Raw genomic sequence first — 72,089 nt, 5'->3', positions numbered from 1 at the left:
GTCAATATCAGGAAGGACTTTTGTAACTGCAGCAATTATATATCATGACGGCCCTTCAATAACATCAGGACATTACACAGCTTATTTAAAGTCTAGAAATGGCTGGTCATTCTGCAACGATTCTGTTTTAATTTTCAAAAAAAAATTGCCGTATGACCTTAAAAACTCTTACCTGGTGTTTTTAAAACCAAAATTTTAGGGAAATAATCTCGGGATGTGCTCTGTGGAATTTCAAGAAGTTCTAATGGCTCCTACACAATTTGGCCTTGAGGATAAGTGTAGTTCAGAGACATAACTTCTAACCATAAGACTGGACGTCATGGAGAAATAAGTGCACTTTGAATGAGTTCAGAAAAACTATTTCTTTTTATAAGCTAATTGAAGCAGCCAATCAAAACATAGAGTAGAGGGAATGTAAGTCTGCAACGCTGTCTACTGTTTTACATTGCTTTGTGATTGAAAGTGATGTAGAGAATTAAATAATTGTAGTAGTCATAGAGTTAGTGTAAGTCTGCTTCATAGTAAGAAGTATCAGTGTCATAGGAAATGTAGAACATGACTGAGCAAGAAGGGGAAGATATTACTATTCCAGGATTGTGAAAATGATCTTCAACATTTTAATTCTGAAAGTTGCGGAAATGCCAAATGACGGGATTGGCTTACAAGAAATCCAAGAGTTATAAATGGGTCTGACAAGATTTGGCCTTGTGGAAACTTGTGGTAGAGAGCAAGAAGTCATTTATTGCATGTAACATGTTTTTAAAAACGATGGAGATTTTCTTTCAGAAAGTGGCGGGCTGAAAGTAATAACAGCACAAAAGAGTGTAAGGTGTTCATAGGACATCCTTTGACGTCATGGAAAGTAAGTTAACTTTAAGGAGTTCTGAATTCTGATTTCTTATGTTGTATGGGTTTTTTAAACACAATCATTTTGATTGTGGTTTTTTTTCCCCGCTGTTATATGATGAATACCTTCAAGTCACTGTTTTTAGTGAATTTTGATACATTCTGAGAACAGCAAAAATAAACCATTTAACATGTATAATTAATTCTGTACTGTTTGCATTTATGATGTATATGTAGAACTGTGTAGGAGGCATGGAGAAGGTGAGGCTTCTGTAAGTGTCAAAGTTGTTGCATGCAGTGCTGCACTTCTGCGTATTCTTTCATATGCTAGACTACATCTGCACAATGAGATACCTAAGCAAAGGAAACACAAGTGATGTGATTGTGAAATGAGCAAAATAAATTGCACGTATTTCAATTACATCACCTGTGTTTCCTATCATTACGAATCACATTGTGCAGATCAAGTTTAGGTCTGTCCAGGGAAACATAGGAGGTTTGGACTTTGTTCAAGAGTGCAGTGGACATGACTCACTTCATTGGTAGACCTTCACATGTATTATGTCCTCTATTCTCTTCAACAACTCGAAATTTCATCTGCAACCCTGAGTAGGCCACACCTCAAACAAACCTCTGGATAGGACACATCTTATTGGCATCCTGAAGCAATTATTTAAAATGTTAGTGTCTTGCGACACTTTTCTGAGACAACAGCAATGCAAAAGATGCACCATGTTTTAAGATAGGCCTCACTTCATCTGCATCAAGATACTGTTAGTTTAAAATGTATATCTTTAGGACTGTGTAGGGGGCCTGGAGAAGCAGAAGCTTCTGTAAGTGTCAAAGTTGTTGAAAAACTGTTTGTCCTTCAATCTTTTCCCTTGTCTTTTGTAATTTTTAAATACATGTTTTAATATTTTTGAAATGTTTGTTCTCTCTTTCACAGATTGAAAGTATAAAAAGAAAAAGTGAGTAATTTAACGACAATTATAAGGTAAATGCTTTGTACTCTTTTCGTTACATTTCTATCACATTCACCTACTATTAGTTCCACTGCTTCATTTCTTTAACCCTCAGTTTCCTGCCTTTGCTACTTCCCTCATTCCTTTCTCTATTACCTACTTACTCAACTCCTTCCACTCTTTTTCTCAGTCCCTCTCTTCTCATAGTTCCTCACTCTTGTTCACTCACTCCGTCTCTATTACTCTTAGTGTCTTTGACTGATCACTCTGTGGAAAAGTAAAATTTTGCCATGTTCTGTGTCCCTACGTGTCCCCCATCTTATGTTGTATGTGCATGATTAATATGCATATGTATTCCCCATGATCGATTAAAGACGCAATTACAGTTGTGTCCATCTCTAGTATGCCAGTTTCCAGTTCTCGTGAAAGCTACGAGCATCAGGCCTATGTAAAGTTATGTTGCCACGTTTCTCAGTGTGCACGTTATTTCATTGTAAAATCCCCGTTTCTAGGCCTCAAAAGGGCCCGGACTCAGATTCAGCTCCTGTCTCCTGAACCCTCGCTGAGGAGCGATACAGCCCCCACCTGTATCCCTGACCCTTCACTTACTTCCTGCCTCACAGTGCCCGGCTCGGCCTGGCTCTGCCTGCCAGTCTGCCAAGAGTATGTTATGATTCCAGTTATCAGTCCAGCTCTCCTTCTCTGCATTCCTAAGCTACTGAATCGCATCAATAGTTTCAGTCATCGTCTAGCCTTTACGTCTCCATGTAAGAGAAATACTGTATTTATGGTCATTTAATATTCCTCAACACACACTACATGTAGAATAATGCCTGCACCAGTCTTAGTGTCTGTTAGCCTTTGCCCTGATAACTTTTGGATTCTATCAACATGTTCTCTAAACATCAGATACTAGATAGTGTTTAGGTACATGTCGCTCTGACTCTCCAGACTTTCGTCTCTCCTTCTAGCTCAGAAGTCATAGCCCCCAGCTTCTCCCTAGTTACACGTCATTGCCAGCTTGCGCGCACCACTAGGTTAGAGGTCCCGGCTCCTCAGGTAGCCCCCTCCATGTTTCCGCCCCATTTATGACATATTCTGTTACGTTTACATCACATGTCTATGTTCACGCCTCCTGTTACACCTACTTTCACCCTTATCTTTCGCGACTGTTACAGGCCCCACCCACTGTTCCGCCTATTGTATGTACTGTAATGCAATTGTTTTAGTATATATACTTGTGTACTGTTATTAAAGGTCAGCGCGCTCATTCCAGCTCCTGCCCGACAGCTGTCGGGGCCCCCTGTTGGCTAGCCATCCCAGATCTTGCCCGTGCAGGTTGTCCTGTTCCTGTCCTTTATGCTGTATTAAACCTGCAAACTCCTACTACCTCGAATCTTGACTCTTATTTATTGAGCTATCTGTTATTGTTATGTCCAGTCAAAAATAGAGGTATTATTTATGTATTTACCACAACTCTATCACTACTTGTTCATAATGCTTTCTCTGTGTAGTTGAAGCACACTAAGGGGCATATTATGAACACAGCCAATAAAATTATTGCTCTTTTTATTGGCAGAAAACTGGTGCAAAAGTGGTTTTAGCGGCAGTTTTCTGCCGCAAAAGCAGCTTTAGCGACACATTTCTGCCAATAAAAGCTGCAAAACTTTTATTGCCTATGTTGATGATATGGCTCTATGTTACTTACATTTCTTTGCTGTTTCAATTAATCTTTTTCTGTTATTTTTTGTTTTCTGTATTCTATTTTTTCTCTCTGTTATTCCTCATGTTTTAATCTTATTTTGAACATTCACTCACATTCTCCAAGAAACTCTTCTTTGTTAATGTTATACTCTCTTTTTTTTTCTTTCACTTCGTTATCTATTTTGTTTTTCACAATTATACCCTCTTCCGTCTTTTCTTCGGTAAATAGATCTATTAAACAGTATGTCTTCTTTACTCCCTATAGCTGTCTTTCTTTTAACATCACTCTCTGTTTACTTTCCTTATACTTACTCTTTTTTTTTTAAATTTTTTTTGGTTAGCTCCCGGTCCGCGTACCGGGAAGCTAACCGGGGAGCGAACCAAAAGAAATAGAGCTTGCCAGAGTGCTAAACATTCTAGCAATTTTTTTTGAAAGGGAAGGTAGTTCTGAAAAGAACTTTTTTTTTAATATTTTTGTTGTTTTATATATTTTTTTGATTTTTTGAACATTTTTTGTTCTTTTTGGGTTTTTTTGGGGGGGGAAACAACAAAAAACAGGCGTTGAAAAGGGCTCAACAGGAGCAAAAAAAAAATTACTGGGGGCGGTTAGGGCAATTATGGTGTTCATACGCCAGGTTTATAGCATTTATGCTCATGTTGCCACATGCTAACAACGCACGACAGTGCATACAAGAGTGTATCATGTGGCCAAAATTTTCTTGTATATTTGGCACAGTTTCCCGTGCCTCTTCTGGTGTTAATGAAATTGGTATTCTTGGTCTGGCCACAGGAGTTGATCTTGGATTGTCCTGCAAATCCCTTATTTCCGCCCGGCTGTAATTGAGTGGATGCTTCCTTGTCATGTGCCTGTGCATTGTGTGATTTCCGTAACTATATTTCTTGTCCGTCCCTCTGGATAATTGTTCTTTGCATATGAGGCAGGTGACATACCTCGCATTGACTTTTTTTTGGCCACGAGGGATCGAATAAAACTGCCAGATGAAACTGGCTTTCTTTCTGGAAACCCGGGGCACCTCTTCTAAGAACTGTGGTTCTTCTCCCTCCTCATCCATTTCTTCCTCTTCCTCCTCAGTGTTGGTCATGACCTGGGGAGGTGGTCCTCTCTTCCCATGAGGAGGTGGAGGTGGTGGTGGGGGTGCACCAGCTGAAGCTACCAATGAAGCCATTTCTCATATAGTAGTAAAGGTCTTCCTCTCACAATGATGAAAGTCAGAGTGAGGAAAGAAGGAGGGGTTTTCATCATTTGGGAAAAACAATACTTCTCAACCAATGAAAAGTGTTATTTTTAGGTCACCTGACCTAGCCTTACATCATTATGAAACCAAAAGTGAAATGAACCAATGAAAAGTTTTATTAACAAGTCACATGACCTCTCACGCTCATGTTACGCGCTGCGGAACGCGCCCCGGTTAGCTTCCGGGTCGCTGCGCTTCGCGCCTCGGTCCGCGCCCCGGGACACTTCCGGGTGCGCTAACGCGGTACGTCACAAGACGCATTACGCGGCAACGCGATACGTCGCGCTTTCGCGCCGCGCCGCGGATCGCTTCCGGGCAGCTGCGTTTCGCGCCTCGGTCCGCGCCCCGGGGCACTTCCGGGTGCGCTAACGCAGTACGTCATAAGACGCATTACGCGGCAACGCGATACCGTCACTATGTTGATATCTTACCGGTTCGCGGACCGGGTCGCGGCATCAATTTGAGCTAACGGAAAGCTTCCCGGTTCGCGGACCGGGAGCGAAACAAAAAAAATATTTAAAAAAAATTATTAATAAATATATAAAATATATTTTTGGATTTAAAGAAGAATACATTTTACAGCTATAGATATTAGCTTTTAAAAAACCAATGAAATTCACTGAAAAAACCATAGGTTATAGACCATATATAGTTAGGAATTAGCATTTACAAAACCTTGAAAATTCACTGAAAAAACCATAGGTTATACACCATATATAGTTAGGAATTAGCATTTAAAAAACCTTATTTTACTCACACAAAACCAATGAAATTCCATATATAGTTAGTTGTACTAACTATATATCGCGCACCCGCAATCCACTGCTGATCATGTCACATATTACATCATTCATGACATGGTCAGTGACATCACTGATGACATCACTGATGACATCTCAAATGACATCACTGATGACATCACTGATGACATCTCATTTGACATTACTGATCACATCACTAATGACATCATCCAGTGACTGTATGTTTCTGTAAAGTTAAAATATGTCTTACATATTGAAGAATGAGTGGATGTAGAAGTGTCTGAACAAAGGATTTAGTAGGTGCATGACTGACTGTATGAGTGAGTGATTAAATGTGTCTCACTGAGTGCATGGGTTAGTGACTAAACTGTCTTAATTTGTGCATCATTATGTCTGTTGTTCTGTAAACTGCTGCATGTGTTGATCAGTAGCTATATGATTAACTATATGGGTTATTGATTGGTTGCCCAAGTATTTGTATGGGAGACTGAGAGTGTGTATGGGTGGCTGGGAGGTGTATGACTCTCTGCATAGATGTATGGGTTCAAAAGTGCATGTGGAAACAGCTGTATGGGTGGTTGACTGTGTGCATCAGTGTATTGGTGAGTGAATGGATATCTCAGTGCTACATGTCAAAGTAAGTACATATGTAAAACACAGTACATGTGAGAGTTGGCATATATAAATAACTTTGCATAAGAGCCAGTGAATGTGTGAGTGGCTGTATGGATGATTGTGAACTTGTATCAGGGATTGTAAAAGAGAGTAAATATGTGTTAGTATATGTTTGAATAAGTAAGGTGTGTATAACTGTATAGTTGAGGAAATGGAGGTGTGATTGATTCTTTGCATGACTGACTAGGTGTGTAAGTAACTCCATGGATGAGTGACAGTCTGTGAGTGTCTGTTTACACTAAGTGTATCTAAGGTTATATTAGAGTCTGAAGAGGTTCATCGTATTATCACATGAATGATGTCATCAGTGATGTGATCAGTAATGTCAAATGAGATGTCATCAGTGATGTCATCAGTGATGTCAAATGAGATGTCATCAGTGATGTCATCAGTGATGTCATTTGAGATGTCATCAGTGATGTCATCAGTGATGTCACTGACCATGTCATGAATGATGTAATATGTGACATGATCAGCAGTGGATTGCGGGTGCGCGATATATAGTTAGTACAACTAACTATATATGGAATTTCATTGGTTTTGTGTGAGTAAAATAAGGTTTTTTAAATGCTAATTCCTAACTATATATGGTGTATAACCTATGGTTTTTTCAGTGAATTTTCAAGGTTTTGTAAATGCTAATTCCTAACTATATATGGTCTATAACCTATGGTTTTTTCAGTGAATATATATATGTATATATGCAATTATAGATGGATAACAGCGAATAACGAGGCAATGAGAGCAAAGCTTCAGTTTTCTATGTTGTTATTCAGCACCCCAGGGTGAAAAACATTGCTGTTATTTACTTTTGAACCAGCTATACTTTTTTTGTTATTTACGAAGCCCTAAATTCCATTTCCATGGTAAATTTGGCCCCTGGTTAATCTAAATGTTCCATTGCCTTCTAATAATTCCATTAATGGAGCTTACACACATATGGCTGTCATTCAACAGTTGGGTCAATATCTGCCATCTATTTGGTATGCCGTTGAGTCATTTATTCATAACGTATTGATGATATGTGTCCATCTCTATTAGCAGAGCATCCAAAATGGCTTATGCCTCTGTTTATCACAAAATGTTGTTGACAAGTCTTCAATTGGGTTAAGATTTGTTTGAAGTGGCTACAATCTCAAAATTACTGCAAATGGTATAAAATATATTAATGGGTCTTTGCTTCCCCATACTAGATCAAGTTAGCCAATATATTTGCGACCCGTGTAACTGTATGAATTAAACACCTGGAGCGTCCTTAATTTTTAAACAGACCTATGCTGCTCGTAGCACCGTTTGATCGTCTCATACAAATCATTGGGGAATTAGTCTACATTTTATTCTGTAATGTTGCTGCAAGAGGCATCTAATATGGTATAATGAACGGATTTTGGCACACGAGGAACAGGTGATGCACTACCTGATGTGATCACTGAATTTTAATAACAAGACAGTTGAACATCTCTTGCCACCAGTCACCATTTAGTCAAACATAAGAACTGTTTACACATATATTCGAGAGACAACAAAAATCTTCTGTTATACCACTGTAACAAAATAATCAATGTAAGCACGACAAAATGATCATGTGCTATGTGTGTTCTTTTATTCATGTTTCTTTCATTTGTGTTCCATTTTACAAACTGAAAAACAGCATCTAACATGTTTCAGCACTACAAGGCTTCTTCAGGGCATCAAAGAGTGACTCAGCAAAGGCCGATAATTCTAGTTCACAATGTTACCACATAATCGTTCTGATATTTGTAAGCCCCGGCAGAAAGCACGTGAATAGTTCAGCCCCTTTCTCCTCAACGTTTCCGGTAAAACAATTGCTAATCCTAATGCAGATGTATCCGTTTAGTGCTACTGCATGAATCACAAATTCTTAAGTGCCTTTGTATTCAAGAAATAGGGTATATCCACCGTATTTGGTAAGTGTGCGTCTCTCAAAGGGCAACCAAGTACAACATACAATCTCGGAAAGATGAGGTTGAGTTTGTCGTGAAACAATGGTCCTATTTTTTATTTCGTATTGATGGAGCGAGGGAGAAAACAAACATTTTTGTATACCTCTTGTAAAGTCTCTTTTCCATAACTGTAATATGTAATAATCATGTGGTTTTAAAATTAACCAACGTAGAATAGAAAGCACACACACAAATACACGTGGGATGCTAATATGCTTCTGTTGCAAACCGTAATCCATTAATTATGTGTAACTGTCTTACTAATATGGTGTGGAAATGCGATAACCTCAAGAAAGGCTATGCATGAATGCTTTCTAGATGTATAACTGTGGAAGAAATTATGGAGAATGGTAAGAAAGCAACGCATATGTGTGGCCTGAAGCTAGATAACAACTAACAGGATGAAAGTAGAATGGGGGGAGGTAAACAGAAGGGTTTCATTTAGAAATGTAACGTTTATTTGTGTTTGTTTCTATGATAGTTCCCGCTATGGCCCATGCGGCCTAGTATAACATGGAGGGTTTGTCAGATTCCAAAGGAACATCTTTCTACGCATACAGCCTGTGCCTGTGCGGCTGGTGTCAAGGTCAGCGTGGCCTGAAAAGCAGAATGGTGCCAAGTTAAGGTGTCTGTTTTGTGAGCCTGGGAAAGTATATGAAAGTGACAAGTTAAAGGACAAGGGTGAAAGAATATAATAATGAACAATCTGAACCTTATTGTGTTTGGAGCTATGACTAGGCGAAAATATGGACAATGAGGAGATGAGTTTATCCTCATCCACCCCTTGAATGGACCAATGAGAATTAAATGTGGACCCTAAAAGTTTCAAATTTTAGTTAGACAGTTAGGGAAAATGGTATAAAAGAGGCGTTTGGAGAAGAGAAAAAAGCTTGCTTTTGAACTACTTTTCGCACCACGACATGCTGTCGGACTGATCGATTTTCTTTGGTGCAAAGACTTTGACATTTTCCTGACATTAACTTTTGATGGGGACGGAGTTCTGATGGGTGGTGAATATCGAGAAAGATTAGAGAGGCTGTTTTTGGGAACTTTTCTGCTTTAACCCTGACTTCTATTGCCGAAGAATATTGGTAATATGTCTTTGACTTATTTCTTCTTAACTATTCTGCTAATAAATGTAAACTGTTTTAATTGAAATTTCTCTTTCTTTAGGTGAATTAATAAAATGTTTAAGTGAATTTGAACTAAGGGTTTAATAAAATAAGGTTATGCTAGGAGATTTAGAAATTTTAAATAAAAATGTAATAAATGGAGAATTAAGCTGGTCTTGTTGTCCATTAGTTAACTTTTACTAGCTGATCCATTGACCAAACAGTGGGGTGTCCTAATGTTCTCTCGAGAATTAAAAATGGTAAGATCTAATGAACTGCAAATATATATAATGTATAGAATTTAGATTAAATAGATGAAGTAGGACACTCTGCTATTCCAGCAGCTCATCCTCTGGTTATTCCACTGATCTTGGGAACAGGGTGATTTGTGTGAATGAGTGACTCGCGGTGTTATGGGCCCCACCGATGAGTAAAGTGTGATAGCTCCTAGGAAATAAAGTGATGGTTTGGAGGTTTGTTTTAGAGCAACGCTGGATCAGTATGTTCAATTGTGAATTATTGTATTATATGAATTTAATTGTCAATAAATGTATCTTAATGTACCCTATCTGCCCCTATGTTTAGTTGCTATGTAGGGGCAGAGGAGCGATGAACAGCAATATCTTGTATGGCACCTACCCCCTTTCCCCAAAAATATACTTGGTCTCCTGCATGCCACGACCACCACCCACTGTGCCTTCCCTCCATGCTCAAAGCTATGATTTCTGCTCTCTATCACATCAGAGACCTAACACTCCTTAGACAGGCTGCCTGTGAGCTCTGGCAAAGCAGCCTGGAATTGCTTTGTGTAGTAATTGTCAGGAACAATTTTTATTTCTTTCTATGGTTGCATCATCAAATAACCAGCGTGCAATCTGGTGTTCATGCTAGTGGCTTTCACTGGGAGCAATGCATAAAAAATCCTTTCTGGGATGCCAGATATAAGATAAATGTAATAAAATATTACCAACCACAAACTGTATGCTTGACTAAGGGATGTACTGCTTACCTAAATGACTTCGGCAACTGTTCCTATAAATAAGTAGCTGCCATTTCCTACTTAGGTTCCTCCATAAAGGTCAATACATTTGAAGTTTAGAGGAAGACCCACACCAAGTACTCACTTGGGAAAACAGGTGGTAATAACTGTAGCATGATCAGGTATCTAAAAGATTGAAGGAGATCATGAAAAGAGGCATCTGAACATGATTCTTGAGCAGCAATATGCTGTTTTCATTACAGATATACCTCTCAAGCTCCCACTGGCATCCAATACAATCTACTCTTCCCCTGAAGTTGAATATTTCTTCATAGTTAAGGCACAATAACGTTTTTCTATGTATCTCCAGTGAAGTTTTGGCAAGGGCCAGTTAGAGTAAAGAGTTGGCCTAAGAGAATTTAGTTAACTCTCATAACAAATTTTTCTAGATCAGGGATATCCAAGAAAGGTCCAGGAGGGCTGTCAGATTTTTAGAATGTGTTGATAGACATAGGATCTGGTTTCCTATCAATTATCAAGTATGAGAAATCAAAGTAACACACACTGATAAGGCAGTATTGTCCAGAACAAAAATGAATGCCTTATTTATACAGACATTGGTTACTAAGCATCTGTAGACATGATGTACAAAAGATTCCAAATAAGAATTTACAAATTGCATCAAGAAACGATCTGCAATTAATATTAGGGATATACTAAAATGGATTTGGTAGATCAACCTTATTGTTGTGCATGAAGTAGGTTGCATATTAAGATCCACTAAGATTGGTTGGATCACAGGCCTGTAAGGGTTACCAGACTACAGTGTCAGTGATTGCTTTTAAATAAAGCAATAATTTTTTTTAAATGGAAAATTGATTAATTGAAAAAAGCAAAAATGTATATTCTTACCGACATTTTTAAAAAGCAGGCAGTGCTCGTAAAAATGTTTTTGTCCACATTCACAAAGGGGAGGGGTCACAAGAGGACCCATTACAATTTGCAAATGTTTGCCACCAATTTAGATTTGGTAGTAAAATAATTGTTTTTTATGACCAGATTTCAGTTGCAAAACATTAATTCATAAGTTAAGGAATCAGTATTTGGAAGGGAAGTCCTTTACATACCCTTTCCAAATACAGAATCTGTATTTAGCCGAAAACAAAAATTCCGATTTACTAATGTGTCATCAAATCACAGTTTGAGTTTTATACATTTAAAAAAGTAATTGTCTATAAGAGAGAACCCAACGGCGGACTTATAGATCTACACCTCACACTAGATTTGTTAGTATCAAGTCCTGTGCACTGACTCTACAGCACTAGCTGTTGTGTGGTGCCTCTGGGTTCCTGTTCCGTAATTTATGAAGCGAATGGGGGTGCGCCAGGTAATGAATTCCAAAAACTCTTGTAGTTTCAAAACCTTTATTTGTACTTATTCTTTTCTTATTTTCAATAGCATATACAACTCAGCCAACTTGTATAGTTCCAACAGTAGGAACTTCATCAGGGCTTATAAAACAGTATCATATAATTCCTTTTTCCACGACAGTCAGTGTAGATTCTACAGCTTATTGCTCCAGATGAAATGGGAATTCCCAGGGCATCATCATGCCCGTAAACAACAAACCTCGTCAGAGTTCCTTTTCGTTCAGTGCTGAACGAACAGGAAATCTGACGGCGATCTACTACCAAGGAATCCCGCTGGGTCAGCCTATCAGAGGTAACCGGAGGGCTTGTTGGCCCCCAAGGACCCTCTGGAACCAACAAGACTTCATCCCCCAAACATCAGTGCATCAGAAGATGCATTTGTAGAGTGGTGGTGAAAAGGGTCATGACCTCTGAAGATCTCCAAGCAATCGCACTGTGTGGGACTTACTGGAGGTAACAGGAGGAGTAATTGGCCCCCAAGGACACCCATGTCGGCCAACTACCCCCTTTATACCTTCAGAATGTCCCACACTGTGAGATTGCTGAGAGGTATTCCTGGCCCGCCCTCTCTCTCTCTCTACCACTCACTCTGCAAGCATGCCTCCTGGCACACTGATAGTTGGGAGATAAAGTCCCCTTGGCTGCTGAGAGCCCTTCGGGGCAAACAACCCCCTCATATTACCTCCAGTAAGTCTCACACAGCGGGACCTCGTGGAATGGTCTTCAGCCACAAGCCACTGCTTCGCACCGCTGGAGTTTTCCAACTTCCATTTTGTTGACTGAGTCTGAACGTGGAAACCTTCGTCCCAAGTCCATCCGATGATTAAGCTCCCTCCTCGGACACCTCCTGTAGCCTTCCTCCACTGAAATTTACCTACTTATACTTTTTTAAATACATTTTTTTTATAAGTCTTAAGGTAAGCACTGTCCGGGTCAAATCTTCTGCTTGTATCCGATCCATGCTCCATCGCGGTCAGCCTTCAAATTCAACTTTGACCCTGTCTCACCAGACTACATGTCTGCAGTTGGTGCTTTGAAGTTTTAGGTGCTAGTATTGACTACACACTTTAAAAATTCACAACTCTGGTTCAGCTGATTGGATTTTGGTTGTTTTGGTGTCACATATTTTCATCGAAATGTACTCTTTTTTTCTAAATAAGTCTGGAATGTTTCTTGTGTCAGGTTTTCTTAGTGAATTCGGCTTATAATAAATATTTTAAAAAGTTCAAGAATTAACCGTGTAGATGTTTCCTACTTTGAGCTAATATAATTATTTTTAATATTGTATTTCAATGCTTTCCTATGGAACAGCTAATGCTACTACTGTGAAAATAGCTTTTGAAACCTTGTCACTGTAAAAGCATGTTTAATTAAACGTTTGCAAGTCCTACTTTTGAATAACGTGTGCCATACCTTATGGGCACTTATGTTTCTTTCGGGTGACTTATTAATATTTAAGAAGTGGATTTAGGCCTGTTAAAAGGGGTTATTTTGACAGGCGGAATTTGCAGTTTTAAAGCTGCACAGACAAGCTACAGTAGTAGGCCTGCAGTCATATTTGTACTGTCACTGTAGTGAGTGGCACAATGGGTGCTGCAGTCCACTTGTGACATTTAACTTACAGGCCCTGGCTACACTTTGTCATCTATGCTAGGGACTTATAGGTAATTAAATATGCCAATTAGGAGTACAGCTAATTTGAACTTGTTTTAGGGGTCGGAGCACATACACTGGAGGCTGGTTAGCAGAGTCCCAGTGCACAAAGTCAAAAGAATAGAATCATTGGTCAAAAAAAATGAGGGTGATAATGCAAAAAGGGGCATTTTCCTACAGAATGTACTGTGCTATTATTGGTATTATTTATACAAACATGTAAAGCGCATTGAGAATCCAAAAAAGCTTCCACATTGACAAAGTATTTGTGCTTGTGGTTCCTTTACAAGTGTGCAGTTGCTGCTAGAGGTACCAATTGGATGTGAGTGCAGTCTATTGCTCCCAACACATGGGGAAATTGAGCAATTTGATAAAATCCTGCCTGGTCTGAATTTATCTGAAAGAGTTTTTGATTAATCAAGAAACAGAGGAGTTATTTTCACGATGGCATCCACTACAGTTGGTAAAAAGAAAGAAAGAGCAACCTAGATAATATCAGCCATTGTGGCAAAAGTACTTTGGAATAACCCACAAGCAAGCAGATAAAGTACTGACAGTAGTTTTGTGTGTGATAACGTTGTATGAATGCATTCAGTGCAGGATTGCAGAGAGGGTACCAGTTTGTCATTATTCTATAAAATGTAATCACATCCTTCCCCCTTTGTTCAATGAGGCGGATTCTCTGTTAAATTATCCTTTCCTTCCTCCTTGTTTGAAGATTCTGTTGTCACAGAGGCTGGCAGAATCTCAAAATGACAATTTCAAAGGCTGTAAATGAATGTGTGATGAAGTATCTGATCCTTATGTATATATTCTGCCAATTGCATCACTGTTTGCACCTACTAGGACCATGTACACATTTTCATGCAAACTGACCTTTGTGCTATACTGTGTGAGTCTGTGCTACATTAGTAATATCATTGTGTTACATTTGCGATAGCTTTACATTTGAACATCCGCCTTGCATACATTAAAATATTTTTTTTGCACCGCTTTGCAACACAGGCCTTGGACCACATAAGGGCATAAAAGCGATGCAAATCTACAGCTGTGCATCCTTGAAAATATAACGTAATGAATTTAATTATCTCGTGCAATGCAAATACATGCAGGTGGTTTGAAAATCTGGGCCCATGTCTCCATTACCATTAGGATGGCATCAGCCTCCTCTTATATAGTGTTTTGTATTTTGAGGGTGTGTTTAACAGCTGGGATTATCAGATTGTGTATTGAGCTGGGGGCTGGAGTTGACTATTTTAATAATACTCCACATGTCACTACTATTGTTGTCTGTTGGATGGCATTCTTCTATTTGTTGGTACCATTGTAGTTAAGGTTTTGACTCCTTGAAACGATGTTTCAGAAAAGGTTTGCACCTTCAATTGAGTGCAGCCATTGGCTCTGAACCCGAGGTATAGGCCTGAGCCACAGGTGATTGCTTATAATGAGGGTGAGGGCCTTTAATAACAAGTTTTGCCCAAGGTTTAAAGGCTCTGAAACCGAGGTATAGGCCTGAGCCACTGGTGATTGCTTATAATGAGGGTGAGGGCCTTTAACAACAAGTTTTGCTCAAGGCAGAGGGCTATAAGGCTATTGGGATATTCTACATTAAGGTAGAATCCTCTAAATTAAAAAGGGAGAAGCATGAATACATAGTTTGGAATGCTCTTGCTCCGAGCTTACACCAGCCATAAAAAGACTGTCTTCAATTGTCTTTATTGGAGCTCTCAACTCTCTGTTTTTCTAATAAGACATATAATCTGGAGAGACTGATTCTGGAGGTGAAAGAGGACTAACATTCCAGCAATCTAGGTAACCTCATGCTGTCATAACACCTACTTAGCCCTGCCAGAGTGAACAGCTTTACAGCTATTCAATGTGGAATTGGCTGATTCCACCACTGGTGGGTGAAACATGGGGTTTTTCAGTAGGAATACTGGTACTTCAAAGTTTTACAAATATGCATTACCAATCAAGATTGGAGAATTGCTTTTTAATGTATCATGATGGCCTACTTAATGGACTTTGAGTTTGGTAAATTAACATAATGAAGGTCAAATGAAGTGTTAATAAGGTATATGGTCTGGTACTTTTCCTGGCCTCATTCATATTGACTTAGGAATTGAAAGGCCATGCAGCACAAGGGGTTACCCAATGTTGATTGTCAAGTGACTAATTGGGGAGAATGGAAGGTTTGCTCTGGATCCACCACAAAACAGTGCAGCTGTGACATGAGTGACCTATACACGTCTCCTTCAATTATTTCTTATCATCCTGTCATTCTTCTTATCTTTGTTGAAGCACTTGGCTCATGACAAAATACTCTCACAAGAGAGATGCTACCACTAGGTCTGCAGGTCAGCTGCACTGATGTTATGTGAACAGTAGCCCCTGGTGATCCCTCAAAAAGCCCACCACGAGGTAGTCTTCCTCTTGAGTGTTGTGGACTTCATATGTCATTGTTTATTGCCAATGTAGAAGTACAGGGGAGAAAGGTGCCCAACGATGAAAATCTATTGCTACGTGACACTTCGATATGTTAGTGGTATCAAGCGTATTCCAAATGCTTCAGGTGTGTCTGCTTTTCTAATCCTGCCATTCAGAGATTTCTGCTGCTTTCTCAAATGTAATTTACAACAAGGGGTGGTGATGGAAAGAGTCTCTGAATTAAGCAGAGTACTCTCACCCAGTCAAGAGATCAGGGCTAGATCCAACACCGTTTTTTAGCTCATTGCACCATCCCAGTTTCAGAACCTGGCTGTATGCAAATTAGTCTGTCCCTGGCCCAGTGCATCATGGGAACAGGGCAGACCAGACTACAATGAGTGTGGAAGGGTATGCTCAGACATGAGTCCCTTGCTCATTGCACCATCAGGATTCAAGCAAGCCGGGCCGAAGACGGCTGTAATGCCAGAAACCGGTCCCCGGAAGCTTGTTTCCTTTCCAGTGAAGAATTGGCTTGGTAGTTTGGTCTGCCCTGTTCCCATGATGCACTGGGCCAGGGACAGACTAATTTGCATATAGCCAGGTTCTGAACTGGGATGGTGCAGTGAGCTAAAAAACGGTGATGGATCAAGCCCTGATCTGTTGACTGGGTAGGAGTGTTCTGATTAACTCAGATACTCTGTCCATCACCACCCCCTTTTTGTAACTATTTTGGCCACCATGAGTGTGGAAGGGTATGCTCAGACATGAGTCCCTTGCTCATTGCACCATCAGGATTCAAGCAAGCCGGGCCGAAGACGGCTGTAATGCCAGAAACCGGTCCCCGGAAGCTTGTTTCCTTTCCAGTGAAGAATTGGCTTGGTAGTTTGGTCTGCCCTGTTCCCATGATGCACTGGGCCAGGGACAGACTAATTTGCATATAGCCAGGTTCTGAACTGGGATGGTGCAGTGAGCTAAAAAACGGTGATGGATCAAGCCCTGATCTGTTGACTGGGTAGGAGTGTTCTGATTAACTCAGATACTCTGTCCATCACCACCCCCTTTTTGTAACTATTTTGGCCACCATGAGTGTGGAAGGGTATGCTCAGACATGAGTCCCTTGCTCATTGCACCATCAGGATTCAAGCAAGCCGGGCCGAAGACGGCTGTAATGCCAGAAACCGGTCCCCGGAAGCTTGTTTCCTTTCCAGTGAAGAATTGGCTTGGTAGTTTGGTCTGCCCTGTTCCCATGATGCACTGGGCCAGGGACAGACTAATTTGCATATAGCCAGGTTCTGAACTGGGATGGTGCAGTGAGCTAAAAAACGGTGATGGATCAAGCCCTGATCTGTTGACTGGGTAGGAGTGTTCTGATTAACTCAGATACTCTGTCCATCACCACCCCCTTTTTGTAACTATTTTGGCCACCATGAGTGTGGAAGGGTATGCTCAGACATGAGTCCCTTGCTCATTGCACCATCAGGATTCAAGCAAGCCGGGCCGAAGACGGCTGTAATGCCGGAAACCGGTCCCCGGAAGCTTGTTTCCTTTCCAGTGAAGAATTGGCTTGGTAGTTTGGTCTGCCCTGTTCCCATGATGCACTGGGCCAGGGACAGACTAATTTGCATATAGCCAGGTTCTGAACTGGGATGGTGCAGTGAGCTAAAAAACGGTGATGGATTAAGCCCTGATCTGTTGACTGGGTAGGAGTGTTCTGATTAACTCAGATACTCTGTCCATCACCACCCCCTTTTTGTAACTATTTTGGCCACCATGAGTGTGGAAGGGTATGCTCAGACATGAGTCCCTTGCTCATTGCACCATCAGGATTCAAGCAAGCCGGTCCGAAGACGGCTGTAATGCCAGAAACCGGTCCCCGGAAGCTTGTTTCCTTTCCAGTGAAGAATTGGCTTGGTAGTTTGGTCTGCCCTGTTCCCATGATGCGCTGGGCCAGGGACAGACTAATTTGCATATAGCCAGGTTCTGAACTGGGATGGTGCAGTGAGCTAAAAAACGGTGATGGATCAAGCCCTGATCTGTTGACTGGGTAGGAGTGTTCTGATTAACTCAGATACTCTGTCCATCACCACCCCCTTTTTGTAACTATTTTGGCCACCATGAGTGTGGAAGGGTATGCTCAGACATGAGTCCCTTGCTCATTGCACCATCAGGATTCAAGCAAGCCAGGCCGAAGACGGCTGTAATGCCAGAAACCGGTCCCCGGAAGCTTGTTTCCTTTCCAGTGAAGAATTGGCTTGGTAGTTTGGTCTGCCCTGTTCCAATGATGCACTGGGCCAGGGACAGACTAATTTGCATATAGCCAGGTTCTGAACTGGGATGGTGGAGTGAGCTAAAAAACGGTGATGGATCAAGCCATGATCTGTTGACTGGGTAGGAGTGTTCTGATTAACTCAGATACTCTGTCCATCACCACCCCCTTTTTGTAACTATTTTGGCCACCATGAGTGTGGAAGGGTATGCTCAGACATGAGTCCATTGCTCATTGCACCATCAGGATTCAAGCAAGCCGGGCCGAAGACGGCTGTAATGCCAGAAACCGGTCCCCGGAAGCTTGTTTCCTTTCCAGTGAAGAATTGGCTTGGTAGTTTGGTCTGCCCTGTTCCCATGATGCACTGGGCCAGGGACAGACTAATTTGCATATAGCCAGGTTCTGAACTGGGATGGTGCAGTGAGCTAAAAAACGGTGGTGGATCAAGCCCTGATCTGTTGACTGGGTAGGAGTGTTCTGATTAACTCAGATACTCTGTCCATCACCACCCCCTTTTTGTAACTATTTTGGCCACCATGAGTGTGGAAGGGTATGCTCAGACATGAGTCCCTTGCTCATTGCACCATCAGGATTCAAGCAAGCCGGGCCGAAGACGGCTGTAATGCCAGAAACCGGTCCCCGGAAGCTTGTTTCCTTTCCAGTGAAGAATTGGCTTGGTAGTTTGGTCTGCCCTGTTCCCATGATGCACTGGGCCAGGGACAGACTAATTTGCATATAGCCAGGTTCTGAACTGGGATGGTGCAGTGAGCTAAAAAACGGTGATGGATCAAGCCCTGATCTGTTGACTGGGTAGGAGTGTTCTGATTAACTCAGATACTCTGTCCATCACCACCCCCTTTTTGTAACTATTTTGGCCACCATGAGTGTGGAAGGGTATGCTCAGACATGAGTCCCTTGCTCATTGCACCATCAGGATTCAAGCAAGCCGGGCCGAAGACGGCTGTAATGCCAGAAACCGGTCCCCGGAAGCTTGTTTCCTTTCCAGTGAAGAATTGGCTTGGTAGTTTGGTCTGCCCTGTTCCCATGATGCACTGGGCCAGGGACAGACTAATTTGCATATAGCCAGGTTCTGAACTGGGATGGTGCAGTGAGCTAAAAAACGGTGATGGATCAAGCCCTGATCTGTTGACTGGGTAGGAGTGTTCTGATTAACTCAGATACTCTGTCCATCACCACCCCCTTTTTGTAACTATTTTGGCCACCATGAGTGTGGAAGGGTATGCTCAGACATGAGTCCCTTGCTCATTGCACCATCAGGATTCAAGCAAGCCGGGCCGAAGACGGCTGTAATGCCAGAAACCGGTCCCCGGAAGCTTGTTTCCTTTCCAGTGAAGAATTGGCTTGGTAGTTTGGTCTGCCCTGTTCCCATGATGCACTGGGCCAGGGACAGACTAATTTGCATATAGCCAGGTTCTGAACTGGGATGGTGCAGTGAGCTAAAAAACGGTGATGGATCAAGCCCTGATCTGTTGACTGGGTAGGAGTGTTCTGATTAACTCAGATACTCTGTCCATCACCACCCCCTTTTTGTAACTATTTTGGCCACCATGAGTGTGGAAGGGTATGCTCAGACATGAGTCCCTTGCTCATTGCACCATCAGGATTCAAGCAAGCCGGGCCGAAGACGGCTGTAATGCCAGAAACCGGTCCCCGGAAGCTTGTTTCCTTTCCAGTGAAGAATTGGCTTGGTAGTTTGGAATGACCTGTTCCCATGATGCACTGGGCCAGGGACAGACTAATTTGCATATAGCCAGGTTCTGAACTGGGATGGTGCAGTGAGCTAAAAAACGGTGATGGATCAAGCCCTGATCTGTTGACTGGGTAGGAGTGTTCTGATTAACTCAGATACTCTGTCCATCACCACCCCCTTTTTGTAACTATTTTGGCCACCATGAGTGTGGAAGGGTATGCTCAGACATTAGTCCCTTGCTCATTGCACCATCAGGATTCAAGCAAGCCGGGCCGAAGACGGCTGTAATGCCAGAAACCGGTCCCCGGAAGCTTGTTTCCTTTCCAGTGAAGAATTGGCTTGGTAGTTTGGTCTGCCCTGTTCCCATGATGCACTGGGCCAGGGACAGACTAATTTGCATATAGCCAGGTTCTGAACTGGGATGGTGCAGTGAGCTAAAAAACGGTGATGGATCAAGCCCTGATCTGTTGACTGGGTAGGAGTGTTCTGATTAACTCAGATACTCTGTCCATCACCACCCCCTTTTTGTAACTATTTTGGCCACCATGAGTGTGGAAGGGTATGCTCAGACATGAGTCCCTTGCTCATTGCACCATCAGGATTCAAGCAAGCCGGGCCGAAGACGGCTGTAATGCCAGAAACCGGTCCCCGGAAGCTTGTTTCCTTTCCAGTGAAGAATTGGCTTGGTAGTTTTGTCTGCCCTGTTCCCATGATGTACTGGGCCAGGGACAGACTAATTTGCATATAGCCAGGTTCTGAACTGGGATGGTGCAGTGAGCTAAAAAACGGTGATGGATCAAGCCCTGATCTGTTGACTGGGTAGGAGTGTTCTGATTAACTCAGATACTCTGTCCATCACCACCCCCTTTTTGTAACTATTTTGGCCACCATGAGTGTGGAAGGGTATGCTCAGACATGAGTCCCTTGCTCATTGCACCATCAGGATTCAAGCAAGCCGGGCCGAAGACAGCTGTAATGCCAGAAACCGGTCCCCGGAAGCTTGTTTCCTTTCCAGTGAAGAATTGGCTTGGTAGTTTGGTCTGCCCTGTTCCCATGATGCACTGGGCCAGGGACAGACTAATTTGCATATAGCCAGGTTCTGAACTGGGATGGTGCAGTGAGCTAAAAAACGGTGATGGATCAAGCCCTGATCTGTTGACTGGGTAGGAGTGTTCTGATTAACTCAGATACTCTGTCCATCACCACCCCCTTTTTGTAACTATTTTGGCCACCATGAGTGTGGAAGGGTATGCTCAGACATGAGTCCCTTGCTCATTGCACCATCAGGATTCAAGCAAGCCGGGCCGAAGACGGCTGTAATGCCAGAAACCGGTCCCCGGAAGCTTGTTTCCTTTCCAGTGAAGAATTGGCTTGGTAGTTTGGTCTGCCCTGTTCCCATGATGCACTGGGCCAGGGACAGACTAATTTGCATATAGCCAGGTTCTGAACTGGGATGGTGCAGTGAGCTAAAAAACGGTGATGGATCAAGCCCTGATCTGTTGACTGGGTAGGAGTGTTCTGATTAACTCAGATACTCTGTCCATCACCACCCCCTTTTTGTAACTGCTTTCTCAAATGTGGCATAGCTGTAATCCATGGAGCTGGTGCATATTTTACATTTGAAATATGTCAATGTACATTTGCAATTATGTGCATTTGAAGTAAAGTGATGTTGGCCATGCATATGTCTTCGTTTTCATAAATGTACAATCAAAAAGGTTCAAAATTATTTATTTGCGTTTGTTAATTAAAACCATTGCAATACAAATTTAAAAATTCTTAAAACATCGTTATAAAACACTTAAAATAGGTCATAAAATAGGAAATTCCTTTAGGTTATGGAGAAACTCGGCAGAGCTGGATAGAGCACTTTTTGCACTATACGCAGGTCAGTCCTGGTCTCTGTGATAGGGAGCTCTCGTCCTGTTCCGCCAGTTACTGTGATTGCCCCATGGGCTCTAGTTTCTCAGCGATGTGGCTCTAGTACTAGACATCAATCAAGGGGGTTGGATGCGCACCAAGTTTACTCCAAGTTAATCCATTATATGCTGACTCCTCGACAACAGCGTGCTTATCACTGGGAGCGTGCCTTGCCCTGTGGCACGCATCTCAATGAAATCAAGTGTGTGGGGTGGCATTTCCCCCCACGACCCAGTGGCATAGCAAAACGTAATTTTTCTAAGTCATCTGAACATTCCACAATTTTTCAAAAAGCTATTCCGTGCTTAATTCATCTGGTCGACACTTTTTCATGTTATGCCACGTGAATGGAACCCTGCTGTTTCACACTCTTCTAGTGCTCTGAATGTGTCCATCCGGACCTCGTTAAAGAACACAATGGAAAAAGCAGGTTAGTTCGAAGCAGTGTTCTTTTATTGAACCCAATGCATTTCGGGCAACATCACAGGCCCTTCGTCAGGGGTTACTGTAAACAAACAAACATTCTCAGTAAAAATGTTTTAAATGAACATTTCACTCGTAAATATTACTTTTGTCTTACACTAAAACATAATAATAATAATCTTTTATTCACCTCAAAATAATGTCACGATATACTATGTATTTCCTCAATCATTACATCATTATACCTAAATGCAAACATTACTACCTATTCCTACTTTAACCCTCTTTAAAGGGAGTTTATATTTCTCCTACGAGTTACGTTTGACCTTTCTGCTCTTAAAGTGATTTATCACAAAGTCTCCAATTCTTATTTTAACTGCTAGTGTTGTAATGTAAAGTTGAGACCATAATGGTTGCTGATGCTATTCTTGTGGTGGAGATGTAGGTAGCCAATCCACCTGAGTGGTGGCCATACCTGCTTATCTTTGAAGCTGGTGTGGCAAAGCATGTATAACCCTTGATGTGCTGTGGGTACTTGATCCAAGTTTCTTGGAGCGCTATTATGTCAAAAAGGGAGACATAATCCAGAAAATCTGGGTCGTTTATTTTTGTATTTAGACCAATTATGTTCCAAGAACATAAGGCTATGATTGGTTCCCTTCCCTCACTACGATGTCTATCTTGTGGGTGGTGTCAGACCTCTTCGGAGTGTGTTATGATGGTACGGGACAGTATTTCCCTTTTTGGACTTTGAGGCAGCTCAACTGTTGCCACCGACCGTGAGTCTGGTCGATCGCATGGGCAGCTTACGCTCCTTTTTAGTGAGCTACCCCGGGCGCCTCTAAGTATGCTGATTGGGTGTTCTTATGTGTCTTTGATGCTAAATTTGGCATACTTAGAAATGGTAGCGGGTAGGCTGGTTTTTGAAAGGGGATGATCCTGATGTCCCAGGTGTAGAATAGCTCCTGTTCTGCTAAGATCGAGTCCGCTATATTGCTTGACATCCAGGTCATCTTAGTTGCCTCCGTGCTTTGTGGATTATCTGCAGGTAGGAATTCTACGAAGGCTAAGTCCTTTGAGCTTATGCCCTCTAACTTTGGAATGAATTTCATTAGTCTGAGGATGTTGCCGCGATTTAACATATGCTGTTGTCCCTTTGACGTGTATTCAGGGTAAAAAACCAGGATCACTGTATCTTGACGACTGATTTCAAGTTTTTCTCGTTCCGTTGATAATGGGTGCTTTGTTGCGGTTAGCTCCTTGTACGAGTTTTCTTTTTCCAGACGCTTGCTAGCTCCAGATGTATTTTGTATAGTTGTTGTATGTTTTAGAGGTGTTTGTTTTGGTTCTATCTCCTTATCGTATGTGCGTTTTGCCAGATCATACTCCATTGGTCTAGATGTGGTGTGTGTGCTCTTTGTTTCCATCTCTCTTGGTGGTGCTTCCTGATTTGGCCCTGTTATTGGACCGCTGGTTTCCCTTCTGTCCCCTATATGGGGATTTGATGATGAGGATGTTTGCTTGGTTTCACATGAGCTTATTGTCAGTAAATTGTGTGTCTGACCTCCTGCTTGCCCTGAAGAGGTAGGTTCGTCAATTGGGGATCTTAAATCACTGCTTAAAATTTGACGCTGTTGCCCCTGGTTGGTCCTTCCGTTGTTGGCTTTTGGAGGTTCCTCAATTGGGGCTCTTAGATCACTGCTTATAATTTGACGATATTGCCCCTGGGTGGTCTTTCCGTTGTCGGCTTTTGGAGGTAAGCTGTTCTTAAGTGTTTTGGGGTTTTGTCCTTCGTTATGGTTGTTTTTGTCTCTTGTTGGCAAGGATTGAACCTTTAATTCATCATGATCAGTGCTTCTTCTATTTAATTTTTGTTGTTGTTCGGGATTGTTTGATGCCAGAGTTGCCTGACATGTTTGCTCTGCATCCTTGGTGTTTGTTACTCGTTTTTTCCAGAGGGCCTGTAAAAATGGAAAAGTATTTTGTTGTATTTGTTTGTGTTTTTTGGTTACGTCCTTTCCTTTTTTGTTGACAACGGTGTTTGCCATTAAGTTTTTGCAGATTTCCGTTTTCACTTTGAGCCGTCTTATCGTTGTGGGCCTCGAAGTTGACCTTTGAACCGTTGCCGGGTTTTTAGCTGCTGGTTTTCCCCTCTTTGCTTTCGATGGTGCCTAAGTCTTTTGTTGCATTTTTTGCTGAAGCATTTTTATATCACTTATGAGACCAGTTAGCATGGAGGGCAGCGTTGCTAGTTTGTCGACTACCTGGTTGCAGTTGCAAGTGAGGTAGGTGTTTATCTGGGCTCTCATTATCAAGCTGTTCAGGTTGCCCAGTTTTTCATTGATTCCGGTTGTAAATATTGCTAAAGTATTCAGAAGTGCGAGTTGTAGCTTCATTTTTTTCTGATTGAAATTGTAGGGCTTCAACAGCTAATTGTATTTAGAAGAGATCCAGGTGCCAGAATTTTGTTCTTTCCTGATTTCCTCCTCATTTTTGCTTTTGCTTTTATTAGCGTTATTGGCGTTGTGGGCTGCCTGGTTAGTAGCCCTGGAGGACTCTTGTAAAGAGTTTCGGTGTGGGTACTCCTTCTGGTCTGAGTTGTAGGTAGCAATCATGTCTTCTTCTTCAAGTGTGTTTAGGTAAGACACCATGGCCCTGGCATCTTCTTTATGGCTTGGGTCCTGAGAGCCTTCCTGAGGGTCTGCCTCTGGTCCTCCCAGTTTAATAGGTACACTGCCTTGGTCGTGTCCGTGCAGGTCTGTGATTGTTGGGGGGCTTTTGGTCATTAAGTCTATTTGCTTGATCAGGGTATTATGACTTTTGGTCAGCCTGTTTGCAGAGGAGCTGAGCTTTGTTTCCCTGATTTGGTCCTCTGCTGTTGTCTATGGGTCGACCCCGAACGCCTGCCTGGCGTCTTTCCTTTTGGGGAGCCAATTTCCCGGTTTGTCTTCTAGTTGAGATGTTAAAGTAGCTTCTTCATTCTCTTTTTGTCCTGCCGTTGTAATCCTCAGTCTGGTGCCCAGGCATGCGTTTTCCACACTGTTTGTGGATTGTGATGGAGATTCTGGTGCGTCGTCTGCTGACTCGTGGGCCTTCTCTCCTTTAGTCGGAGGCTTCTGGGGGCTGCTCTTGTTACTATGAGTCATAGTCCCACTATGATGCTGTTGTCTCTTTGTTTTGTCTAGAGGTAAAAGGTTTGTGTTAGCTGCTAGCTTTGGTGAAGGCGATAATGCTGGTAGCAATGGGGTTTGCAGGCCTAGCAGAGATTTGTTGCTGGAAAAAATAGTCGACCCCGCATCGCTTAGAAAGCTGAATTTTGTTTATATCTTTGGTTGGGTACAGTGTGTTGTGGTTGCAGCCTGGCGTTTGGCTGCGGCCATGCTCTGGTCCACGGCCATATCATGCTCGATTGTAATGAGGTTTGGCTCTGTGTTGTTTTTTCTGCTAGGGTTTGAATTCTTCCCTTTGTTTCCCCTTGGTTTAGATGTAAGGGGCGCCCTAGTCCTTCCCGACCTCATGATTTCTCCTGCAGATGCCTGAAGACCGCCTGAGGGCCGCCTGAACTTCTAAGACACGGTGGTTGTTGACTTGATTTGGCGTGCCCGGCCTTTTCTCAAAACAGCTCAAACCACTTGTGGCCGCCGCCGCTGCTGCTGCACACATGGCTCGCACCTTACTGCTGTAGCGGGTCTCTGGAACTCTGCTGGCCACATGGAGGAAAACTTACATCAGTTTCAGAAGGACCTGAAACTGGCTCCACCGCGGTCGGGTGCTTGGCCAATAATCTGTGGCTCCTACCGCATTAAGCAATTATCCCGGATGCTTTACAAACATGCTGCCGCTCCTGCCGCAATTACCTACACTGCCCCAGGTACTTAGCAGGCAGTCTGCGGCTCCTGACATGTTTTGGTAGCTTACGCTGGGCTCTTTAGCTTGTAATCAGCCCAGGTGATTTTACAAATAATCTGCGGCTCCTGCCGCGATTAACAATGGCACTCCCCCGGGTGCCTTACAAACAGTCAGCTAGCAACTTACACCTTACGTTTTATCAGGCGATTTGTGGCTCCGGCCGTACTGTTGACAACTCTCGCCTTGCAGTGATCCACGGCCCCCTGCCGCGTTAAGCAAACTTTTTATGGTCGGCCGGCGTGTTAAACAAGTCTTGCGCCGGGCAGCACACAAAGTCCAGTGGCCACAGGAAATCACATTTTCTTTGAATCAGCCTAATTGTACATGTACATTCCTGCGTGCATGCAACAATATGTAATCATAGACTGTCAATTCTACTTTAATTTTAGAGCAACTGTTCCTCAGATTTTAGAAGAGGCATTTAAGCTTTTCAAATACTTTGTTTGTACTCTAAAATGCTTTACTCACACAAATGATCTTCTAATGATTGAGGAACATGGGCATGGGTGGGACTGCTTTGGCCTGTAAGACTGCCTTTCTGAAAGAAAGATTGCAGGAATTACATCCAGGATTACATCCCTTATGCCAGGCATGAATGTAGGAGTACCCCAGGGATCCATTGTTAGCCCCACCCTCTTTAATATATACATGTCAGCTCTTGCACCATTAGTAGAGGATGATGGTGCCAAGATCATCTGCTACGCTGATGACACACAACTGATTTTCATGTGTGAAAAAGGAGTCAACTTTGATGGAGACAATATTAGGTCCTGTCTCACAAAGGTGTACAACAGGCTCAAAATAAATCAGTTGAAATGCAATCCAGATAAAACTGAGATTGTCTTTTTTGGCCAACTTGCAATGTGCATCTGAAGTTCATGGAGGCCAGAGGAGTTGCATCCTCCCGTTATAGCCCAAGAGAGGGTAAAAAATCTGGACATTGTCATTGACAATGCCCTCTCCATGGGCCCCAGGTTCAAGCAATGATTGGCTCTTGCTTTGGCATACTTTGTATGCTAAAAAAAATTCCTGTCATTGCTGTTATTGAATGGTAGGAAGATAGTGGTTCAAGCCTTGGTCACGGCAATTCTGGATTACGCTAACAGCTTGTACCTGGGCCTACCTGACTACCTTAACCAGCGCCTGCAAGTGGTGCGATATACTGTGGCCTAGTGTGATCCTTAGAGTGATGCCCAGGTCTTATATGACTCCCATCCTTATGTCCTTACACTGGCTAAAATGAAGGAAAGGATCACGTTCAAAGCCATGGTGATATTTTTCAAAGTACTCCATGGCATTGGCGTGTATTACCTCAATAAGCGTGTTAACCTCTACACTCCAACTAGGACCTGATGATCCTCTTCCTCCGATCTTACATGCACCCCCAAAATACACTTAGCCCGTATGGGGGCAGATCCTTTGGGTATTTAGGTGCCCAAGCATGAAATAGTTTGTTTGCTTCACTGAGAGCCACAGCAGACCTGTCTACTTTCAGGAAATATCTTTAAATCTGGCTTTTTAATAATTAGTTTTGCCTCAGTGGCATGCCACCTGTCTACTTTTCAGCACAAGGACACTCAAGTTCGAGTAGCTGTGGCATGTATCAAATACTCTCAATCATTGATTCATTAATTTATTCCCAATGTAGTAGCGGTTGAAGAATAGGGAATTCTAACTACACAATAGACTTCATTGTCTAAATTAAAGTATTTTTGAATCGAAAAAACTCAGGAAATATAGTAAGGCATATTTTCAAAACAATGACGCAGCGTGGCGTTGCAACCAATTTAGCAACGTCACATTGCGTAATTTAAAAAAACGCAAGGATGCACAGTATTCACAAGAATATGGCACACCCCTGCTTTTTCCTTGTGCGGGTGCTAAAAAAGCTGCCTTGCGCCAATGAAGACAGCCTTGCGCTATGGTATTAGGGTTGCACAAATATTACATATTTACAGAGTTAAAGTGGAAGGTCATAATAGCTCTTGTGTGTGTACTGAAACAGTCAGGGTCCCCCAATAGAACGTGAGGGCGTATGCCCGGTGGGGAGCTTGACGAGGACAGAGATTGAAAAACATTTATTTGGAGAGAAGAGTTTTTAAGGTCAGTTTAAAAGAATCGGAAAGAGGTGGTGGTGCAAATGTTTGAATGTAGCGCGTTCACAATACTAGTCGCATTACCTGAGAAAGATTGCGTTATAACTCTTTCTCTTTTGAAAGTTGGAGGTTTGAGCAGTAGATTTTCAGCATTACACAAAGTTCTGGAGCCACCTGATATTTTGAGTTTGTGAGCTAGGTAGTGTTATGTACCATATAGGTACTCTATAAAGGCTCAGGTAAATTGCAACCTTTCTTTTATATTCTTCCCTACAATACATACATAACAGTTCTTAGGGACTGACCTTTTACCTAGATACGACCCTGCATTCGGAACGCGGGCTTTCCCTAGTTCAAATCTGATACATTATGCATGAAAGCACAGCAGGACTGCCATATCCTGTATAATATCTCTGTGTAAAGTTCAGGCCCAACGTCATCCTTTAGGGCAACACTAACACAGCAAGGTAGAACACCTGGGGAGACCTATGGGTATACATACATCACATCTTGCTTAGACGGACAGAGGAGACCAAGACTTCTCGGCTTACACACTGACCAGAGATGCTGAGGTTCGTAGTTTTCTAACATCCCTTGTGGGGTGTCTAACTCGAGACCAGGAAGGGGCACATATTCACTCATTCTCAGGTAATGGGGTTCACTAGTTCTTAGAGGCATTCTTGGCATAACACCTACACAAATGCTAGGTACATATAGGTACATCTAGTTAGGTAAGCATCGTAGGAGTACGCACCTTTTATCATGTACTTTATGTATATATTCATGATTACTGCAACATTGTAGAATTGTATCATCCTTTTACTTTCATAGTACTCATATATTTCTGCTACTGTCTAATGGTTATTGCAGCTCATCTAATCTACACTTAGAATAACAACTGTTCAACAAATTCTTATTGACAAATGCCCAGTATGTTTATTCTGTGTATCTCTGAGACAAACTAAGAGAGCGCGAGTGAATGAGGGATCAGGGTTGTCATGTTCTGAGGTTGCCAAGAACTATTCTCTCCCCGATAAGAAGAGATTCTAGTGGCAGTGTGAGCTAGCTGATACAAACAGGCTAACATACTCGGTGGGGTTGCACAGAATCAGTCTGCCACCAATCCCACAGTTTGTTATCCAAATGCGCAGATCCTGTATAGGTTATATAGGAACAACACGACAGTAGCGAGGGGTGGAAGTGTGAATGGCTTTATGGGTGATACAAGCAGTCTTGTATATTGACCTAGCTTCAATAGGAAGTTATTAGAATAGGTGTGATATGGTTTTCTTTTGACCCCATGGATAAAGCACACAGCCAAATGGAGATTGGATTTTAAAGGAGATGGCCTGCATGGAGAGAAATGCAGTAGTCTAGTCTGGAGAGTATCAAAGATTGAACAAGAGTTTTCAGGTCTTGCTGAGGAATGAACCGTCAAATTCCCCCAGAGAAGGCACAGTTGGAAGTGAGTATACTTGGCCATGCTGGTGATTTGGGATTGGTGGTTAAGTCATTTGTCCAGGATGACACCTAGTGATTTGTCACTGTCAACTATGGTAGGTTTTCTGTTAAGAATTTTCAGATTATCTACCCATGATTGTATATGAAGTGGAGAGTTTGAGGTTGAGATAAGAAGGAATTCAGTTTTAGAAGGATTCATTTTTAGGTGATAAGACATCAATTCTTGGATGGAGTTGAGGGTGGTGGTGAGGAGTGAGATATAGTTGCAGAGGCCAGCTTGAGGTAGAGTTGTGTGTCATCAGTATAGAGGTGATAAAGGATCCCAGTGTTTTTTAGTAGGCATCCTAGCTGTTGCATTTAATAATTGAATAAGATAGGAGCAAGGATAGAGCTTTGAGGGAGACCTTGATCCACAGCCTTTGGATTTGAGAGACAGTTTTCAATTTTAATCATCTGAGATCTGCCCGTGAGGTAAGATTCAAACCATTTAAGTACTGCACCTTCAATTATCATTCATTGTTTTTCATATGTAAAGAAGTGTGTGATGGAGTCAAAGGCTGACTAAAGAATCAGGAAGCAGGAGCTGGCCGAGTCAAGGACGCGAAGGGCATCTCCGATAAAATGTAGCAGTGCTGTTTCAGTGCTGAAGCATAGATTAAACTTTAGAAAAAACAGATTGCCAACTGCACACTTATTCTGGGTCCTCTATTTTGAGGAAAAAACCAAGTGAAACTACTAGGTTTCTTTGGGCATACTACTCATACCCTCTTTTGTTTATTATTTCCAGTTTTTTGATATTTCATGTATAAGAAGGACACTTTACATATTGCGTTTGTTCACACATAAAAAACAATTATTTACAACACAAAACATTTTCATAACACTAACACAAATGCACCAACTTGTATACACACAAATACACCAAATTGTATATATACAGTTATTTGTTTTGCTATATACACAAAAAACACGCATTTATTTTCTTACAAAGACAAGAGTCACGTTGTGGACTCAGAGTTTAGGTAAACAGTTAAGGATTAGAATCAAAAACTCATTTCAACTAAGATAGACCATAAATTAATTTTTAGTCTATTAGAAAACTGATATCTGATCTCTTTTGCGCCATCGCGTTTCGAATCCGGTGTGTTCACTCAACGGATTCTCATCAGGGCTCTGTCTTTAAAGGTTTATCTACAGGTGTGCAAAAACAAAACACATTTTAGCTTTTTTGTCTGTGCTATTTTGGAAAAGAAAGCTTCATTCTGAACAATGCCACTGGTACTATTTTATTCCTGGCTGAAATATTTTCACTCTGCACCTATAAGGAATGGGGACATAGTGACTTGTCCAGCTTTATCTTGGAAGACTCACAGGGGGCAAGTGTCTACTCGACGTACCTGTATAAATCGAATCTGTCTCCCTTCCGTCTCTTCGGTATTAATTTCAGTTTATACTGTTTCCAAACAGCCTACAATTGGTAAGGCATATGTTTTAGAATAATGATCGCTTACATCGCTTACAGTCGGAAGAGAATGCTCACTACTCGGCGGGGCATACCTGCTAAGGTGCACTTCTTGCTTCGGCTGCATACACTCTTTACTTTCCGGCAAGGTTGGTGATAGGGCGAACATTAGTTATTTCATTCACATCAGCAGAAGGTTTCTTTAGGAGTGTGCTCACCTGACCAGTTTTGAGGGCATCAGAAAAGGAACCTTGGCTGAGAAATAGGTTAACAAGATTAGTCCAGGACAGGAGCACGTAGGTATAGAGGTCTATTGCAATGCCACATGGGATAGGGTATAGAGTAGAGGGTGTCCTGACCACAGGACACCCCCACGCCGCACGGCTCGCCAGCTGTGACCCCAGTGCCCCCTCGCTGCTGCTCGCTCTTCTAAGCTGCTCCTGTCCTCATTTTCGTGCCCCTCGTGATTGTACTTCCTCTCTGCCTCTCTGCTGGTAATGTGATACTGGTCTTTTAGTGATATTGTGCTTATTGTTCATTCTCCCCTCTGGTTTGCCCCCCCTGCTCCCCGCTTCCTGCCGCTGCTCCCTTGCAGCCCCGCCCCCATTTTCTCTTCTGTACCCCCGCCCCGCTCCCGCCTCCCAGCAGCTCCTCCCTCCCACTTAGCCTCATATAGAGCCCGCGCGTACGCGCAGCGGTCACACGCAGCAGTCACGCCAAAGGCAGGCCCGTCTACGCCCGTCCGCGCCTGGACCGCGCCCAGCGCCATGACCCCTGGCCCCCGAAGATGCCAGCCCACACGACGGACATACGACGCCGCCACCCTCAACGCACTCAAACCCAAACGGAACCCAGCCTGCTACCGAGCTACCCCTAAGCGCACCCACGGACCCTTCACCTTCCAAGCCTGCAAGATCACCTGCCTCCGGACCTGCACCACACCCGCCAAGCCAAGCACCAGCACCAACCACCTCAAGTGCATCCTGCTCAACACCCGCTCCATCCACAGACACGCCGTCGAACTCTGGAATCTCCTCGACACAACATCACCAGACGTCGCCTTCCTCACGGAAACCTGGATGAACGCCTCCTCAGCACTCGACATCGCCATAGCCATCCCGGACGGATACAAGATCACCCGGAGGGACCGCATCAACCAGACCGGAGGAGGCATCGCCATCGTCCACAGGAACACCATCCGCATCACGACCAACTCCGACGACACCTTCACCGCCGCCGAACACCTCCACTTCCAGATACACACCGACCCAAAGGCTATGATTGGTTCCCTTCCCTCACTACGATGTCTATATTTTGGGTGGTGTCAGACCTCTTCGGAGCGTGTTATGATGGTACGGGACAGTATTTCCCTTTTTGGACTTTGAGGTAGCTCGACTGTTGCCACCGACCGTGAGTCTGGTCGATCGCATGGGCAGCTTACGCTCCTTTTTAGTGAGCTACCCCGGGCGCCTCTAAGTATGCTGATAGGGTGTGTCTGATGTGTCTTTGATGCTAAATGTGGCATACTCAGAAATGGTAGCGGGTAGGCTGGTTTTTGAAAGGGGAGGATCCTGATGCCCCAGGTGTAGAATAGCTCCTGTTCTGCTAAGATCGAGTCCGCTATATTGCTTGACATCCAGGTCGTCTTAGTTGCCTCCGTGCTTTGTGGATTATCTGCAGCTAGGAATTCTACGAAGGCTAAGTCCTTTGAGCTTATGCCCTCTAACTTTGGAATGAATATCATTAGTCTGAGGATGTTGTCGCGATTTAACATATCCTGTTGTCCCTTTGACGTGTACGTATTAGAAAACAAGGAAAGTGTTGCACCGGGTTATGAGCATATATTTGAACCACACACATAAACGCTAGACAATAAAGTCAAATACTAAAAAAGTTTTTTTATGAAAATATATTTTTCTTTTGTAACACATCACAATGGCTTGTTACTATGGACATAGAAGCACTATATAGCAACATTCCCATAATGGGAGCACTTGAGGCCACCTATTGGTTTATGCAGAAATACAATATAATTGGTCCAACTATATTCATTTTAGAATGCTTGAAGATTGTCCTGATGGACAATATTTTTGAATTTAATGGGAATCTATACAAACAACAACAGGGAGTCAGCATGGGGGCCTCTTGCGCACCAACAATTGCCAATATATACATGTCGATGTTTGAAGACCAATTTATATTCAATGAGGCAACACAATTCTATGAATCCGTGACCACCTGGTCACGGTACATAGACGACGTTTTCTTCATCTGGATAGACAATGAAGATAATCTGGATCAATTTCTACAATGGATAAGCTTGTGTGACCAGAACATCAGATTCACTCATCATGCAGATAACACACAAGTGGAGTATCTAGATATCTTGATCAAGAATCATGATGGGGCCCTAGCCGTGGATTTATATGTTAAGCCCACGGCTAGGAACACATTATTACATTATGACAGTTACCACCCCACAATTCAAAAGAACAGTGTCCCCTTTGGGGAATTTCTACGTTTAAGACGTAATTGCACCAGTATTTCAGATTACGATGATAACTCAGTCATGATGAAATCTAAATTTTTGGCTCGAGGTTATCCCAAAAAAATAAGGGATTCATATAAGCGGGCTCGCTTTTATGACAGACAGCACCTCCTAGAAGCTAAGACACACAAAGATACCCCCGGTCTAGTGTTTATCACTAAACATTCAGCGCTCAACAAAAGAATTCGACAAAATATATGTGCTAATTGGCATATACTGAATGTGAATGTTGAAAAGGAAAATCAGCTGCCAAATCCGATGTTTGCGTACAAAAGGAATAAGTCCTTGAAAGATCATATCGTCAGGTCACGTATGACATCCAGAATATCAAGTAGTCCACATTCTTTGGTAGATCTGCAACCTGTACAAGGCACATACAGCTGTTTGAACTGCATATCTTGCATTACAGCGATTCAGGGTCCTATGCAGCAGTTTAACAAACGATTAATTAGACCTACAGATCTTAATAACTGCAGAAGTGCAAATGTAATCTATTTGATAATCTGCCCCTGTCAGAAAGGATATGTGAGACAGACAGGGCGAGCATTGAACGTCAGGCTGAGGGAACATAGGTCCGCTATTCGAACCAAGAAATTGACAGCACCTATGGCGGCCCATTATTTAGAGAAGAATCATACACCTGAGAATATGTCTTGGTACATTTTAGAAAGGGTACACCACAAGACAGGATTGGATGTAGATAAAATAAGAAAAATGAGAGAGGTATATTGGATTTTTATTTTGGGGACAGCTACTAATGGACTAAACATGGACATACCGTGGGAACAAGCAATATGATAATATGTGTCAGTAGATCGAATTAATGGAGATGGTTAGTTTCATGAGCATAGATGTACGGTTGTCCTAAGTCGTGATCTTGACATTTCTGCAGATAATTGTTTCATCCAGGGTATTCTGGCTCCCTGAATTAGTCAGTCGTAAAACACACTTCTTCCATATGCAATTGTTCAATTTGCCACAGATATAGTTGCTCTCTCCTCCCCTCTTTGGCCTTATCAACCCTTTTAGATTCACCTAAAGAATTACAGTAGGAATGATGTCAAAAACTGCTTTGTATGTCAAGAAGAGATCCAACATAACAAGTATATATCATAATGAATAAGATTTAAGATATACAGGAATGTCTGACTAATTGACAAAATTTACTCCATTTCAATATGGCGGTCGCCAGAGTCACGCTCTATGCGAGAAGGACGGCAATGGCTCACCAACAAATTGCAATTAGTCATACAATTTAATAATGGATCGATATCATCACAGCTCTTTTTATTTGTTAGGGCTTACTTAGAATTAAGCATAACGGATGTCATATAACTTAATCATATGACTTTGAATTTTCCAATACGAAACGAAAGTTAAATTCACCATGTTAAGATGGCGATTTAGTTTCCGTACTTCCCTTGAGCATTTCATTCGTTCACTCTTCTTGCCACATATCGTGTCATTTCACGTTTGGCGCGAAATGGAGGGTTTTAAAATAGGAGGCTTGAACGTTATGCGCGGTAGCATTCACAGAAGAGAGTATCGCGTAGAAGAGATCAATATCGCTAATATCAGTAAGTACACGTTTGATGCCCAGAAAGTATCATGCTTCCAAGATGGGGATAATTAATGGAGCAGGCCGGTTAGAACCAGAATACGATCTATACTCTATTCTTTAGAACTGTATGAATGTGTTTGGTCACGTAAAATTTAAACGTAAGAAACAGTCACAGTTTAAATGTGGTCGTATTAACATCAAGTTAGCTTTAAACGCTTAACAACGCCTCTCCCAGACCTCACGTTTCATCGGCTAAACAATATTTATATATAGCCGTGACTATATGTGCCGAAAATAGAAAAATTTTATAATTAACAAGAAGGCGGATTGACTCTCTTGAGAGTTCATATTCTGCAACATATGTAGAGAAATATCCCACGCAATCCAGGTTTATCGATTGATATTACAGAATATTGGTCTCTATAGTAAATGCGGATAATTTAATTTTGTCGATTTACTAACACCTCGATCTACGGATAACTAATATGCCGTAATATTCTGGTATTTACAGATCATACCAGTTTGCACCTCATATTGGAACGCGCATTCTCGTTGAGACTGCTTCATCTTGTAATGAATGATTAACCGGAGACCAGAAAAGTATAAGACCTACGCTTCACGGAAAGTTTGAGGTGGAAGCAGGTATGCAAGCTCTAAATATATGCTTTAATTGTAAGGTTAGAATAGTTTAGATAGCTACCCAGTCCTAGATAGGACATATAATTCATTTTCTTTTTTTATTACACAGTAATTGACAAGAAATACAAGCTGGACAGATTGCCTTGAGAATTTTCAGATTCGTGACAGAAATAAAGGCTCTTCCCAGCTTTCAGTAGGTACATTTCTGTATGGACTTAGGATATTTATCCAAGTATACATCAATTTAGTTAATAGTAGTGTTATGTGTGCCTCTCCTTTTACAGATAATTCAACAGCTGTTCGTAGCCCTTATCTTCACTTTTTAAATAGTTTAAGGATACGCATCCCAGACAAATATCAGATAACTCAATTGGAGCCATTACCATCTATTAGACAGGTTTGTCCTGCCCTTTTCTTCTTCTTTTTATATGGAGACTCATTCCCCCTTCCTTCATTGAATGCATTATTTTACAGGGTGGTTTCCACTTCCTGGGGTATCCCACAAATATCCTTATCTGCAGACATGTTCTTCTGATCTCATTTAGGACTACCAATTTATATTTTTGTTTTGTTGCAATTTTTGTGTATATATTGTATATATTGTAAGTATGTAGAGTAGAATTAGTGAGATGTTTTTATAACGTGTATATAATTGTACAGTAATGTCACATACATGTATCACTCAGTACATAGACCAGTTGGTCTGATTAAGCCAGAATCTAACGGTGTGAGAATAGTCCCTTAAGTCAAAATCAGTAAAGTAGAGACATGAAGTCGATGTAAATAGCACAACTAATTGAACGCTGTCTTTTAAGGTCAAAAGTGTAAGAAAGATTAATTGAAAACATGATTCTCTTTATTATTATAGTATCAACGAGTAAGATAGAAAATACAGAATTCCTGAGGAAGGCAAATCGCCGAAACGCGTTGAAGGGGAATTGGTTCTGTATTCAATGAAATGACTTATCATTTTCACGTCTGGAACTGTAATGCATAAACTTGTATATAATTATGTTTAAACAAACAATAATACATTGTGTAACGACTAAAAAGTAATTTATTAACAAATGCCTATAATAAAATGAGAAATGTTTATAATTAAAATAAAACAAAAGAAAAATATATTTTCATAAAAAAACTTATTTAGTATTTGACTTTATTGTCTAGCGTTTATGTGTGTGGTTCAAATATATGCACATAACCCGGTGCAACACTTTCCTTGTTTTCTAATACGTAGAGTTTCCTTACCAGGGTTCGTTCTTTAAGGTAGAGGCCCCCATTCTTCCTAATGTCCCTTTGACGTGTATTCAGGGTAAAAAACCAAGATCATTGTAGCTTGACGACTGATTTCAAGTTTTTCTCGTTCCATTGATAATGGGTGCTTTGTTGCGGTTAGCTCCTTGTACGAGTTTTCTTTTTCCAGACGCTTGCTAGCTCCAGATGTATTTGGTATAGTTGTTGTATGTTTTAGAGGTGTTTGTTTTGGTTCTATCTCCTTATCGTATGTGCGTTTTGCCAGATCATACTCCATTGGTCTAGATGTGGTGTGTGTGCTCTTTGCTTCTATCTCTCTTTGTGGTGCTTCCTGATTTGGCCCTGTTATTGGACCGCTGGTTTCCCTTCTGTCCCCTATTTGGGGATTTGATGATGAGGATGTTTGCTTGGTTTCACGTGAGCTTATTGTCTGTAAATTGCGTGTCTGACCTCCTGCTTGCCCTGAAGAGGTAGGTTCGTCAATTGGGGATCTTAAATCACTCCTTAAAATTTGACGCTGTTGCCCCTGGTTGGTCCTTCCGTTGTTGGCTTTTGGAGGTTCCTTAATTGGGGCTCTTAGATCACTGCGTATAATTTGACGATATTGCCCCTGGGTGGTCTTTCCGTTGTCGGCTTTTGGAGGTAAACAGTTCTTAAGTGTTTCGGGGTTTTGTCCTTCGTTATGGTTGTTTTAGTCTCTTGTTGGCAAGGTTTGAACCTTTAATTCATCATGATCAGTGCTTCTTCTATTTAATTTTTGTTGTTGTTCGGGATTGTTTGATGCCAGGGTTGCCTGACATGTTTGCTCTGCATCCTTGGTGTTTGTTACTCGTTTTTCCTGAGGGCCTGTAAAAATGGAAAAGTATTTTGTTGTATTTGTTTGTGTTTTTTGGTTACGTCCTTTCCTTTTTTGTTGACAACGTTGTTTGCCATTAAGTTTTTGCAGATTTCCGTTTTCACTTTGAGCTGTCTTGTCGTTGTGGGCCTCGAAGTTGACCTTTAAACCTTTGCCGGGTTTTTAGCTGCTGGGTTTCCCCTCCTTGCTTTCGATGGTGCCTAAGTCTTTTGTTGCTTTTTTTGCTGAAGCATTTTTATATCACTTATGAGACCAGTTAGCATGGAGGGCAGCGTTGCTAGTTTGTCGACTACCTGGTTGCAGTTGCAAGTGAGGTAGGTGTTTATCTGGGCTCTCATTATCAAGCTGTTCAGGTTGCCCAGTTTTTCATTGATTCCGGTTGTAAATATTGCTAAAGTATTCAGAAGTGCGAGTTGTAGCTTCATTTTTTTCTGATTGAAATTGTAGGGCTTCAACAGCTAATTGGATTGTATTTAGAAGAGAGATCCAGGTGCCAGAATGTTGTTCTTTCCTGATTTCCTCCTCATTTTTGCTTTTGCTTTTATTAGCGTTATTGGCGTTGTGGGCTCCCTGGTTAGTAGCCCTGGAGGACTCTTGTAAAGAGTTTTGGTGTGGGTACTCCTTCTGGTCTGAGTTGTAGGTAGCAATCATGTCTTCTTCTTCAAGTGTGTTTAGGTAAGACACCATGGCCCTGGCATCTTCTTTATGGCTTGGGTCCTGAGAGCCTTCCTGAGGGTCTGCCTCTGGTCCTCCCAGTTTAATAGGTACACTGCCTTGGTCGTGTCCGTGCAGGTCTGTGATTGTTGGGGGGCTTTTGGTCATTAAGTCTATTTGCTTATCGGGGTACTATGACTTTTGGTCAGCCTGTTTGCAGAGGAGCTGAGATTTGTTTCCCTGATTTGGTCCTCTGCTGTTGTCTATGGGTCGACCCCGAACGCCTGCCTGGCGTCTTTCCTTTTGGGGAGCCAATTTCCCGGTTTGTCTTCTAGTTGAGATGTTAAAGTAGCTTCTTCATTCTCTTTTTGTCCTGCCGTTGTAATCCTCAGGCTGGTGCCCAGGCATGCGTTTTCCACACTGTTTGTGGATTGTGATGGTGATTCTGATGTGTCGTCTGCTGACTCGTGGGTCTTCTCTCCTTTAGTCGGAGGCTTCTGGGGGCTGCTCTTGTTACTATGAGTCATAGTCTCACTATGATGCTGTTGTCTCTTTGTTTTGTCTAGAGGTAAAAGGCTTGTCTTAGCTGCTAGCTTTGGTGAAGGCGATAATGCTGGTAGCAATGGGGTTTGCAGGCCTAGCAGAGATTTGTTGCTGGAAAAAATAGCCGACCCCGCATCCCTTAGAAAGCTGAATTTTGTTTATATCTTTGGTTGGGTACAGTGTGTTGTGGTTGCAGCCTGGCGTTTGGCTGCGGCCATGCTCTGGTCCTCGGCCATATCATGCTCGATTGTAATGAGGTTTGGCTCTGTGTTGTTTTTTCTGCTATGGTTTGAATTCTTCCCTTTGTTTCCCCTTGGTTTAGATGTAATGGGCTCCCTAGTCCTTCCCGACCTCATGATTTCTCCTGCAGATGCCTGAAGACCGCCTGAGGGCCGCCTGAACTTCTAAGACACGGTGGTTGTCGACTTGATTTGGCGTGCCCGGCCTTTTCTCAGAACAGCTCAAACCACTTGTGGCCGCCGCCGCTGCTGCTGCACACATGGCTCGCACCTTACTGCTGTAGCGGGTCTCTGGAACTCTGCTGGCCACACGGAGGAAAACTTACATCAGTTTCACAAGGACCTGAAAGTGGCTCCACCGCGGTCGGGTGCTTGGCCAATAATCTGTGGCTCCTACCGCATTAAGCAATTTTCCCGGATGCTTTACAAAAATACTGCAGCTCCTGCCGCAATTACCTACACTGCCCCAGGTACTTAGCAGGCAGTCTGCGGCTCCTGACATGTTTTGGTAGCTTACGCTGGGCTCTTTAGCTTGTAATCAGCCCAGGTGCTTTTACAAATAATCTGCGGCTCCTGCCGCGATTAACAATTGCACTCCCACGGGTGCCTTACAAACAGTCAGCTAGCAACTTACACCTTACGTTTTATCAGGCGATTTGTGGCTCCGGCCGTACTGTTGACAACTCTCGCCTTGCAGTGATCCACGCCCCCCTGCCGCGTTAAGCAAACTTTTTATGGTCGGCCGGCGTGTTAAACAAGTCTTGCGCCGGGCAGCACACAAAGTCCAGTGGCCTCAGGAAATCACATTTTCTTTGAATCAGCCTAATTGTACATGTACATTCCTGCGTGCATACAACAATATGTAATCATAGAATGTCAATTCTACCTTAATTTTAGAGCAATTGTTCCTCAGATTTTAGAAGAGGCAATAAAGCTTTTCAAATACTATGTTTGTACTCTAAAATGCTTTACTCACACAAATGATCTTCTAATGATTTAGGAACATGGGCATGGGTGGGACTGCTTTGGCCTATAAGACTGCCTTTCTGAAAGAAAGATTGCAGGAATTACATCCAGGATTACATCCCTTATGCCAGGCATGAATGAAGGAGTACCCCAGGGATCCATTGTTAGCCCCACCCTCTTTAATATATACATGTCAGCTCTTGCACCATTAGTAGAGGATGATGGTGCCAAGATCATCTGCTACGCTGATGACACACAACTGATTTTCACATGTTAAAAAGGAGTCAAATTTGATGGAGACAATATTCGCTCCTGTCTCACAAAGGTGTACAACAGACTCAAAATAAATCAGTTGAAATGCAATCCAGATAAAACCGAGATTGTCTTTTGTGGCCAACTTGCAATGTGCATCTGGAGTTCATGGAGGCCAGAGGAGTTGCCTCCTCCCCTTATAGCCCAAGAGAGGGTTAAAAATCTGAACATTGTCATTGACAATGCCCTCTCCATGGGCCCCCAGGTTCAAGCACAGATTGGCTCTTGCTTTGGCATACTTTGTATGCTAAAAACAATTCCTGTCATTGCTGTTATTGAATGGTAGGAAGATAGTGGTTCAAGCCTTGGTCACGGCAATTCTGGATTACGCTAACAGCTTGTACCTGGGCCTACCTGACTACCTTAACCAGCGCCTGCAAGTGGTGCGATATACTGTGGCCTAGGGTGATCCTTAGAGTGATGCCCAGGTCTTATATGACACCCATCCTTATGTCCTTACACTGGCTACAAATGAAGGAAAGGATCAAGTTCAAAGCCATGGTGATATTTTTCAAAGTACTCCATGGCATTGGCGTGTATTACCTCAATAAGCGTGTTAACCTCTACACTCCAACTAGGACCTGATGATCCTCTTCCTCCGATCTTACATGCACCCCCAAAATACACTTAGCCCGTATGGGGGCAGATCCTTTGGGTATTTAGGTGCCCAAGCATGAAATATTTTGCTTGCTTCACTGAGAGCCACAGCAGACCTGTCTACTTTCAGGAAATATCTTTAAATCTGGCTTTTTAATAATTAGTTTTGCCTCAGTGACATGCCACCTGTCTACTTTTCAGCACGAGGACACTCAAGTTCGAGTAGCTGTGGCATGTATCAAATACTCTAAATCATTGATTCATTCATTTATTCCAAATGTAGGAGCCGTTGAAGAATAGGGGATTCTAACTACACAATAGACTTCATTCTCAGGTAATGGTGTAGTGTAGTTCCTATATTCCCAATAGGCTCTGCGCATTGGAATAATATATTCAGCAGTGTAGACATAGGACTGAGGTCAACTAGGTCTCTACTGACTATATTAGACTTTAGTTTTTGCCAGCTAGCTCAGAGGTCACTAGAAACTTTCTCAAATAAACGAGAAGGAGTTTAACCTCCCTGGATAGACAAGAAGGGATTAGCTTCTGACAACCATATAACATGACAACTTTGCTCTCTCAGAATAAGAGTGTATCTCTAGAGTCGTGTGAAAACAATAGACAGCTTTTTCACTCAGTCAAGTGTGCATACTTAGTCTCACCAAAGTGCAGAGAAAAGAAAGACGGGTGTTTTCAATAAAAGGTTGTTATTTATTGAGCAGTGTTCTTTCTCATACCAGAGAAATGAATTGCCACAATTGCAATACTCATAGTAAAGTAAAGTGCGTACAGTCAAAGGAGGATTAAGAAGTAATACAGTAAAAGCATTGATATGGTTTCTTAGCCATAAGATACTTTAAAATAGATAAAATATATACATACAAATATGCATTGACTAACGTACTCAACTGGTGCTTCTAAATATGCCTACCCCGGTGTACCTGACCTAAGCCTAATACGTGGGAAGGAGTAAGTAAGTAGCTGTTTAAGTTAAGTTGGTTTTGCCAAGAATCTGACTCAAGAATTCTCTGTAAGGTTTTAGTCAGCTCCGTACCTGGGTATTAGAAAGCAGGAGGTCTTGTATCTCGCTCTCAGGACTCGATATCCCAGTAACCCGCGAAGGTATCTGGAAACACCGGAGCTGGATTTCTCGGCAGGAGAAAAGACAGCGTCTCTCTCAGTGCGTCAAAAGGGAGGGGCAGCGTCCGTGGGCTCTCGCATCAGCTGGGCTCTCAGGCAAGTAGATAGCTGCTCTGCTCCAAAACCACCACCGTGTGTTTGCTTAAGGCAACGTTGGTATATTTATACCTGAAAGGTGCCGGGTTTGACGTAAGGTTGGACATAAGACGTCAATAAAGATGTCACTAAGAACTGACTGTTCTTACAGTGCTTTACAGGAGTTCTAGGACGAAATCAAAACAAAAGCAAGGGGGATTTCCCAGGTTGCTGGAGGTTTGGTTTGTTTAGAGAACTCGTTGTGCTTTCTAGGAATCTGGGGAAGTAGCCTTGCTTAATGTGACAGCATGTGCTACGACTAAATATGGATATGATTACTATGCCGTTATAGGGATATTATTGATTATAAACTAACAAGGGCATAAAATAGTAATATCGATTTAGGCTCCTTGATAAAAACACAATAATGGGGTTCACTAGTTCTAAGAGGCATTCTTGGCATAACACCTACACAGATGCTAGGTACATATAGGTACATCTAGTTAGGTAAGCATCGTAGGAGTACGCACCTTTTATCATGTACTTTATGTATATATTCATGATTACTGCAAAATTATAGAATTGTATCATCCTTTTACTTTCATAGTACTCGTATATTTCTGCTACTGTCTAATGGTTATTGCAGCTCATCTAATCTACTCTAGAATAACAACTGCTCAACAAATTCCTATTGACAAATGCCCAGTATGTTTATTCTGTGTATCTCTGGGACAAACTAAGAGAGCGCGAGTGAATGAGGGATCAGGGTTGTCATGTTCTGAGGTTGCCAAGAACTATTTTCTCCCCGATAAGAAGAGATTCTAGTGGCACTGTGAGCTAGCTGATACAAACAGGCTAACATACTCGGTGGGGTTGCACGGAATCAGTCTGCCACCAATCCCACAGTTTATGTCATCGAAACACGCAGATCCTGTATAGGTTATATAGGAACAACACGACAGTAGCGAGGGGTGGACGTGTGAATGGCTTTATGGGTGATACAAGCAGTCTTGTATATTGACCTAGCTTCAATAGGAAGTTATTAGAATAGGTGTGATATGGTTTTCTTTTGACCCCATGGATAAAGCACACAGCCAAATGGAGATTGGATTTTAAAGGAGATGGCCTGCATGGAGAGAAATGCAGTAGTCCAGTCTGGAGAGTATCAAAGATTGAACAAGAGTTTTCAGGTCTTGCTGAGGAATGAACCGTCAAATTCCCCCAGAGAAGGCACAGTTGGAAGCGAGCATACTTGGCCATGCTGTTGATTTGGGATTGGAGGTTCAAAGATTGAACAAGAGTTTTCAGGTCTTGCTGAGGAATGAACCGTCAAATTCCCCCAGAGAAGGCACAGTTGGAAGCGAGCATACTTGGCCATGCTGTTGATTTGGGATTGGAGGTTAAGTCATTTGTCCAGGATGACACCTAGTGATTTGTCACTGTCAACTATGGTAGGTTTTCTGTTAAGAATTTTCAGATTATCTACCCATGATTGAATATGAAGTGGAGAGTTTGAGGTTGACATAAGAAGGAATTCAGTTTTAGAAGGATTCATTTTTAGGTGATAAGACATCAATTCTTGGATGGAGTTGAGGGTGGTGGCGAGGAGTGAGATATAGTGTGCAGAGGCCAGCTTGAGGTAGAATTGTGTGTCAACAGTATAGAGGTGATAAAGGATCCCAGTGTTTTTTAGTAGGCATCCTAGCTGTTGCATTTAATAATTGAATAAAATAGGAGCAAGGATAGAGCTTTGAGGGAGACCTTGATCCACAGCCTTTGGATTTGAGAGACAGTTTTCAATTTTAATCATCTGAGATCTGCCCGTGAGGTAAGATTCAAACCATTTAAGTACTGCACCTTCAATTGTCATTCATTGTTTTTCATATGTAAAGAAGTGTGTGATGGTTTACAGAGTCAAAGGCTGACTAAAGAATCAGGAAGCAGGAGCTGGCTGAGTCAAGGACTCAAAGGGCATCTTCGATAAAATGTAGCAGTGCTGTTTCAGTGCTGCAGCATAGATTAAAGCAGTATAGAAATTCTTCTAGAAGGCTGCTGTCTTTGATGTGTTGGGTGAGTTGCTCCGCTCCTCATCTTTCAGTGATTTCGGCAAGGGAAGCAAGGTTGGTGATAGGGCGAACATTAGTTATTTCATTCACATCAGCAGAAGGTTTCTTTAGGAGTGTGGTCACCTGACCAGTTTTGAGGGCATCAGAAAAGGAACCTTGGCTGAGAAAGAGGTTAACAAGATTAGTCCAGGACAGGAGCATGTAGGTATAGAGGTCTATTGCAATGCCACATGGGATAGGGTATAGAGTAGAGGGTGTCCTGGCCCCAGGACACCCCCACGCCACACGGCTCGCCAGCTGTGACCCCGGTGCCCCCTCGCTACTGCTCGCTCTTCTACGCTGCTCCTGTCCTCATTTTCGTGCCCCTCGTGATTGTACTTCCTCTCTGCCTCTCTTCTGGTAATGTGATACTGTGCTTTTTAGTGATATTGTGCTTATTGTTCATTGTCCCCTCTGGTGTGCCCCCCCGCTCCCCGCTTCCCGCCGCTGCTCCCTCGCGGCCCGCCCCCATTTTCCGTTCTGTACCCCTGCCCCGCTCCCACCTCCCAGCTGCTCCTCCCTCCCACTTAGCCTAATATAGAGACCGCGCCCAGCGCCATGACCACTGGCCCCCGAAGATGCCAGCCCACACGGCGGACATACGACGCCGTCACCCTCAACGCACTCAAACCCGACCGGAACCCAGCCTGCTACCGAGCTACCCCTAAACGCACCCACGGACCCTTCACCTGCCAAGCCTGCAAGTTCACCTGCCTCCGGACCTGCACCGCACACCCCAAGCCAAGCACCAGCGTTAACCACCTTAAGTGCATCCTGCTCAACACCTGCTCCATCCACAGACACGCCGTCGAACTCTGGAATCTGCTCGACACAACATCACCAGACGTCGCCTTCCTCACGGAAACCTGTATGAACGCCTCCTCAGCGCCCGACATCGCCATAGCCATCCCGGACGGATACAAGATCACCCAGAGGGACCGCATCAACCAGACCGGAGGAGGCATCACCATCGTCCACAGGAACACCATCCGCATCACGACCAACTCCGATGAGACCTTCACCGCCGCCGAACACCTCCACTTCTAGATACACACCGACCCGAAGATGACCCTCAGAGGCACCCTCATCTACAGACCCCCAGGACCACGCACACTATTCAGCGAAGACATCGCAGACTTCATCAGTCCGTACGCCCTCACCTCCTCTGACTACATCCTCCTAGGGGCCCTCAACTTCCACCTGGAGAACAACAACGACAGCAACACCACCTTCTGGACAACCTCGCCAACCTCGGACTCAAGCAACTGGTGAACACCCCCACCCACTACGCCGGTCACACACTTGACCCCGTCTACTCCTCCAGCAAGCACCTCTCCTTCAGCCACTCCACCGGACTACACTGGACGGATTACTGCTGCGTCCACTTCAGCTTCAGGAGAGCCACGACCCACCACCACCCGCAACAGGTTCCCCGCAGGAGCTGGAGCAAGATCACTGCCGACCAGCTCACCACCTCCCTCAGCCAGAAACCTCCCACCAGCACAACGGACCTCAACGAAGCAGCCCGCATCTTCATACAGTGGCTCACCGACTGCGCAGATGACCTCGCACCACTGAAGAACCCTCCCAGCAGATCCGTCAGCAAGAAAGCCTCTTGGTTCACCGACGAACTCAAAAACTCCAAAAAGAACTGCCACACCCTCGAGAAAGCCTGGCGCCAAGACCAGACCACAGAAAACATGACTGCTCTCAAGAACGCCACCGGCAAACACCACCAGCTGATCCGCACCACCAAAAGGACAACATTCAAAGAACGACTGTAAAACAACACCCACAACAGCAAGGAACTCTTCAGCATCATCAAAGAGTTCTCCAACCCCAGCGCAGGAAACAACGACATCACTCCCTCGCAAGACCTCTGCGATTCACTCGCCTCGTTCTTCCACCGCAAAATCGCCGACATACACAACAGCTTCGGCGCGCCGACCACGTACCCAACCACCGAACCAACGCCCCCCACCACCACCCTCTGCGCCTGGACCCCGGTCAGCACCGAAGACAACACCTGCACGATGAGCACCGTCCACTCCGGATCCCCAACCGACCCCTGCCCCCACCACGTCTTCAACAAGGCCGACTCCATCATCGCACCCCAACTCCGGGACATCATCAACATCTCCTTCAACAACGCCACCTTCCCGGAGAGCTGGAAGCATGCCCAGCTCAGCACCCTCCTGAAGTAACCAACAGTGGACCCCACCGAACCCAAGAACTACCGCCCCATCTCGCTCCTCCCTTTCCCTGCCAAAGTCATCGAGAAGACCGTCAACAGACAGCTCGCCGCCTTCCTCGAGACGAACGGATCCCTCGACCCCTCGCAGTCCGGTTTCCAAGCCAACCACAGCACTGAGAACGCCCTGATCGCAGCCACTGATGACATCAGATCCCTGCTCGACAACGGGGAAACAGCGGCCCTCATCCTCCTGGACCTCTCTGCGGCGTTCAACACCGTCTGCCACGGCACCCTAGTACAGCGCCTCAGCAACATCTGAATCCAAGAGAAGGCACTGGAATGGATCATCTCGTTCCTCGCCGGAAGAACCCAGAGAGTCCGCCTCCCCCGTTCAGATCCGAGGCCACCGAAGTCATCTGCGGCGTACCACAAGGATCATCACTCAGCCCAACCCTCTTCAACGTGTACATGAGCCCTCTCACAGCCATCGCACGCCAACACAACCTCAACATCATCTCCTACGCCGATGACACCCAGCTGATCCTCTCCCTCACCAACGACCCCGCCACCGCCAGAGTCCGCCTACACGAAGGGATGAAAGACGTCACCGAGTGGATGAAGAACAGCCGCCTGAAACTGAACTCAGACAAGACGGAAGTCCTCATCCTGGGATCATCGCTCTCCGCCTGGGATGACTCCTGGTGGCCCCCTGCCCTGGGCACCACTCCCAAGCCAACGGACCACGCACGTAACCTGGGCTTCATCCTGGACTCCTCCCTCTCGATGACCAGACAAGTCAACGCCGTCTCATCATCGTGCTTCAACACCCTGCGCATGCTCCGTAAGATCTTCCGATGGATCCCCACTGAAACCAGGATGACGGTCACCCAGGCACTAGTCACCAGCCGTCTGGACTACGGAAACACCCTCTACGCCGGAACCACAGCCAAACTACAGAAAAGACTCCAGCGCATACAGAACGCCTCCGCACAACTCGTCCTGGACATCCCCCGACACAACCACATCTCCGGCCACCTGAGAGACCTGCACTGGCTCCTCGTCAGCAAGAGGATCACGTTCAGACTCCTCACCCATGCACACAAGGCTCTCCATGACCTGGTCCCCAAATACCTCAACAACCGCCTGACTTTCTACACGCCCACCCGCCAGCTACGATCTACCAGCCTCACCCTCGCCGCCAAACCACGCATTCGCAGAGCCACTGCCGGAGGAAGATCCTACTCCTACCTGGCAGCCAAGACATGGAACTCCCTCCCCATCGACCTTCGGCTGACCCAGGACCATCTATCCTTCAGGAAGCAACTCAAGACCTGGCTTTTCGTGCAGTAACGGACCCCTCCCCCAGCGCCTTGAGACCCTACCGGGTGAGCAGTGCGCTATATAAATTATGTGATTGATTGATTGATTGAGAAAGGGTTGAAGGTTTTGTTTTCAGGGTGTTCTTGAGGAGGGCATCCTCAGTGATTACGTTACGGCTGTTCCAGGAGCCTTTGGATTTGCATACCTCATGTAGGGCTGGATGTGTAACATGATCAAGGAGCAATTTAACTTTTGCATCGCAGAATTGTTCAAATTCTAATGCTTTCTTAGATCGGTCTTCACATTTGATGGTTTAAGATAAGGGGGCATTGTTGGTAGTTTTGATTAGGTCAAAGAGTTTATTTGGTGTGTTCGTGGCAGAGTTGAGGAGGGTTCCAAAGTGATACTGTTTTTCGTAAAAGATGTGTTTGTGATAACACAATCTTGCAAATTGGAGGGTTGAGAGACTATGGACAGAGGGTGACTGACTCCATTTCTTCTTCAGGTTTCTTAGATTTTTCCTTTTATGATAGAGGGATTTATTGACCCATGGGGCAGAGGGTGTGGACCTTTTCTTCTTGCTTTGCAGTAGAGCTGGATTGTCTATCAAGACAGAAAACAGGTGAAACACTGGGTAGTCAAGGTATTGGTGTCAGAGTTGGGGCTGATGTCAGGTTGTGCCTTCTTAGCTCTGATGCTGAGAGTGTTGAGGTTGATGCTTTTTGTGTTGTAAAACCAGGTAGTTGTCCTTTTCGGTTGGTCCATAACTGTTCCTGTATAAGTTGAGATTTGGAATGTTGGTGAATACCTGCTAATTTGCAGGTTTTCTCTTTCACTATTCTGGCAACATCCTGACCATATTTAACCTTCTTATAAATTACAAAACACCATCCTCAATGCATATTTTCCACGGTCAGAAGATTCACCTTCAAGAGTAAATGTATGGAGAAACTGTTACTATGCATCAGAATCTATCACTTACGGTCAAGAATGGCCCTTTGAGCTAGTCTCAGAGGGTACCTCTCATTATACCTAAATTATACATACACATAGCGCTTGATTTGAAAAATAATAAGTGCTTGTTCCCCTGCTCAATTTCCAGGTGCGGAATACTAAGGCTAACTAGACTTGATTCCACTTCATGCCACCTTCATCTGCCACCATACACTCCCTGCCGCTTTATGGCACTCTTGCAGATTCTTTTTCATCCCTGCTTTTTTCATATTTCTGTTCCTCCTTCTTTCCCCCTCGGTTCCCTTTTTCGCTCTTATCCTAGGCGGAAATCTACTGATTAAAAATAACTCCTGCCCCCCCCCCACACAGAGTGCTAGTGGCAGGGCCGAGCTAGCAATAGCGGGCACCGGGCAATCCCCCGGTGCGCCGCACAGGAGGGGGCTGGTTTTGGACCCCTGGGGGCCATTTTTGTTACAAGGCCGTTTTTGCAGCATAGCTGCAAAATCGGCCCTGTGCCAAAATCGGCTGAAAACCGGCCGCGGCAAAGAGCTCGGCGGCACCTACACCCCCAGCCCAGTCGGCAGGGGGGGGCGGCCAAGCACTTTGCCAGTCCGGCCCTGGCTAGTGAGGCCCACCTGCGTCACCCAACTCAAATGAAGCACCCCTTACGCAAACATCATTTTAAAAAAGTATTCCTTGGCTTAATTCTATGGCTTAAAGCAACTGAAATGGGCATCAAGCATTGTAACCAGTCCCTAAACAGGATTCCCTATGGGATTGCGCAGTTAGTATTCTTTTTTCCACACTGATATTGTAACAGTAGAGAGAGCATAAACAAAGATGAAGCTAATGACATTAAGAGATAGAAGGAAGGACCGAATAAAAAACTCATTTGGTGGCCTAAACCGTGTATGTTGTAATTAAAATGGATTTTATATTTCTGAGTTGTAATAAAACAATTGTTTTTTGTATTAATCATTTTCCTATAATAATTTGTCCATAGGGATGTTTCTTAAGAAGGATTCTAGTAGCTGGTGTTGTAAAATTAAACCTCTCAGGAGGGGGTACATTTACTTATTTCCTTCATTGGGCATAGAAGCCATTGTGTTTTAAGTGAAAACGACACAGTAAAGAAACGCAATAATTATGAAATTGCAATTTCAACTGGCAAATTGCGAGCCTGAAAATATATGTTTAAACTGCTCGGAATGAAATGTTTTGTATGGGACTTTCAGCAAAGGTGTGCAGCATTTTTACAGTCGCATAATATTCTGATTATACTACTAAAAAAGGCAGGAGGAAGAGATAACAGCTGGTACACAAATAATGGCTAATAATGATAATCATAAGCTCCGGAATTGCATCATAGTTGAGGTAGGGGTGAAGAAATGATTTATTATTTTGACTCTGGTATGCAGAGAGAGGTCCCAAGTCAAAAGCCCTGACCTCTTAAGGAACAGTCTCTACAATAGGGTCTGTGCTTGCTTCCCATCAGTACGATTGTTTAAGAATTTCTGGTTGACCCTCCTTCAACCAATCAGAATAGGCCATGTGATAGGACCATTCTGATTGGCTATCAAACAAGCCATTTATTACAGCACTGCGTTTCACTGAACAATTTGCAGCACAGGGAGGCACTAACAGCCAAATACAATTAGTTTTCAATTACTGGGACTAAACTGCACTGCAGAGGTAGACTGAATAAAGGGGATCATTTCACACTATCTGCTTGATTTTAAAGTATCTGCTTTCTGGTACAATATTTAGGCCATGATACCATAAAATTACTGGGATACTGAGGTTAAATTGGTATCCTTAAGTTAAGCACATATGAAATACACATGTGCTACATTTGATTAAAAGTACAGTGCTCCCCCAATGTCTGCACAGATAGGAATAATTTTGTGGGCACTACCAGATCCTTTAAGGAATTGGTGGTGCTTATAAAAAACAAATGTTTCCAATTTGGGAATTTGAAAGTGTACCTGGATTCATGATATGCATTTCAGGCCACCATACCTGCATTCATAGCCAATCACAGGGTTCACAAATAGCCACGTGCCCAATTAACATTGACTAGCAGTTCTTTCAGTGACCCCCTGGATGGGCTTTTTAAATCTATTATTGCATATGTCACATTGCAAAATGACAGGTAGGCCCCAAAAAAGTCAGAGGTTCAGAGAAAGACACAAACTGTCAAACAAGTCTTGTGTGGATTTCTTAGACTATTCCAGCAGGCCACTGACTGGCTGGGTGAGGGGCAGCAAAGTAGAAGATTATGTTTAGCTTTACAACTTGATTTTGAGAGCACACATGCTCAGCACTTGTTTTACAAAACTGCACCAGCACCTAGTGGATAGCAAGCTTTTTGATCCCAGGAAGATTTCTGAGAAGGCAGACTTACCTCTAGGTCAGCACCAGAGTGTCTAAAAAGGTGATCCCATGAAGCATGGTTCGGGTTCCCACCAGCAGAGTGAGAGGAAGGTCAAGAAAGACACAGACAAGTCATAGAACAAGATAGGGAAAGTGTTCCCATGCCTCTCTAAGAAGAAAAAGGGAAGTTCTGGTGGGTGGTGGCCCAGTCCGCCCCATTTCCAACCACACTGCTTTGATTGTTCTCAGCTCGTTCCCAAGCAAGGGGACTCTGTCTGTCATAAGAAATAACCCACTGGCGGGACCTCTACAGAGGTGGCTAGTATGGCTTTAGGGGTAAGTTGTCCCCAGGGGCAGGATGTAGACCATGCCCTAATCGTCCTTAGTTGGGAGGTGATCTGAGAGGGTAGACTTGGGTTCCCTGAGGGTAGGAGTCATCGCTTCCAACATGTCAACGTGAATGGGGTACTTGTGACTCCTCTGAGGAACACCGGGCCAGCCTCACCATAGTGGTAGGAAGGCTTGTTTCCGTAGAGCAGTACACCCATCTGTTGTGTAGAGTAGCTCAGGCCCAGAGGCAGGACTTTTTCCACTGCATGGCCCTGGTATCCCTACAGTAGGATAGGCAGGTGACTCAGAGGAAGGTCATTGTCTGTCCCCAGATGTCTGTATTCTAGGGAATGGGTTGCCACCAGTGATTGAAGAGCTAATAGAGTCAGCCACTCAGGACATCTTTTTGCATGGTTAGCCCCCACTTTTTACCTGATGCCAGATGGTATTTTGAATTGTAAGTGCCCTAGGTCCCCGCTAACCAAGTTCCCAGTGCCAGATCTCTTTCCCAAGCACTGTACCATGATTGGCACCACTTCAGCTACCCCTGTAAATCCTACTAAAGGATACCCATGGTATCTAGGGCACAGGTACTGAAGAGGGTCCTTCTTGTGTGTTGCAGTGGTTTTGCTACCCCACGGACCCCTCACCAAGCCATTGCAGGCTCGGTGTCTTGGTGTAGAGCAATCCAAAGAGTCAACAAGTCACTCAGCCCTGTTTGCCATGCCACCCATACACTGCATAAGATATAGGTGTCATCCCTATTACAGGCTTTTAGCCCTAAGGCAGGGTGCACTCTATCCTATGTGAGGGCATTTAAGCATAGGGCATGTATTCCTTTACCAGGTCCAGTCTATTCTGAGATGTTGTAGGTGCCCAGAAAAGCCATACAAAGTATATTGGCTGGACACTTGTAGAAACACGTTTTCTAGCTCCATGATGGCTGTGCTGATTTCCAAGATGTGTGGTGTTAAACATCTTCTCCTAATAAATCCTCCCTGATGCCAGTTTTGGATGTATTAATACATTCACACAGAGGACCCTTTTAGAAGGTCCCCTGCAAACCTACCAAGCACTGGTCCCTTACTTGTTTTTACCAGTCTGATACTGCCAGACATGTTTCTGACCTCATGGGGTGAGAGTCAGCACTCTCAGAAGACAGAGTCAAACCCTGCACTGTGTTGAGGTGCTTCACACTTCCTCCAGGAGAAGATGCCTTCCTGGTGGGAAGCAGCAAAGGTGAAGCCGCTTTTGAAATCCAACCCAGGAACCTCCAGATAGTGGGGAAGCCAAGCCCCCTTTCTGGCTCCTTTTTGAGTGGGACAAAGACGATAAAATGAGTTAGAGTAGGAGGAGGGTCCCCACTTAACCTACATCACCCCTAGGGTGGGGCAGTTGATGTGAACTGCTCTCTGGAAGTACCAGACCCCCCAAAAAAACACAAAGTCAACAATGACCTCCCAAAGCATGAAGCACGTACCCATCGATGGACATCCAGACACAGGAGACTTACTTACTGAGTGGCCCAGCTATCCCGAGATCGCCTCGCCAAGTTGCATGCTCCTGACAGTAACGACCTCAAGACGCAGGACGCCCGGCTGACCTGTTCACTCTGCATCCTGCCCCACCAGAACCAGCACCGACCAATCAGCTGTGCTCCCAAGGACCCCAAGCCACAAGAGGGTAATACATGTAAATCGCCTTAAACACTACAATGACAGGGATTATGTGACCATGCTTATGTTTACACATTAGGAACAGGAGGCAGAGAGTGATCCACTCCCTGATCTCATTCCCACAACCCTTAAGATGGGTCCATTTATGGAGCGGTCTTTTCAGACACCTTCACTGCCCAACAGCAGACTGATTTCATGCAACTCCTCATACCAGTTTTCTGAGCTCTTTTCTTTGACCCCTGGTCAGACTAACTGATTGTCAAATGATGTGGACACTGCTGACAGTCTACCCGTCAAAAGCAACATTTACAGGAAGTATGATCATGTCAAAGAAACCATCAAAACTGAGGTAAGCAAGATGCTAGAATTGGGTATCATTGAACTCTCAGAGAGCCCCTGGTCCTGCATAGATGTGCTAGTTCCCAAGCCTGACTCAAAGGAAGGAAAGAAAGAAATTAGGTTTTGTGTGGCCTCAACGCAGTCACAAAACAGATGAACATCCAATTCCAAGAGCTGATGAGGTGATTGACAGGTTGGGGCAGCCGTTATCTTTGATCTCACATCAGGGTACTGGCAGATAGGTCTGACCCAAGGAGCAAAAATAGAATCAGCATTTTCCTCTCCAGATGGCCACTTCCAGTTCACTGTGATGCCCTTTGATTTGAATAATGCTCCTGCCACCTTTCAGTGGTTGGTGAATAAACTCCTTGCTAGATTGGAATCCTGTAGTGCAGCTTACCTTGATAATATTGCTGTCCATAAGTCCATCAAGCAGGATCACCTGATCCACCTCCGAAAGGTCCTCAAGGCTCTGCAGAGTGCAGGCCTCACTATCAAGACAAGCAAGCACCAAATAGGGCAGGGCTAGGTTATATGCTTGGCCAACTTGTGGGTGGAGGCCAAGTTCAGCCATTACATCCACTACAGCCCCAAATCCAATATCTGGATTTGGAAGCTCCTACCACCCAGACCCAAGTGAGGATCTTCCTTGACTTGACTGGGTATTACAGGAGGCTTGTGCAGGGATATGGTCCATTGTGACCCCCTCACAGAACTGACCTCTAAGAAAATGCCCAAAAAGGTTAACTGGACAGTGAGCTGTCTAAAGTCTTTTGACACTTTGAAAGAAGCAATGTGCTCATTACCCATTCCAAAAGCTCCAGATTATACAAAGCAGTTCATAGTGCAGACAGATGCCTCTGAACATGGTATAGAAGTGGTCCTATCCCAGATCACTGATGATGGCCATTACCAACCTGTTACTTTTATAAACAGGAGGTTTCTACCCAGAGGGAAGCATCAGAGTGCCATAGAGAGGGAAGCATTTGCTTTGGTTTGGTCCTTAAAGAAGCTGAGAGTATACTTTTTTGGTTCTCACTTACGTGTCTAAACTGACCACAAACCTCTCAGATGGCTCATCAGATAAAAGGGAAAAAAAAACAAATTGTTAAGTTGGTCTATATCCCTACAGGGAATTGACTTTACACTGTGACATAGACCCGGACTGACAATACCAATGCAGAAGGCCTTTTTAGGTTTTTCCACTTCAGAAATGAAGAATCTCTAGGAAAAGGTTAGTCTCATCCTCTTTAGTTTTGGGGGGGTTACTTGGGAAAATGCCACTTTTTTGCATGATTAGTCCCCACTTTTTGCATGATGTGATTTCAAACTGCACGTACACTAGGTCCCTGCTAACCAGGTTCCCAGTGCCAGATCTCGTTCCCAAACACTGTACCATGATGGCACAACTTCAGCTACCCATGTAAGTCCCTTGTAAATGGTACCCTTTGTACCTAGGGCATGGGTACTGTAGAGGGTCCTCTGGGGCTGCATCACTTGATATGCCACCCCAGGGAACCCTCACCAAGGCTAGGCACTCTGCCATTGCAGGCTGCATCTCTTGGTGAAGAAAAATCCAAAGAGCCGATATGGCTAACTGCCCTGTGTGCCATGCCACCCATACACTGCATAAGATATAGGTGAGTCACCCCTACTGCAGGCCTTTAGCCCTAATCGTGGAATAATATATCCTATGTGAGGGCATATCAGCATGCCCCTACAATATTCTATTCTGAGATGTTGTAAGTGCCCAGGGAAGCCATAAGGAATACATGGGCTGTATACTTGCCAAAATGAGTTTCCAAGCTCCATGATGGCTTCACTGATTTCTAAGATGTTTGGTACCAAACATATTGTCTTAATGCCAGTGATAGATGTATTAATACATTCAAACAGGAGACTCTTTTAGAGGGTCCTCATAAAACCTACCAAGCACTGGTATGATTCCTGACTTGTTTCCACCAGTCTGACACTGCCAGACTTGTTTCTGACCTGATGGATTGAGAGCCAGTGCTCTCAGAAGATAGACACAAATCCCACTCTGGGCAGCGGTACTTCACACTTCCTCCAGGACAGGATAGTCTTCTTGGGTGGGAGGCTTCATAGGCGATGCAGCTCCAGTTTTAATGGGAGGGAAGGCAGGAAAATTAGATTAGGAGGAGGGTCCCCACTTAACCTACACCACCCCTAGGGTGAACCCCTCTCATGAAATGTCACCATCTTGGGACGGTAGAGAAATAGCCTATCTAGGCTAGGGTAGTACCCCTTCCTACAGGAAGTAGTCACTGGAGGGTATAGACACCCTGAAGATAAGTAGCCCATTGGCTACTCCCTGTCTCTTCTTATAATGCCCCTGAACATCAGAGTTGATGGCCAAGAGAAGACCAGGACAAAGAAGACGTGCTGCACGAGAACTGAATTCTTGCTGCAGAAAAGAAATGCGCCAAACCATGCCTGTTTCCTCAAATACTCGACACTCACTGCCTGCTGTGTTGTCCTGAAACTGAAAGGATTCCAAGAACCAAGGAGCACTTTCAGCCTTCAAGAAAATGCCAAGAGGCTCTTCACTCCGCAGGCACAAATGTTCTGAAGTCATATTTGTCGACTTGCTTCTTCCTGATGACCTTGACACAACACCAAAGCAAGAAAAGGTACAACAGTTTTGGAGGATCAGAGCTATCTCCCCACCAAGTTTGGAGACATCAGGACCTGCCAGAGCCGCAACGTAACTGTACCTGAGGTACGGGACATCAATGACAAACACCAAGAAGAAGATTCCACACTGGACTCCCAAAGCACCAGAATCAAGCACCCATTGAGGAACATCAAGACACCTGAGACCCACTTCCAGAGTGACAGCTATCCCGAAATCATCTCTCCAAGTTGCCTGCTCCTGACAGCGAGAACCTCAAGACGCACAATGCCGGCTGACCTGTTTGTTCTTCATCCTGCCCCACTGGCCCCAGCATCAAACAACCAGCTGTGGTCCTGTGGTCCCCAAGCTCTTGCAACCTCTTCCCTGAAAGCAGTCCACCATTCTCATCTGTAAGTCCTCCTATGAACTGTACTTCCAAGAGGCCCCCCATTGTCTTTGCACCCCAGCTTCCAAGAGCCTCAGCACTCAGCTCCTGCTCGATCTGGGATGCTCCCATACTTCCCCTGCTGTAACTTTGGACCTGGTCCCAACATCAACCTAAAACAAGAAGGTGAAGTTCATGAGAGCATTGTCTCATTTTCTATTCATTTTTCAGCTTTTTCCTCATGTTTCCAATGGTACGTAAATGCACATGAAAATTATTTAATGTCCGAACTTTGCAAAATCGCAATTTTGAAAGTATTTACCTTAGAACTGTATTATTGGTGTCAAACATATATATAATTATCTGGTTTTATCTCTGTATACCATTTCGGGATTCTCTGGACTCTGCACAGTGTACTCCATTATAGTACACTATGTAGAGAGCCAGATTCCTTAGGTTGGGGACAGAAGTCTGATCCAAGAGGTGGAATAGGCCACATCACTTTGTTGGCCATGGCGGTACTGTCTGCCTACTGGGATACATCTGTGAGCAAATTATGGTTCAGTGCTGAACAGCTGGTGCCCAGAGGTGAGGAGAAGGGTTAACCAAGGCTCAGTTCAGTGTCTCAGGTGAATGTAGACAGAGGAATCCAACTAAACTCAGAAGGGCAAAGAACTGACAAGTGCCTTTGCTGTAGAGGGCCATAGTCCACATTCTAATGACTGTGCAGGGAGTCACATCAAGGTATTGATTAGTCTACCCAGGTTTTAGTCTGGAGGGGTGTTATGCTGGAGTTGGCCCTCTCTGCAGGGTCATCCTCAAACATTTTGCCTTCACCCCTCCTATGTTTGCTGACTTCTGTTTTGTTGGCCTTAGTGCTCTGTGAACTTTAACACCGCTAACCAGTTCAAAAGTGCTTGTGCTCTCTCCTTTAAACATGGAAAAATATAAACCTGTTCAGCATATCTAGTATACTTATACTTTCCTTGTGGAGCATTTTACTATAAACCCAGGGTCTGTACATTAAATGCTACTAGTTAGACTGTGGCTTATTGTGCCAACCACTTTAATAACCCCTTCAAACATGTCCCAGGTCTGCCATTATATCCTGAAAGCACTTTTAAACCGCCAATTTGACTTGGCAATATAACCCATTGCCAAGCCTTAAATTACACTATTATTGCATGTGAATCACCCCTAAGTTAGACCCTAGGTAGCTGTTAGAAATGGGGATCTCTGGTTGGCTAAGGCTTGCGCCAAAGCCAGGAAGAGACAACCACTCTAGTCAGGGAAAGGGAGTTACACGCCAAAGATAACCCCTGCTCACCCCCTTGGTAGCTTGGCACGAGCAGCTAGGCTTATCTCGGTGGTGATGTGTAAAGCATTTGCACAACACACACAGTAACAACATACTAGGCACACCACAAAAAGGAACTCCACACAAGATCATATAAAAATAGCCTTTGTATTACAATCAAAACACATCAGATAGTAATCACACAATATACACTGTGCCAACTGGCACGGGCAATATTTACAAAATATTATTTGCACATGACAGGGCCACGTGGGCCACTGTCAGAATTAGCACTTGGTAAAGAATAGTAAAAGTAAGAATATATAAGAACTTAGAACACAGCCAGTAATCACTGGCAGACACTATGCTCAGCGTCAACCTGTAATATAAATCATAACAGGCACAGTAACACATAAGGTGAGAACTCTATTCTGCGCCAACATCATGAGTCTAAATCTAGTAGACCACCACTCCTAAACATAACTTGCATTAGGGAATAAATCAAACCTAGACCACAGTAGAGAATCAAAATAAAGCATAAGACAGTAGGTACAACCTGATAACCATAAAAACACATCTATGGCATAAATCAAGGAGCATCAGACATACTGTAAACATTACATTTCCTAGCATCTATAAAAATGACATTAGGGCCTTGCGCCCTACAAAACCTAATAGTCCCCTGGGCCAACTGGCCATCTCTAAGGGGCTCAAATGCCCTCTGTCCACAAAGTCAGGGCGCGCTGCCGAGGCAGCGACAGTCACTTGGGCGCACTTGGCGCAAACCTAAACGTGGCAGCTGCCCACTACTTGCTGGGCAACTGGGAATCATCAGGGAAAGGCCTAAGCATTGCAGCTGGCACTAAGTGCTGCGCAGCTGTGCAGACAGAGATGGGGGCAAAGGAGTGCGTCTCACTCCTGGATTCAAAGTACATGTCCCCCTAAATGAAAGAACCTAAACGGTGCAGCTGCCCACTACTTGCTGGGCAACTGTGAAGTAAGAAATGTGGCATGGGCTCTCACTGGCCCTGAAACAAAAATGCCCCAAACGATGGAGCCACAGGGCTCCGGAAATGAACATCAGCAACACGTGGAAGCCATCTAGGCTCTGAAACCAGTTAGGCACTCATGGAGCGCACTAGCGCTTTAAAATGAAATGGGCCCCCAACAACAAGGCATGGGCCTCTCTGGGCCCTGGTAAATAATTATGGCCACGGTGCAGCTGCCCTCTAGCCATCCGGGCAGCTGCAATGCACTACGGGGGGCCTGGAAATGCCCATGGGCCCCTCTGGCCTTGTAACCAACTAGGGGCCCCTAAAGTAATAAAAGCATGGGCCCCTTTGGGCCCGTTAACCACATCTCATAGCAGCAATGGTGGAGCGGCCCGCTCTCGTGCAGGACCGCTCGGGACCTCGACCAGCATCACCCCGCCCCCCTCGAGCCCTCACTCACAGGCTCTGGGGGCAGGACTCCGGCTCAGCTTCTGTCTTCCTGCTAGGTGTGGGGAATCCGTGGGCCTCTCCCCTCCCTCCGGGAGACCAGCGAGGCGCAGCATGTCTTCTCCCCGGTGGAATTGACGTGCTCCAGACCCGCCCCCAGTCAGGCAAGGCCGCCTGGCTTCCGGGTCGGGCCGGTGCAACACCGAGGAATCAGCCCGCGGCTTGGGCCGCGGCGATGAAACGCGGGGTGGGCACCCGCTTTGGAGATAAAATAAGGAAGCGGCTATAATCGGGGTGGGCACCCGAATTTAAATATAAATAGAATGTGGCCATGACGCAGTGCGGGACCCGCGAAGGAAAATGGAGTTGCGGGGTGGGCACCCGAAATTTAGATAAAAGTAAGACGGCCACAATGCAGGGTGGGCACATGCTTTCAAAGATTAAAATAAGCGGGGTGGGCACCCGCAGTGAAGGCAGCCCAGTGCTGCGAGGCCAAAATAAAGCACTCCCAGAGGGGGATAAAACGCACAGAGAGAGCCAGGGACATTAAGATGGTGCACAAACAGCTCCTTAGCCAAGGAAAGTCTTCCAACCCTCCCAGGCCAGGCAAAAGGGGTCCAAAGGCCAAAATAAAGCGCTCCCAGAGGGGGATAAAACGCACAGAGAGAGCCAGGGACATTAAGATGGTGCACAAACAGCTCCTTAGCCAAGGAAAGTCTTCCAACCCTCCCAGGCCAGGCAAAAGGGGTCCAAAGAAGAAGTCCTCCAGGGATCCAGGGGCTGGGCAGGGCCCCTCTCCGTATTCACAAGACAGGCCAGGGACATCAGAGGCACCATAGGGGGTGGATTGAGCATTGTGGAGGGAAGGTCCAGCCCTATTCAGGTCCCAGGTGCACTCCTCCCTGCCAACAACATGCAGATCTCTCTATTCACCACCGGGGCAGACCCATCCTAACTCCTGGAGCCAGGCAAACCAGCCAGCTCCAGCCAATCACACGCCAGACAGTCAATTCACATTCAATGCACAGACATGCCAACTTCTAGAAGTGGCACTTCTACACTAGATACAATAAATCCGCACACATCATCACTCAGCATTTAATCTCACGAGTTCGCACATACAAAACTCGACCCTGCACTCCCCACACAACAAGAATTACCATGGACACCCATATCCCCCATGCATTCCTATGGGAGGGCAGGCGAGCTCATAGCACACACAATCAGAGTGCACACGCACTTTACACTGGGCCACAGTGTTAAAGTGCGCAGAGGCCTAGAATCACTACCACCATGCCAGAGGCTAAAGGTAAAAAGTCTAGGGGTGAACCTGCCAAAAAGGCCCAAGTCCAACAGTAGCCTATAGGCAGAGGACTTGGCACACCAGTACCACTCATCTGTAATCCAGGGGTCCACAGGTGTGCATCTTGTATGCCCACACCCCCGTGAGCTAGTCCTCCACACCGGGAAGAAACAGGATGTGAGCGATTAGTCCCAGGGGGAAAAGAATAGGGGACAGGGTATGGTGATTGGGATGGAAGGTGTCTCGCAGGATGGACTGTGACTTGCAGAGTTTGAGGAGCCCCTGGGTTTACCTTTCAAACAGACAAACATATAAACAAAACACCATATGGTTACCAAACGTTCCCAATCATTGCAACTATCCTTCTTACTCACTGGTAACCTAGTATGGCTTTCTTGGCACTTACCAATAATATTAATTTGACACCGTTTGGGTACAAGGCACAGTGAAAGTCAGGTGTTCAGCCATCACCTTGAGCGCATGCAAAATAATTATCATATAACTGTTCGCTTCCATGGTTATTGAGTTTTCAGTATTTGCACCTATGTCTTTATCAGGTTTTATTTCCACATGAAAGCTGCTGCTGAAGAGGCTTTAATTCAAGGGTACTGTCATCCTCGGGTCAGAAGACCCTTTAGCAGCATTGGTAGACTTTTGAAAGTGAAATGAACAGGCGCCTCTTAAAATAAAAGGTTTTACAGTTTTTCTTGAAGAATTTCATTATTGTCCCAAGCAGATAAAGAAGCTACGATAGTCCCAAACCTTATGTGAATCCAATTCAAAACTGAACCTTCAGTACACTGACCTTATTCTCTCAGTAAGAGAGTGTAGGAAGAATTTTATTTTCACAAGTCTTTGTCTTTTCCTTTTGCAGGGTTTTGGCTTGTGATGCCTGGATGGCGGGGATCTGGAAATACTGCTACCAAGGAGACAGAATTGAGTAACAGAAGACGCACCAGTGACGCACTGCTCTGAAACTCCTAGGCCTGAGGTGAGGAAGCTCTACGAAGAAGACAGAAGAAGCCCACAGTGGTCGAAGCGGAGGTCAAACAGGAGGTAGGTATTTCAAAGACAAGCAACTGAATGCGGCAGCGGGTGTTTTAAATAGTCTTTGTTTTGTGTGCTTACTCATTCTGGGCGGTGCGCAGCTTGGCATGGAGGACAGATGTGCTGAAGAGATCATTCATCCTGTTTACTGTTTGTGCCAATGACTCATCTTTCCTGTTTACTCATCTTGAGTGGGGTCAAGCTGAGTTCCAAGGCCATGTAATTAAAGACCCGATCTGCAATGCATGAAAGGCACAAGTAGAGGGGATGATCTAAAACATGCACTCATACATAGCAATAAAAAATAGTTACGTAGTAGTGGAGGGAGGGAGACCTATGGGGTCATTAAGTATTTGACCACTTTAAGTACAACCCATAGGGAGAGCGTCATTGTAGAAATGAGTTGTACAGACGATGTAGGAGGCACGTGTCATGACAGGACTACCTCTAACACAGGATAACATAGGCTTGCCTCATTATATATTACAAGTGCTAATTTTTGATTGGAAAAAGTAGACATTTTGTCTTTGGTGTCTGAGAAATTGTAATTAAAAATCCTCTTTAATGACAATGTTGGATTTGAGGTACAATTTTGAAAATGCCGCTTTTAGAACGTTGACCACCTATATCAGTGGTCGGGCCCTTATAAGTCAACAAGGGTATGCCACTAATAGTTTAAACAACTTCCAGTACTGACGCTACTCCTACACACCCTTAGTTTCCTTATGACCTCTATATTCAATAGCAGTAATCACCATTTATTATTTTGAGGCATTATCCATAGCACTTTTTTGATTATCATACACAAAAGAAAAATATGAATATACCATAGATATACATTACAATACATGACACCCACCTCACATCACGACAAGGACATTTCATGCAAATATGACAAATAGGTCAGGTCTGAATTTAGGTGCCCAAAAGGAGATACTATTTTGTTTTATGCACTTGTTTGTTGCACACTTGTCAATGCGTTTCGAATCCGTAACCATTTTTTGGGGTTCTCATCAGGTTCAGAACTGGTGAGAGCTTAAACAAAAAACAAAACACTATTCATGTCACAAAATTACAAGGAGGCAGAACATATATAAGCCTGTGGCCATCACCAAGTTTCCTAATTTCCACTCAATATTATCTGGGAATCCTATGAGAAAACCTAACTCTTATGAGTTAACCTGAGACAACAGACATGGTGTTCATAATCATCACTCCGTTCTAAACTAAAATATTCCAACCAGAACCAGTTCAGCGTCTACTCACCTTAATCCATGGTAGTCACTGCTCAATGTACAACCTTAAATAATGACATGATCCCTTTATCTGGCTCAAAACGGACAGCATTATTCTAAAAGAAAAAACAAAAAGAATGGATCGCTACTAAGGCTTCCGCTCATATACAAATATGACTTCATCTTGGTCCTGAGTTCCTTTCCTGAGTGCTATATCAGAGACGTTTTAAGACATGGGCAAAGTGGGATCTGGCTCAGGGCCACAGAGTTTCAGGGGCCCATGATAACAGCCAGCTTTGCTCTACAGAGATTCTTGCCCTGGTTACTTTGAATAATTCTTAAACAGATTGTTTTAAATGTCTTATTGCTTTATTTTTAATGTGGGTGATATGTGAAGTTCTATTACAGATTTTGCAAATAGATATTGTATTTATGTTTCATGCAACATCAAAACAGGACCTCACATGTGAAAAATGGGAGGGTGTCAGCAAGATTGTTTTCGGCAATGTTAGTGAACTGCTGCAGCATTACAATATTGAACATATGGATTTGGATCAGTGTGCTGTGCACTGTCAGGGTTATGGCCAAAAAGGGCATGAAAGTTCTGAAATTGGATTATAAATGTAAAACTGTACCGATCAGGGGTTCCCAAATATGTTTGGCCCAGGGCCCCCAAAATCCTTAAGATGTCCTTGTGCTTAGATAGTTAGAATGCTATGCAAAAACAGCAACCTGTAGTTCACTTTTCAATGAGAAATGATACAAGCAACTTCGATCCCCAAGGCTGCCCGACATCCATTACAATATCCTTACGTGCACTGTTGCCAACTGTTGAGGTGAACAGCCCTTTTGCGAGCTATGCACTCAGACCTTCTCCTCAGTTTACTTTCTAGACCTTTAGCAGGACTCTCAGAGGACTTCCTGCTGCTGCTGCCTGCTGTGTACTCCACAAGACTGCTTTGCTGTACCTGGAAGACTGCTTTGCCTCCTGGTGCCTGCCTTGAACCCTCAGAGGCCTGCCATGCTGCTTGAACCCTGTTCCATCACTTGCAACCAGAACCACTCCAAAGGCTAGTTCGCTGATCTCTTGATCAAAGCTTCAGGGACAGAAAATGCTCCAACCCTGTTGAAATCACAACTGGACCCATCCTGAGGGAATCCTAAACCCCCAAATTGTGCCCCTTTAGTCCTGGACTCTTGGAGGTGGAGATAAAGGTGTCCATATAGCCAAAAATAAAAAAATAGCTAAAACTGCTTTGAGAACCAAGGGAAGGCTACGGCCAACCTGCTAGTCAATCCAGCCGAGGTGCATCGTTGGTCAGTGGTAGCTCACACTTCAATCTCTCGGTATCACCAAATCCTGTTCAGCAGACATTCACCATAGTCTTTCCAGTCTAGTGGAACTCTTGTTGGCTACAACCTCTAGCCTCGTTCCACTAAAGACTTCCAACTTCCCAAAAAGAGACAAGGGGCCTGTTTCTGATCATGACAGATGGTTATTTAATCACAACAGTCCCAGATATCTCGTTCGCTGAAATATAAATTCAATTATATCCTAAGGGGTTTATATTTCAGCAAACGGGATATCCGTCCCCATTGTGATGGAGCAACCTGTCTGCCTAGATTGTAATCAGGCCCTAAGTCCAAACATAGAGATCTTCACCATAACTCCCTCCTCAGACACCGCCTACATCCCTGCCCTTCTGAACTTTACCTTCTCAGAAAATTTTCTTCAGAATCTCTTCTAAATAAAAAGTTAAGCGTTGATCGGGCTCAATCCACTTTTTGTATCCGAACTGCGCTCCATTGTGGCTGTCCATATTTCTCGACTTTGACCCTGTCTTCTTTGGCTAGATGTCTGACATTGGCACTTTGATATTTTTGAACTAGTTTTTACTTTACATTTTAAACATTTATGACTCCAGTTCTACAGATTGGATTTAGTTAATTTTCCGTCAAATAATATATTAAAATGTACTGAATTTTTTATAAATTAGTATGGGATTGTTCTTGTGATGTACTTTGATCATATTACTTTTAGTGTGCTGCATAAATACTTTACATATTGCCTCTAAGTTAAGCCTAACTACTTTTGGGCCAAACTACCAGAGGGTTAAACACTGGTTAAAGTATTAACTTTTGTGGTTCAACCTGACTGGGATTGTGAACAGGAGTTACCCATTATTTAACCAACAACCCGATTTCTCACACTTATGTGTTTGCAAAATGGATTTTGATAGTATAACCAATCAGTGTCTGGAAGGGGCATGTTTAGGGTGTCTTCTAGATTGCTTTTCGCAATGCAATGTATCAAGGTTAACTTGAGTTCCGTTCTCAAATGTGAATGTTAGAAACACACTTTTTTTTCTTAAACACAGCTCCAATTCCTTTGAGGAAAAGGGGTTGTATATATATATATATATATATATATATATATATATATATATATATATATATATATATATATATATATATATATATATATATATATATATATTCACTGAAAAAAAACATAGTTTTTACAGACTTTATAGTTAGGAATTAGCATTTAAAAAAACCTTAGAAATTCACAGAGAAAACCATAGGTCTTAGGGACGTTATAGTTAGTTGGACATTTCTCTCATACAAAACGATAGAAATTCAGCTGTTCTAGTTAGTTGAGCTAACTATAACTCACACCACCGCAATGCACTGCTGATTCCTAACTATAACGTTTGTAAAACCTATGGTTTTCTTCAGTGAATGTGAAAGGTTTTTTAAAAGCTAATTTCTAATTATAATGTTGAGCATATCTTTTCTTTCTGTCTTTTTTGATTACCATCCCATTCTCAACCTGGTAAAAACTGCAAATCTCACCACTCTTCCATCAATACCTTCCACCAACAAAATCGCCACAAACCAGAGCCACAACTAAAGCTAATAATATACAAACTAGGCGTTCCCGTGCAATAAAAACATGAAAACACCACTTCCCCATATTTTCAACAACCAGCCAAATCTGCAATGCTACCTAAAAACAGGCGATATCCTCACTTACCAGTAGAAAAATAACATCTACCTTTAAATGATGTAAGGACTTCAACTATCTACTGCGTGAATTACACCCAACTCACACCCACATGTAAAGACCAACATGTGATAGAGGTACTAATCATGCAGCTCCGACACCCAACAAGGCCACAACACCAAGCACCACCAGAACCTTCTCCCGGACCACTCCCCCGCTAATACTACCGAGGCTGAGCAAAACAGGTCAACAGACCTTCCCAAAATACCATATCCCCTCAGCCGCACCATAGCTGAATGTTCAGAGATGTGGCAACCAACTATGTGTGAAGGAGGCAAGTCGCCCATCAACAATAATTCACACAATCCCAAGTGTACCGGTGACGTGCTGTACATACCTCACTATGCAAAGCACAAACCTCTCCATGTGGAGATATACTATTGAAACTTGTAGTGTACTGCACAGTGGACGCAACCATATTACCTCAAACAGTGGGAAGATCTCGGTCATGTAACTGTGTTCTCCCCCCTTGGAGCGTAAGCAGAGTGGGTTGGTCCAACGTACGCAACTCCAGCGTAGGAGTATGAATAAATAGGCCACGCCCTGGGTGTGGTTCACTTGTGTGATGACCAACAAGTCTACCAGAGCGGCGGCCCTCACCCTGGCACGTGGCTGCCGGCATGACCGCTGGCCTCCTCTACACAAGCCCTCTGCGAACGTAGCACCACAAAACCACAGACTTATCTCTGTACCCACTACTGCGTTCGATCTACACTGCAGACAGCAGGGTTCACAACTTGAATTCAGCTTTGGATCTACACTGCGGACAGCATTGAATTCAGCCTTGATTTATTAACTGAAGATAGAATTGTACTCTATGTCCTCAGACTTTGTCAAGAAGAAGTGACAAAAAGCATTCCTCGATGTCTATGCTAACTACTGCCTTCGATCTGCACTGCGGGCAGGAGGGTTCACAACTTGAATTCAGATTCGGATCTACATTGCGGACAGCAGTGAATTCAGCCTTGATTTATTAATTGCAGAGAGAATTGTACTCTATGTCCTCGGAGTTTATCAAGAAGAAGTGACAAAAAGCATTCCTTGATGTCTATGCTAACTACTGCCTTCGATCTACACTGCGGACAGCAGGATTCACAACTTGAATTCAACCTTGATTTATTAATTGCACAGAGAACTGTACTCTATGTCCTCGGATTTTGTCAAGAAAAAGTAACAAAAAGCATTGCTCGATGTCTATGCTAACTACTGCCTTCGATCTACACTGCAGACAGCAGGGTTCACAACTTGAGTTCAGCCTTGATTTAATAATTGCACAGAGAACTGTACTCTATGTCCACGGATTTTGTCAAGAAGAAGTGACAAAAAACATTCCTTGATGTCTAAACTAACTGCTGCCTTCGAACTGACACCTAGCACTCTGCTGAGGCCACTAGGCTTGGAGAGGCCTTAACGATGGCACAGCTGAAGCAATGGGTGGATGCTCCTACGCATGTAGGGGGGCACATTCTAGACCTAGTTTGTTCAAATTTTGATCTATGAACGGATAGCCCTGAGGGGTCACTTGGTCGGATCATGGCCTCATTAAATTTAGTTGGGCGTTGGAAAAAAGGTCGGGGCCTGGGGGCACGCCTTTGCTTGTTCACTCACACCGGGTCAACTTGGCTAAGTTTGCGGACTCCCTCGATCATAGCCGCCCTTTGCCCCTGCTTGATATTGAGGAGGCTGTGAACACTTTTAATATCTGGCTGCAAGAGGGTGTGAGTACATTGAAGTCAGGCTCCCCCCTGCCGATCCTTGTCCGGCTAGAGTCCAGGGCGGGGTGGCTGCTATGATCTATAAAGAGATCACCCAGATTGTCAACCTTTCACTGTCTTCCGCATGCGTTCCGGCATGCTGGAAACAGGCTAAACTGTTGCCCCTTTTAAAAAAGTCTGGGGCTGACCCCTTGGCCCCATTCAGCTACAGACCCATTTCACTACTTCCAGCTTTGGCCAAAGTATGTGAGAAGGTGGTCTTTAAACAGCTGAATCATTTCATCGAGTCCTCCCAGCTACTCCACCCGTCTCAGTCGGGGTTCCGCGCTGCGTACAGCACAGAGACGGCGCTGGTTGAAGTGTCTGAGGCTATCCGCGAGTGCCTGGACGGAGGTGGCAGACCGGTCCTGATATTACTTGACCTCTCTGCCGCCTTCGATACGGTGCCACACGCCCAGCTCCTTACCCGACTGTCTGCTGTGGGAATCGCGGGGCCAGCATTGGACTGGTTATCGTCCTTTCTGCAGGATAGATCGTAGGAGGTTTGGATGCCTCCCTTTTCATCTACTCCAAAGAGGCTTACGACTTGGGTCCCGCAGGGGTCCACGTTAAGTCCCCTTCTTTTTAATGTTTACCTGACCCCTTTGATCTACCTTGCTGAACAACTACGGGCCAAGACAATGGCCTACGCTGACGATACTCAGATCCTCTTTACCTGGCCTAAGGACAATCTTGACACATCATCAGTCCACCATTGTCTATCTTCCATTTTTTGCTGGTTAGCCCTTGCCCAGCTAAAATGTAATGAAGAAAAATCTGAGGTCCTCTTTTACGGATCATTTCCTGACAATTTTAGGGACCTCCTATGGCATCCAGACTTGCCCTCTCCTAAAAACATAGGCCGCCCTGCAAAAAATCTTGGGGTCTGGTTTGGGAGTAACCTAAAATTTGAAAAGCACATAAAAAAAACTAACGGGCATTTGCTTTGGTACTCTCAGGGCTTTACGCAGGTTTTTTCCTCTCCTTCCGAGAGAAGCAAAGTAAACTTTTGTGAGCCTTGGTTTTGTCAAGACTCGATTATGCGAATGCCCTCTATAGTGGCCTTCCTGCCTACCTAATTCAGAGGCTCCAGGTGATCCAGAATTCTGCTGCGTGCCTTTTGTTGCAACTTCCCAGGAGATCCAGCGTTCAGTCTCACTTGCTGAGTCTCCACTGGCTACCCGTGGCGCACAGGATTCTGTTTAAAACGCTAGTACTTGCGTTCAGAGCAATTCATCAGACAGGCCCCAGTTATTTGAGGAAAAGATTTGCCCTATACATCCCATCCCGTTCCCTTCGGTCAGAGAATCAATGCCTAATGGCTGTCCCAAAATTCAAATATGCCAGAAAAGGAGGACAATCGATCTCAGTTAGGGCGGCAAGGGCCTGGAACGCCCTTCCTCTCACACTTAGATCGGTCCAGTCAATCGAGATTTTTAAGAAAAGACTCAAAACCCATCTGTTTAAACTCTGGTAGTAGGCACCTGACTCTGATTTCTTTATATTACTCCTCCCCTAACAGTCTGCTTGTATTTCACATCCCGCGCCAGGATACTATTTCAGTAATTGAGCGCGCTACAAAAGCCTTTAATAATAATAATAACTGCACTTCTGACTGCAAGGTTCACAACTTGAATTCAGCCTTGATTTATTAATTGCACAGAGAATTGTACTCTATGTCCTCGGATTTTATCAAGAAGAAGTGACAAAAAATATTCCTCGATGTCTATGCTAACCACTGCCTTCGATCTACACTGTGGACAGCACGGCTTACAATTCAGATGCAGTGGCGATTGAAGATGATGCAGTCCAGTTTGCAAGACACGTTGCTCCCACTGCAGCCCACCGAGACCACGACTCATCGCTGGGATGCACTCACGCTGTGTGCTTCAGGTGCTACTAACTCACTGCACCATAAATCATCACCATTTGGCCTTATCAAGTCAAGACATTGCTCCCACTATGGACCGCCGAGACCACATATCATCGCAGTGTGCGCACACGCCGAGTACTCCAGGTGCCACTAACTGCAGCTCAACTCAATGCCACGTCGCTGTGCGCCCATCCTGACAGCTGCCTGTGCCCTACACTGGGGTTACACGGTTCACAATTCTACATTAGTAGCAAAGTAAATTGTGCAAGAGACTATACTGGGTTAAGAAGGCCAAATGCTCGAAGATCTGTGCAGCTCAAGTCAATGTTACCTGCCTGTGGGCCTTTGCTGACCGCTGCCTCTGGCCTACACTGTAGAAGAACGGCGACACGTGCTGCCAATTAACCCTGTTCAACGCACGCAATCCCACATGTCTAACTGGTTCCTGAATCCTAAATGGCAGCGACCCCAACTTCGTGGCACCGATCACACCTCCAAACTCCCTTCAATCAGTGAATGATATTTGCTTATGGAAAGCCAGCGAAACGTGGTGCCACGGAACCTGTAGTATGCAGGCCGGAGGGGCCACCAACTTATGCACTTGGCTGTGGGCCCTTCCTCACTGATATGTCTAACCTACACCGTGGAAGACCGTCGACACATAGAGCCACTAACCGTCTTCAACACAAGCGTACATGTCCAACTGTGTCCTGAGTACTAAATAGCAATGACCACAAGTCAGTAAGTCAACTACAGCACCAGACTCCCTTCGATCACTGAGACGTATTGCTATATGCAAGACTGGCTACACGTGGTGCCGCTAACTCTATTCAATATAAGCCGATCACACATGTATAAATGTGTCCTGAGTCCTGAATGACAGCAACCACAACTTCTTTTCAGCGAGCACAGCTCCAGACTCCCTTCGATCAGAACCAAATTTCCATATGCAAGGCCAGCGATATGTAGTCCCACTAACCCTCTGTAATACCAGCCGATCCCACATGTGTAACTGAGTCCTGAATGGCAGAGACCGCAACTTCGTGGCAGTGACCAAATCACCTCACTCCCTTCGATTAGTAAGTAGTATTTACAGATTGAAGTCTGCCGACAAGTGGTGCCACTGAACCTGCACTACGCAGGCCGTTGACCCCACTAACGTATGCACAAGGCTGTAGGCACTTCGTTACCTCTGACCTACACTATGGTCAGCAGCCCTCATAAATCAGATACAACCCTGATTCCACATGATGCAGTCCAGTAGGCAAGACACATTGTTCCCAGTGCGACCCGTCCACATCAAACATCATCACAGGATCCTACACTCTCAATGCTTCTGGTACCACTAACCCTATTTAACACAAACAAATCCCACATGACTAACTGTGCCCTGAGTCCTAAACAGCAGTGACCCCAACTTCGTGTCAACGACCACAGCACCTCACTCCCTACGATAAGTAAGTAGTATAAACAGATTGAAGTCTGCCGAGAAGTGGGACCACTGTACCTGCACTATGTAGGCCGGTGACCCCACTAACCTATACACAAGGCTGTAGGCCCTTCCTCATCGCTACATCTGACCTACACTACGGTCAGCAATCCTCACGATGTCAGATACAACCCTGATTCCACATGGCGCAGTCCAGTAGGCAAGACACATTGCTCCCAGTCTGACCCGTCCACATTAAACATCATCACAGGCTCCTACACTCTCAATGCTTCTGATACCACCAACGCTATTTAACACAAACAAATCCCACATGCCTAACTGTGTCCTGAGTCCTGAACAGCAGTGACCCCAACTTCGTGGCAGCGACAGCAGCACCTCACACCCTTCGATAAGTGAGGAGTATTTACAGATTGAAGTCTGCCATCAAGTGGTGCCAGTGAACCTGCACTACACAGGCCAGTGACGCCACCAACATATGCACAAGGCTGTAGGCCCTTCCTCATCGCTACCTCTGACCTACACTACGGTCAGCAGTCCTCACAATTCAGCTACAGTCCAGATTCCACATGATGCAGTCCACGAGGCAAGACCCATTGCTCCCAGTGCGACCCGTCCACATCAAGCATCATCACAGGCTCATACACTCTTAATGCTTCTGGTACCACTAACTGTATTTAACACAAACAAATCCCACATGACTGACTGTATCCTGAGTCCTGAACACCAGCGACCCCAACCTCGTGTCAGCGACCACAGCACCAAACTCCCTTCAGTCTTACTTGTCGGTTTTTTCTTTAAATAATTTTTTTTATATGTAAATCTATACATGAGTAAGATTCTTATTTATCCAACTGCACTGGGATACTACTGGGCCCAAGAAGGTTGTTGCGGGTATGCTGGTAATGTTGGAAG

This window comes from Lissotriton helveticus, chromosome 1_1 (genome assembly GCF_964261635.1).
Source record: "Lissotriton helveticus chromosome 1_1, aLisHel1.1, whole genome shotgun sequence".
Lineage (NCBI taxonomy): Eukaryota > Metazoa > Chordata > Amphibia > Caudata > Salamandridae > Lissotriton > Lissotriton helveticus.
Note: the sequence above shows the minus strand (reverse complement) of the source record.